The following is a 72,089-nucleotide window of genomic DNA, read 5'->3' as shown; positions in this document are numbered from 1 at the left end:
GGGAGGAGGGGCCAGTGATGTATTACTTCATATGTTTTGGCGCATCAAAGTGTGCCGGACTGAAATGTAAAAACCTCGCATCATAATTTTCCCATCAAAGAAATGGGGAGTCTTATCGGGGCGTGTAGAAATAAACGGATTTCATTTGCTTATTTTCATTTGCCTGCTGCTAATCCATCAAGGTGGGGACGCAGACGTTCAACAACAGATGTTCTTCATTACGCCGTTGTTTATACAACACATCTCGCTGTAGGCAACGGCACATTGAGCAGAGGGCTGATTCAACTTATTGGATACACAAGAACAACAAACCTATTAAAGATTGTGGTATGAACAACAGTATTACAGGCCCAGAGGAGGCGATTTCATTAACATTATTATTACGCGTATGGAAGACAGCCAATGAAACGGCAAAAAAATAAATGTTTTCTTCTGTTCGAGGGGCGTGATCATCACTCTACTGTTTGCTTGGTATGCTGAATTTGGGAAGTTTACTGCAGGCAATATCTTGTGTTCTTACATTGTGATCTACTCACAGGGGAGGGGCTATAAAATCCAACTGTCTGCAGCTGAAGACAAATCTGAGGTCCCTCCATTTAAAAACAAACCGTTTCCCACGAGAAGCTCAAACGAAAGATAAATAAAGAATAAATAATAGAAAAATGGATTATGGCGCTACGCTGTTAATTTCCTGGGTGGAAAAAAATATGAAAGGACTTCCTTGCTGTGTATTTTCACAGCTTGATGAACAGTTCTTCAAAAACTCAGCAGCAGAGTTTTTCATAGTGCCCGATTAATCACTTATAATAAATCAAAAGTGTGCGTTTTAAAATCATTCAGCAGACAAAGGCAGCCGAAGAAGTTCCTAAAACGTGCATTCTATCTAATGGCCAGCAGGGGGCAACTCCTCAACTCAAACTAAAAGTCTGATTTAATTGTCAATGAGAAAAATGACTACTTCTCACTTATTCCCTTAATAAACATTTAAACCATGTGTTTATGGGCTCTGGCTAATTTTAAGTCTTCAATACAGCTCGATGTTTATTTAGTAAATCATGTTCCCATTTAGAGTAAACTAGACGATAAAGCAGGGCGTGTTTTAGGACGTGGCTATGTTTTAATTGGCAGATGTTTAAAACAACCAAATAGTGTTTTTTAATTATTTTTTTACCCTGATTTCCCAGTGTCTTCTAGGAAATCAGGGGGCAGAGTTGTAAAAAATGCATCTGTTTGTGACTGATTGTCTCCACGGAATAAAGACTCACATTACATCAGGATGAGCTGCTGATTAATTACTGACGCGACGAGCCAATCAATGGCCCGCCGTGCTGAATCAGACACTTCCTGATGCTTCCCGTCGTCAATACGAGGTTTACTGTACACACAACTTCTGCTGTTGAATTTAGCAACACTTAGCATTTTCCATGAAGATAGTTTATAAATGTGTGATCACTCCTTTTGATGTCAGCAGAGGAACTATTGCATTTTTTCTAGATTGCCTGGAGACCTAAAACTGGGCCGTTTCCCCCCCAAAAAAGATCATAAAAATGGAAAATATCACTGTGGCGTGGATTTTCAATTTCTGATTTTCCTTTTTTAAATCTTGTGATCCCCAGATATATCTTATCTTGATGCAGCAACACTCTAGACACGTCGGTTATCTTAATTTGATAGAACATTAAAAAGGAAAATCCGCTTAAGAAAATGTGACGTGCACAGGGAAAGAAATGTCTTTTTAAATGCTTCATAAGAGAAAGTCGTAGCTTTCAGGGAGCAGCCTCGAGTGTTTCTCTTGTTCCGAGCCGTCCCTCTGATACTACTGAATGTTTACGGCACTCCTTTGATTCCTATCCATCAAAAAACAGGGTAACAGCCATTTCCAGAACAATATTAAAGAGCGTTAGACACAGCCGTCTTTGTACGCATATCTTATTCCGACTAAAATACATTTTCCAATACGCTCCGTCGTGTTTGAATACACACATATACCGTTTATATTGTGACATTCACTGCTCCCGAGATGGGGATTTAGCACTCGTATTTCAGTGGGCATAATAGCTTCTACAAATACACAATTAAGGATACACGGAAACATCGTATTCCCTTCCGCCTCGTGTTTCTCTTCCATTATGCATCAGAAATATCTTGAAACTGACCTCAGCAAACCAAGAAATGACTGGCAGGAACACTTGAGTGAGGCAGCAATGTCATCACACAATGTGTGTGTGTGTGTGTGTGTGTCAGATAAAAAAAAAAATTTCTCCAACGAAGTAAATTCAAATGTTTTGCCTTTCCCTATTTCATTTGCAACAAGCTGGACACACACACATGATATATTACAAATTGATTAAAAACTGAAGGTTCTGAGATGCCAAATAACCCAAAAGATGTGTGGGTGAGTCGTGAGTGTTGCTCACGTTGCGTTGCCCAGATTTTGCGGTGTTGTTTCTCATGTTCAGCGCCCCCCCCCACCCCCCTCTTGGATTTAAGACAAACTCGGTGTCGATTCTCTCCATGAATGAATATAAAATCGATTCTCCCGGCAAAGCCTCGACCGGAGTGAGAAGGGAGTCAAACCGCAACGAGCCACGGTGAAGAGCAAACATCCCGCTGCCTGCCAATCAACAATGTCAAACGGCAAATATCCTGTGCTTTTATTTTGAAGGTTTCAAAAGAAATGGATTCATGTTATAATATTAGAGAAATGTTCTTACGTACAATATTTCCACACTGAAATAATCAATAATCAAATGCAAAGAGAGTTATTTAACACTATGTTTGAGTAGTTTAGACAGCGTTACAGTTACAACCGGCACTTTGAGGGGCAGCCATGATGATGACGCTGGTGTGGCCCGCGGTGAAAAATGAGTGCGACGCCCCTCCTCGAGAGGAAGTACACATTTTATTAAGTCTACCTTCACTTCACAAGAAAGTCGAAAAGTTTCAAACCCATGCGAGCCTCATTTCCCACATTCCCGTGTCTCGTTGAATATGCTGAGGCAATCTTCTGCCCGGAATTTCAGATGACACCGGGGGAGCCGGCTGGCAGGTGGAATCTATTCAAACTTCCATCACACTGCAGAAAGAAAGTGGAAGCGTACAGATTTTAAGAGGTGCTAAATTGTATTCATTGCTTTTAGAACACCACTAATGGCGAATGGCAAACAACAGGCATCTTGTTAACATGCTGCGGAAGTTCTCGCCCGTAAAAAGTTCGAAATCTTTGGCCGGAGAACCGTCGAGGCTCACGTTTGTTCCCACGGGAGGCAATTCAGTCTGCTGGGTTTAATACAGGAGTGGTTTGGTGGGGGGTGCAAAAGGTGCTTAGTGAGGGATGGAGGCTGTGGAGTTGTCTGGCTTCATGGGGGACCATGCATGCTGCTGCACCCAGTGTGAAGCTAATGGCTGAGGCCCACTAGCGATGCAACGTAGACCTCCAACACCACTCATCCAACACCGCTCTCTCTCTCTCTGGCAGAGGGGGATTTTCTCCAGTAATTGGAGCTGAGAGTGTGGGTGCACATAGCATTCTGGGAGGGGAAATGGCGGATGTGTGATGTCATGATGCGGTGAATGAATAGCTTTCGAGTGTACCTGCGATGAGGTCGCTTATCAACCATCATTCTGAACAACTGATGAATACATCTCCCAAGGAGACTGCCTCTTCTTCTTTTTTTAAAGGTGCTAAATATGAGATTGGGAGCCTTTCTGTTGCCTCTTAATGGCTCTCAACATGGCGACGGCAAAAATCCAAACGGAGCTAACAGCCACCATGCTTTTAGTCCATGGTGGCACATGTGAGCCCGCCCCAGTGGTTACAGGCAATGGGGTGGGCTCACATGTGCCACCATGTGCTAAAAGCATGCACAGCCAACACGGCAAACATGGCATAGCTAAGATTACACCACAAACACACACACACACACGGAGGGTGACTACATTCTCAGCTCAGGTACATTGCTTTACTTTATCATTGTATGGCAAATAATAACTTTATTTATAGCACCTTTTAAAAACACAGTTGCTTTGAAAGAAAGCAGCAGAAGCAACACATAAATCATTTAGCAAGATAAAGCAGTAAAGCGATGACATCACAGGTCGTTCCAAAGCCGAGGGGCACAAATGGCATAAGCTCCTTTTTTAGTTTTCAAAACGTGGCACCTGCTTTCATGTTATGTTAAAAATAATAATTTAAGAGACTTCTTCCTCCAAATTCTCATTTGTTGTTTTTGGCTTCATAGTGAATGGCTCTAAAAGGATCACGTCTCCCCGGTGTTGGATGGAAAAAGACTCGTATCTCTTTGGGGTTGTGAATTAATGGGGTGGTTAAATTCGCTTTAGGCATCGTTGACTGCCCTATTGTTGGCCGTCCCAAGAGAAAGATCGCCCATGTGTGCAGAGCCAAGAACAAAAATAAGTCTGCGGTTTCCAGCCGCATGCAGACGAGGAGGCAATGTGCAAGTACACGCACACACACAAACAAGCAAGGTAGCCAAACACAGACACACAAAGGGGACACGCCTCAAAAGTTGGTATTTCGCAGGGAGCCTCGACTCTAAAACAAAAGTACAACTTTTACTTGTAATCATCTGAAAGAAGGTGATGGGAAATTGGCTGAAGGAATTATGAAAACTAACTAAGGGACTTGGTCGGCGTCTTTCAGTAAAGAAGGATGACATGGGAGGATTTACATAATGTGAGTTAGAAGGTAGCTTTGGGAAATATTCACATTGCTGGAGATGCTGGCTGTCATTGTACTTTTCCTTTTCTCATTGCTGGGAATTCCAGCTGTTTGGCACCATTACTGCCCTATTTTTAGATAGTGATGTTGTTTTTCTCCCAACGTAAGATCCATAATGGCATCAATAACGAAAGGAATGAATACATGAAATTAGAGCAGGCTACAAATAAAAAGTGTGATTGAAATGTGTTTTAAAGGTTCTGAGCATGGGTATGATTACTATATCTAATAAATGAGCATCCACTTCAAAGACAGACACAAACTTCTCTGAGTGGTTGCTTTGCAGGACATTTCTGTATTCTGCTACCAGCCTGACGTAGCGGAAGCTTCCGGGTCATTGTTGTACCAGACATTGATGTGAATTACATTACATGTCATTTGGCTGACGCTTTTATCCAAAGCGACTTACAATACTGTTACATTCATTCACTGTAGACGCAACTCAGGATTAAGTGTCTTGCTCAAGGACACATCGACTAGGGCGGGGATTGAACCTCCAACCCCCTGATTGAAAGACGGAACTGCTACCCACTCACCCATAGTCGCCCGAATGATGCTCAGGAGTAGAAAACTAGTAACAACCTCTGAAGTCCCACATCGTGTGAATGCAGCATATGAGCCACAGCAACGTACGCTAGAAATAAATGGTAGAAATGCAGCTTTTCTCACGGCAGACCTTTTTTTCGACTCATCACGGCAAGAAAAAAACTAACAATGTCGATAAAGTTTCTTATGAAAGTGTTCCAGAAAGACAGTCGGCATGCACACATGCTCCTTTTCACGGCAGCCATTTTGACATACGATAGCAGGGGAGAAACGCAAATGTAATTGCTAAAAAAACAAAACGTATCATGGTGCCGTTCCATCCAGCCAGCGGTGTCCAGGCCCACAATTAGCGTTATTAATTCCACCTGTTTACCCTGCAGTGACGCGTCCAAATTACTGCGGTGAAAAGGAGTCCATACCGCAAAGCTGGCGCTGAACCACCCAATTTGAATACAGTAATTAATATGATTAGTAACACCTGCGTTCGACGAGTCAAACACATCCGCAAGGTGCGCTGCGAGCTCGTTAGAGAGGCGCTCTTCCTCAGTGCTGCAGCGCACCGTGGACAGCTGACGAGTGAATTACACAAGTGTGTCGCCGCCGTATACCGTCGTACGTCGAGGAAACGCAGCCTGCCGTATTTGTCAATTAGCGCATTTTGGCTGTCACAGAAGCTCCACCATTCATCAAGGAGTTCCACGGAAAAAAATGCCTAAATCTAATGCGGGCGTGATCGCGCGGTGCATGGATCGCGGACTGTGCCCACAGAATTTATCAGTTTTTCCAGAACTCTGCCACTTCTGAAAGTATTAACATAAATCAGCGGTGGCCACGGATCTTTAAGTGCCCCGAGCACAATTTCAATGAATTCGGAGAATATGAACCACCACCGAGTACTCCAGAGAACTATAAGTGAGTCATGTTGATGGATGTGGAATTAAGTTGAATTACAAGCGCAGTGTAGCAGTAAAACACAGTCTGTACGACTGTATGCCCGAGTAAGTTCTTGATCCCTCACAGTATATGTGTGTGCATACATGTTGCTGTTTTTCTCAGTGAACTAAAAATACTTCAATACTTAGCCACCCATCAGGATAAATGTGCCTTTTGTTATTACATAGATAGATAAGACAACACAACACAAAAACAAAAATAAAAAAATAAAAGCAACACAATATAAAATATAGAAGTATACAATAAAAATAAAAGTAAAAAAATATAAACAATATACAAATATATATGTACACATGCATACACAACAACAATGACAAATCAAATACAAAAAATAAAAACAAGACATAAAAATAAAAGCAGAGTGTGAGCATGATGTATGAAAATGAAAATGAATGTGTGTGTGTGTGTGTGTAGTGTGCAACCATGTGAAGTGAGATCAAGCAGAAAGATCTGTGATCTGTGGAAGAGTTGATCTGTCATAGGAATGTTCTCCTGGAATGTTCTCCTGTATCTGTCCTGGAGACCCCTGAGAGCGGAGAGAGCGTCTGGAAAGTACTCTCCTCTGTCTGTAGGAGGGGGTGTGGAGAGGTCGGGTGTTCCAAATATAGACAGTAGCGTTTTCCTCGTCCTCCTCTCTCTCACTCCAGGTCGATGCCGGAGCCAGCCTTCCCAACCAGTTTGTTTCCACCGCTGGTGTCAGTTTGCTGCGGCCTGCTGCCCCGGCAGCAAGCACAAATGCAGCACAACACACAACAACGACTGGTAGAATAACTCCAGCATCTTGCTGCCACACACGTGCTGGCGAAGTTGAAGGATCAAAAGCTTCCTCAATCCCCCTCCTTGTACACAGCTGATGTGTTGGGTTCAGCCTTTCGTCGGTCGTCGGCTGGACGCCCAGGCCCAGGTACTCCATACCATCCCCCACCCCACCTCACCTCAGGAGGAGGTGGAGCTGTCCCCCCCCTGTTCCACCCACACCCATCTCTGGTCTTGGCCACAGCTCAGCCGCAGGTGGTTTTCATCCCACCCCACTTTAAAGTCACTCACCACTGCCCTGTACTCCTCCCTCCATCCCATCCCCAATACACCACCACTGCAGAGAGTCATCAGTACTTTTGCAGCAGATGGCATTGTACTCTGTGGAAGTCACTGGTACAGGGGTGAAGAGGAAGGGAGACAGAACAGTTCCTGTGGGGGGCTCACTATCACTGACCACCGTCCCAGACAGCACCCACACTTCTGACAAACTGTGGTCTGCCTGTGTAGTCAGTGATCCAGGATCCAGAGGATGTGGCCGCGCCCACACTGCCGCCAGCTTCTCTCAGCAGCACAGCAGTGATGATGGTGTCAATGCACTGAGAAGTCAAAAAAGTGACCTCACAGAGACACCGGTTCCATCCAGGTGCGAAAGCACACACGTGATCGAGTAAGGTGCGAACACACGTTTGTGTTTCATTAAAAAAAAAATGCCGAAATTCATTTCCAATGCTCTAATCAACAAGTTCTCACAATCAACCGTCAATTAGCCATTTTTAAACTGTAATGCGCTAGCTACCGCTCTTGCATCAGCTCTGGACGTGCCAGGGCTCGTCTTTCCAAAATCACAGGAAGTTCATGTGTTTTGCTCCGGGCTCATAAAGCAGATAATACTCTACCAACTCGCAGCGTCGCCACTGAAGTTTGTAACGCCCACCTTCTTGTTCCTCTTCAGATAAACACCGTTAGCTCTGTCAGGACTGTTGTGCTACTGGCACCGTTAGCTGCTAACCGCTATAAAGAGAACGCCGGCTCAGCGGACGCCATGTTGAGAGCTGTGTGGACACAGTCCCTCGATCACGTGTGTGCTTCGAATTTCCATCCCCGGCACCCTGACAGGATAACAAATCGGAACCAATGTGGGGAAACGTTGCGGAGCTTCCTGCTTGAGGTTATAAAACTAAATCACTGATTTCAAAATAATCCAAAAATAAATTCTTCCCAGCTAGCTTTTTCCTGGTGGCCGACTGTAAGAAGCAGCACATACAACTATTATACCGCATAGACATACGTGTGGCCAGTGGGACTTCACCCAAGGCACTGTGTTCACTCACAGGAGCCCCGTGGAGATGCATCCATTTGTATCTGCTGACGAACAGGATGGTGGCGGGTGGTCCGCAGTATGGCGGCGAGGAACGGACTGGAAATATCATTTTGAGCAACGGCCCCCATTGGCATGTCAAACAGATGTGTCACATACTGTGGGATGCTTGAAGCAGGGAGTAAAGGGAATAGATGTAGAGCCTGCAGAATGTAATGTGTGTGTGTGTGTGTGTGTGTGTGAGGTGACGATCACGGTCGATGGGAGTTGCAACGATGATTAATTCAAGCTTCACACTTTCTCTTTAAGGCGGTACACATGTGCCATTATTGAAATCCTCACCACTGTTCCGCTGCATTTACAAGACAATAAATAAAGAGAATGAATATATAAATGGTCGTGACTATGTCATTGAAGGTCTACCTGCGCTGGTGACTGGGAGATATCAATATTCATTCCCATGTCCCTGCTTCTAGCTGCTGGCAGCGCCACGCTTGGAGCTCATTTGTGACTGAGGAGTGATGACACACACGCCGCTGTGATACTGAGCAGATGCCTGCTGGCGCTTGCTTTCCCCCACATCCAAATTTGTTCCCATTTTCTTTACATGATCGTCCCTTTACTTCTGACATGTTCCCGGCTGGCCGGGGAAAACATTGTACAAGTACGAAGAATCCACTGTTTTCATCTCAAAATACAGAGATGAAAGGTCTGTGCTGATGATGACGGTGGAGGGTTATCTTTTATGCTGTAATACGGTGGTCCAATTACTGTCATTTAAATGGGCAGATTTTAAATTTTTTTTTTTTAAAGAATATCCCAGAAAAATAGAATAAATATATAAAATTGTGACTTCAATAATGCTTTTTCACCAAAACCTCACAGCCGGCACCGTATTTCCACTTGATGTAATGTCTCTTCAGTGCCTGTTCATTGTGGAATTCAATTTTCTGATTATGTTGATGGCTTCGCGTGCCCCTCCCCCCCTCCTTTTTTATTTTCATTCTGAACTTTTGATTCCTTTTCGAGCTTGCATGCGGTAAAGGCCCCCAGGCATAAAAGTAATAACTCTTCTCATGTCTGGGTTAAAGACAAAGGGTCATCACGGTCTAAGTACCTGCCTATGACTTTCTTATCTGTGTAGCCTAAACTTGAACTCAGTTTTTTAAACAACTCGCACAACTTATTGTCTTCCTTTAGCACTGTCAACTTTCAGTTGGAAAAGAAAGTGCTTTTTCTTCTATTTTTTTTTTAGACTATGCCCGCCCTGACTGAATTTGGTTGAAATTGGATTGGCTTTTGGCGATCCAGCCGTGAACACATCCCAGTCATATCCTCTTGTCCCGTGACCTTGGAAAGGGGACGCGTTAGGTGAGCTCTTGGAAATAGCTTTCGGAGAGTGATATTAAACTCGCCTCCCCTCGGCGCCCTGCAAAAGTGGTGGTCTGATCCCCTCTTGTTATCCGGCGGAAGGCAGATAGTGACTCCCTGACAACATTGGGACTCACTTGCCTGTGCTTATTATCCTTTGGCATAGAAACATCTCACGTCCTGCTCGCTGCACAGACTGACCTCTATTCCATCACTTAACCGCTGATGATAAGATGGGGGGGGGGGGACTCCAGCTGACTTATTCATGTTGAACAAACGGAAGGTGAATACACAGCGTGTCAGAGTTCCCAGGTCAATCACGTTGACACGCGTCAGCGGCTCAATGGATGCAAACTAACGGTGAAGGTTAACTCTACATATTCAAGCGGCGATATCTGCCTCCCTTCTCATAGTATTTGGTCTGCACAGATTGCATTATTGAACAACGTGCACGGTAGAGATCTCTATATGGCTTTGAATTATGACCACACGTACCATTAAACATTCAAGATCACTTGCAGCCGGAGTAAAGGTCAATGGCGTATGGCTTGGCGGGGCTATTGGATATCTGCAAGCTAGACCAATCAATGCTGGACCTTCGTAGAGAGAGAGAGCCTATTAGCTGTCCCGTGGAGGCCAATCGTGCATATTCATGTCGAGATTGTCGGTGATAAAAAGATGAAAGATTTCAAGCACTCTTGGATTCTTAAAAAACAACGCTCGCAGACGCTTTACGAAGAATTTAGAGCATCTCCTATTACTGCTATATTCCTAATTTCTTTCACAGTCTGTATGACGTCTCAAGGCCTGAATCCATTATTTTTTTTGCGGCATGAATTCATGGTCAGCTTCACAAATGTAACTAATGAGACTAAATCGTTCTGTGTTTTTACTTTTTTCATGTAAAGAATGAGCAGTGATGATCTTTTGTTTACCCGGTTAATTTAGCATTTAATAGAATGCTTCTGTGGGTGGAGAAAAGAGGAAAAATGCTAATAGTCTAAATACTAATAGTCTCATAAGAACTGATTTATTTCATGAGGCGGGTTTTTTCCCCCATGTGCTCGGCAGTACATTTATTTTGAGCTTTAATGTCGTCCTCATTGCTAATTTATTTTGTTATCTTTTTAATTTACCATGTGGTGCATGAGAAATCAATTAACATAGTTGGGTTTGTGCTTAATGATCCGTATGAAATAAAAGTGACAAATTTCGTCTTTATTTAAATGAGAAGTTTCAGTACATTAATCATGCTTTGACGTGATGTGGCGTTTTTGCGTGGGCCTGGATGTCGACACTGGGAAACAACCGGGTTTGAAATGGAAACAAATATTAATTTACAATCCGGTCTTTAAAAATTGAATGAAAAGCTAACCTTGTTTTTCCCACAATTCAAATGGTTTTCGATGATTTCCTTTCAATCAACTCGCACCGTGTTCGTGTCGAGACACAAAATGACTCAACATTTCATTACGCTGCATGCGTGTGGACACTGTGGATCTGTGAAGTGCTGTCAGCGAGTGTCGAAACATCTTCACATGCCATCTGTACACATATTCAAAGGTGCAATGACAAGGAACTTTTCAACCTTGTAACACACACACACACACACACAGAAACACACCCACACACACAAACAGAAGTCCGCTATCAGGCCTTTCAAGGGGCTTTGTAGACAATTAACATATAACACGCACATAATTGTTTCCTGCACCAGCGTTAATGAGAGGAGGAATATATACTGCGACCTTTAGAGCCTCGTGGCGTACAGTCGAGCTGTGGTTCGAGGAGGGATGAATGGAGGTTAATGGTTGCTGTGTGAATTACTGACTAAATTACAACAAATTGATGCAAGCCTAAAGTGGGCTTACGGTTCTCCTGTAATAATGGCTCACATTTGTGTCGTAGTTTACAGTGAGTAAGAGGGGTCAAACTGGAGTTTTTACTGCTGTATAGTGTACCGTGTGATTTATTTGTTGTTAAACTTCTATACTTTACTCACGCCAGTTCAATAACAAAAGGTAGTTATTGTATTTCTATTTTTTTAAGTAGTAGCGAGGAACACTGACCAAGAGTCTATTTGATGAGTTGCGAGTATGAACGTGCTAATTAATCTAAATACAGATATATATCGGTGGAATGAACACTTACAGATTTTAGTTGTTGGTTTATTGTCTGTTGTGCTCTGTGGATTGTGTCTATTGTTGTCTGTATGAAGTTTTGGTGGCAAATGAGTTTCCCCACTGGGGATTAATAAAGTTTTCTAATCATAATCTTTGTGTTATACCTTTACTTCTGACTGTTTATATGCACAAACATACATTTATTTTCCATGTTTCCTATACATTCTTTTTGGCAATATTTGTGCATAAGTCTGCTTCAATAAAGAACTCGAGGTAAACCAGTAAAGTTTCATGACTGAACTTCCTGAATGTAAACAGAGTGAGGGTTCGATCACACCAGACGTGACTCTCAAAAACAAACGCCGCTAAACCATTATTTTTTTCCTTTACTTTTTTTTTTTGCTTTTTTTGTTTTTTTTGCCACGCATAAAAGTTAAAATATTCTGAACTTTAAGCGCGAGGCGTGGAGTTACACGGCTCATCGATGTCACACTCGTCCAAGGTAGCCAATAGGATCAAGCAAGAGGCGGGCTTTATTACGTTACCACTTCCTTTCCGTTTTCGTCTGGTATTCGCTGTTAAGTTGTAATAGTTTATTTTGATAACATCTGCAGAGGTCTTATGTTTTAAATTAATACATATAGAAAGATATTATAATAGACAATATTAAGGAGAATATTGATATTGTTATTAATGTATTATGAAGCATAGGGGTAATGTTTACTCTATGCAAATGTAAATGTCAAGAATTAATGTATATTGCATGAGTGACTGTGTTAGTATTATAGATTGACGAAGCCGGTTGAATCCCGTGAAGTGACTTACAATAACAAGAGACTTTTATTGTGAAGGTGACTAATGCGGACAAATAACTAGACGGGAATCTTATTGTGAAAGCGACTGGAACCGGAAGTGACTGTTTGACCGGAAACAGGAAGAGTATGAGACTACGTGTGTTTGGAGAGATCTTTCTCTTTCTCAGGTATGCTGCAACGCAGGAGGCTGTGCTCTCAGGTGGAGCCGGCAGCCGGCGCCGGGACACGAGGAAGAGCGCTTTGAATGTTTGATTTACACTTCCTGCCAGCGGCTGAGCTTTTAACAAGTCGCGTCTAGTGTGAAATGAGGATGGCCAAAAACAAGTGGAAATACGTCCGTCTGAGCCGTCACACGCGCATATCCACAGACGGACACCACTCAGAGGCTGGATGTGTTATTACATCAAACTTCTGTGCCCTCAGGGAACAAGGCTATTGGCTGTTTGTGGCCCAAAAGCTGGACAGTCCAGCTTTCAAATACGGCCAAATAAAACGAAACAAGTTCCATCTGAACAGGGATTGCTTGTGGGTTGTGGAACTACCCCATAATCACATGGCTCTATTCCCACACCTCGTCGCAGCTGATGGGGAAACAAATTTGAGAGTTCCCATTTTGAAAGTGCAGTGAGTGGAAGCCAATCTAACCGGTTGTTGCGAGTCTGATTTAGAGAATTTGTCCTGACAACCGTTTACTGTATACCGAGAGGCCGGAGCCTCACCGAGGACACCAGGAGTACTCTCATCTCATGGGGCTTGTTTGAGAGATTCTCTTTACCCCTAAAGCAGTGGTTCTCTAACTTTTTCTGTCACGACCCACTTTCTTGAGCTTTTATTTTAAGGGCAACAGCAGAAAAGGGCAAAACGTTGCCGTTTGGGCAAAACGGCAAGAATCAGCGAGTCGACAATCACGGCCGTCGCGCGTAACGTAAACATGTATACGAAGGTACGGCATTTTTAACATGTATTTAATGACTTGGTTTTATGTCTGTGTACTTTGCACTTGTGTAATATGTGAAGTTATTCTACATTATTGCAACACGGATGCTTGTGAGATCTGTCCGTATGCCTAGTTGGTCAATCACATCATCTCCTTTAAAAAACATTATTCTATTCTTATTGGAGGATCATAGTCAGTGAAGTATTTAAATGTATGTATTATTATTATTTATTTGTATTATTAATTACATTTTTAAGACTAGAGGTGAATTATCTCCCCAAATTCTTTTATGATATCTGCTTAAAAAATAAACAATTTTCTTTATTTTTTGCTAATTTAAAATAAAAGGTATTTTTATATAATTTTCTCTTTTTAAATATAGATTTTTTTTATAGCTATGTTTAAGTGTGAGGATTAGATTCCGGGGCTGAACTTAGTATACATGGTATAGACGGTAGAGCAGAATGGACGGCAGCTGCATGTTAATGCCTGCCGTGTCTCGAAGGTCACCATTCAACCCGGAGCTCCCATCGACATGGATTGAATAATAATAGGATCCAATGTGATCATTATTGTAAATACCCTTTCACGATGTCATGGCACTATGCACGGATACCTAGCACCAGCGTGTTCAAAACGTGACCCTCTTTTTCTAAAAACACTTCCAGTTATTGTGTGTCGTAGTCGCAGAGGAGTTACGATGACACGGTACTTTGTCGTGCCCCGAAATGATAGAAAGCAGTTGACTGGTGAGCCGACGCGACGGCACCTGGCATCACCAACATCAGCCTAATTATGCAAACCATGGGTAATTAATTCTAATGAAGATTTCTTCTCACAATACTACACCCCAAATGGCTCGAGATCATAACCAGCCTCCTGCATGTTACATAATGTGTGTGTGTAGCAAAACAATCCATTTCCCAGATGGTGAAATTGATCACCCTCCATGATGTCACAATCATGAAATAATAATTAAAAGCAGTGATACTAAAACCTTTGATAGGCTGCAGCTCTGCTAGCAAACAGAGAAACCCTTCACGTTGTTATACGGCCAGCTCGATGGTCACCAGAACCTCACGGGTTGTTACTCTGGCTGCAGGAGATAGTTCAGCATTCGCACCGTAAAGCTTCGTTGCAAAGATGTCAGTACAGTCCAAATCCTGAGGGGGGCATGTATGAAGGTAGATGTGTGTCTTTATTACGCAAAACAAACATGTTTTGAGAGCAATTTTCTCAAGTAAATTAATTGTAAGCTTTGCTCATTAAACTATAATTAGTGGTTTCTTTGCTAAAATCTTTTTTTTTTAAACAAGCAAAGAAAGAAAAAAGAAATTGAAACAAAAACCTAAAAATTAAGTTTGGATGTAGTTTTTTTTAAGGCTGTGGTTTCATGAAATAAATGTATTGTAAGTGTTGCTTATTAAACTATAGTCAGTGGTTTCTTTGCAAAGTGTCAGTGTTTGTTTTTTAAACACGCAAAACAAAATACAAAAATTGAAACGAAAAACGACAAATTGAGTTTGGATGTAATTTTTTTCATGCTGTAGTTGTATGTTGCTGTGGGCACGAGCTCAGTGACTTGACCGTCTGACCCAACTCCACCCAGTGTTCAATAACACAGTAATAACCACGCTCTGACCTTTTTGCCTGTAGAAGCATAATGTGGTGTTAAATGAAGATAAATTAACAATGGGGTAAGATAAATGGATCTGAATGGCGTTGATATATGAAGGAATTACAATGTATGCACGAAGCAAAAACAGTAGGCGTGGTGAATTCCACAGTTTCTTATTCACGGCTTTTAGCCTCAACACATTTGTCAGAAGAAGACGACGACTTGCCCCTCCCCCCCTTTTTTCCCCCTATACCTTGTTCCCTCCCCCGCCCCGTGCGCTGTTTATTAAATCACAGCGCCCCCGTGAATGCTTTATTAAATGAGAAAATATTGAAATTCAGACATTCCTCTCCAAGTCGAGTTTGTTCTCACCCTCCTCCGCTCTTAAATAGATTTCACGCTCCGCGGCTATCTGCAATGGGGAAAAAAATAATGTGCGGAGTTATTAGCCGGGAGAAAGGGAGGAGGATATCACAGGGGAGGACAGGAGGCTCCCACTAAGAATTCGGGCCCCAGATAATCACCCCGGCAGTCTGTCACCTGAAGCTGCCTCCAAATCTGAAGTTGGTGTTCAGAACCTCTCCCAAAAGCCATTTGAGCTTTTTGGGAAGTTTGTGTTGACTAGCATCTCTTCCTCTTCCTCTTTTCTTTTTTGTGTCTGCAAGGCCAAAGTGGCCAACCTCTTTTGGCCTCATCAGGGTTACATTGGTTTCAATCTTCTCTCTGAAGACCCAGCTGATGGGGAACTCAGCACAAGGATGCTACACGTTAGCTTTTTCTTAAGTCTTTAGTTCCGTCTCTAATCATTGTTTCCGTTAACTTTTTTAAAGTTGAGTCAAAATTTAAACGGATGAGAAAAGAATGACATGTTGATAACGTCACTCAAATATAATTTCTTTCCATACAAAAAACTACTTGCATGTCGTCATCGATGATTGTTTAACTTAAAATAAGTATGTTGGTTATGTTATTCAAGTTGTGAACGTAAATGTTGGGTTTCATTTGGTATTAAAACCATCAGCAGTCTCCTGGTGGTCGTCCTTTTGTTGGGTCCATCCATCTGCCTGGACTTTTATAAAATGTTAGTAAAAAGCTATTAGTGATGCCTCAAAAACAAGCATACCACAAGTTGTTCTGCACTTTCTGATGTGAAACACACGGCGATGTGTCATATGCAAGTGCCTTTTTAAAAAGGTGAATTTAAGAAATTGTATAAAATCGAAAAAAATGACCCCAGATTCCACGGGGTGAAACAACGATGCTTTTTCTGTGGTATGGAAACGTAATCTTTAGGAGACCCGACTGGTAAAAGATGCAGCCACCTCCTGTTGAAATACCATTTTCCATATCCAATTACTATGTAAAGAAATTTAAAAAATAATGTTAACTACATATGAGAGAATCCTCTTTTTCCTGTAAATCATGAAAAAAAGAAATGGTGTGTGGGGGGGGCAAACCACTCTTTGCAACTGCATGGGGGGGGGGGGGGGGGTTGTGAGGGAGACGCACACAGAGTAGCAGGAGGCGCCGATGTCGGCCGCGCCCGGCCACCTGTCGGCAAATGAATTGTTCTGCCAGTGGAGATCGGCCTCACAGCTGCCCCGACGGCTTCCGCCGTCGGATTCACAAGGAACGGAGATCCCGGCCCGCGTGTCGCACTCTGTGCTTGCAATTAAAACCAAATCCGCGGTAGTGATTGTAAACGCTGATATCCCCCCCCCCACCGCATGTTCCACTTCACAATGTCTTCCATTACAATCCGAAGCTGTTTAGCGCCTCTTATACTGCGTTCACACCAAAAGCTTCACTCACGTGAGTTCACTCGCTAGACTATTTGTGGCTTTTTGCGTCATTCGCGCCTTGGAGGGGCGTGGCTTAACTTATCTCTGTGGCTTTACTCCATTTTCTCATTTCCACCATCCACCATGAGAGAATTAACCACTAGTTCTGCTTTATACTTGTCGTGGACATCCCACAAACGTCGGAACATCTAACGCCAACGTGTTTAGGTTCATAACATTGATATATATATTTATATATATATATGTCTGAATGGCTGTCTTTTCCTGCTCCATTACAGCAGCAGCAGTTAGATTCACCAACGGCGGAGCATCTCAACGCTGATTGGCTTTCGCAACTCGGCGTCGGGAAGATTTTTCGCCAAAGTTGCGATATTTCAACTAGCAAAATGTGCGTCATTCGCAATGATTCCCGTCCGTACGTTGTCTTTGCAGCATTAGTGTAATGAATATCTGAAATTGGTCAAATAAATTCCACATTATATTTGTACTCCATTTCTCCAGTGGAAGAAGAGCCTCCTTCAAGATGTTTACCACTGTATCTACCATTGTTTGCTTCGTGGCATTCGGTGAATGAATTCAACAACAACAAGACCCAGAACAACGACATTCATCAACTCACTGTTGTTTCCGTGGCTCGGTGCTTCCTGCATCGAGGGAAAAACTAAATATGACAAAAAATGCCCCAAACATGGCATGTTGTAAACGCATGGCGTCCGATAGCTGGCAGCAGCGCTCCTGGGAGATAAAACCAAACTCCCCATCAGCTGTACCGCTCGCTCCACGGCGGCACGGCGAGCAAATGACACAGTTTGAGTCCGACCGCACCGGGTTTAGAGCTCAAATCCAGTCGAGCAACCAAACTGTGCCGCTAACAGATCTGCTTGGCAAACAAAGCCGGGGCGTGTATACCAACAACAAAGTGATTAAAGCCTCAAATTGCGTTTCCCTCGCATAATAACTGGTTGTTTACTACCGCGTGTGCTCCCGTGTTTATCTTCTTTTTTTCTCATCCAAATGCAATAATGTTGTTTACAGATGTGATGACAATCTAAAAAAGTCGTGCTCTCTATTTAATTCAAAGCTAAACGGGTTAAAGGAGACGGCGCCGTAATGAAAGCGAGTACTTAAATGTAGTACATCTGCGAGTTGATGATAACGAGTACGAACTCCGACAGCCGTCTCTTACGTAATAAAGTGCAAATGTCGTGTCCCCCAACATCCTGTCAGCGCTGAGCTACAGCAGCTACGACTCTTCTGGAACGTCAGTAACTTGATACTCGGGGGCCGGATTTAGAAAATGTGCACGGAAGACTGGAGCAAATTAAGTGTCTACGCACATATCGTGTTTTTGGGCCCTTTTAGAAAATGATAATCCGAGCTGACCTTTTGTCTTCATTCAAATGCAACTCATTGTGTGTCAGGAGATTACAAATTGTGTCCGAGTACATGATGATCTCCATGAATCAGAGTTGGTCGAAATGTAATTAATTAGTAATAACACATAATGCTTCGACCCACCGTTAACTTAAAGCTGAAAGCCTTTTTGCGTTGGAATGATGTGACATCACGTAGTTAGCCTAGACCTCCCTCTCTCCAGAGGTCAACAACATACCAACAGCTCTGGAGGAGACTCATTAAACACTAGCTATTGTTGTTTTTAACCCACAAAGAATAGTAATGGAAATATGCAAGAAAAGCTAACCTCATGTAATTTTATGTTTTTCAGCTATTTCTTGACAAACATGGCCGCCACGTGCTCCGTACTTAAGGCACACATTGATATCAAACCCTTGATTTCACTGTCAAATAATTAACCTTTCAAAATGTTCGACTACTTCTTTTAGCACACACAAACTTGAGTCTTGACAGAATCGATGTATTTACCATCAACAACCCGTCAGTCCGGGCTCGCCTGCTTTTGATTCGGTCCACGCTCTTCGGTCTCTCCCGTCTTTCGATGCACCGTCTCCTCAAACACACATGAACAAGAGCACTTGACAAAAAAACTACGCGAGGCAGGAACTTGAAACCCGAAGACGAATCTGGAAAGCAAGAAAGAGAACCAAAGAAACCTTCAATCTGTTTCATGGTGACACGGAAGTGTTTTTAAAAATCTAATAGAGCTTTTGAGCTTTGTATTAGTGTGTGGGGAGTGGAGGTAGTATAGAGGTGATACAGGAAATCATCTAAGAGCATTCTCTTCCAGTCTACGGTAGTTTATTTGGTTTAGTAGCGATATAAGATCATATTTATAAATAGCTCCGAGAGGTCAAATACCGAGTCACGTTCGATGTTTGGATGCTAACTGTGCTACATCAGCCTAAAATAGTACTTCACGCTCCATTTGCGCATAAATAGCCTCCGCTTAGTGCAGTGACCTTGGAGCGGCTTGGCATCTGGTGCCTTGCTCAGAGGCATTTTGACAATGATGGAGAGTTTTCGTAACGCTAGCTGCTCTCCAGTAACTGGCTCGCCGGGCGTCGGCGTCGCGGTCGCACATTTTCTCCCATCCGCCCTCCCTCCGAACGGAGGGAGTGATATTCCGTGTTTTGGTTTCTGTCGTTTTTTTTAGGTCACCGAGAGACTCGGGGAGAGATTCACTGGATATCAGTCTGAGGAATTGAAGCGTCGTGTCGGAGGACAGTGAGCGAGTCCCCGGGGTCGCGGTTGCTCTGATATACCCGACATGTGTGTTGTTTCTCCCGCCGTCCTCTCACTTTGACAAACGGCCGCGTCCCGGGAGACACCGGGAGGTAGAAGTGATATATGGGGGAACTCTACATGTGCAGGTTCCACCTTACTCAGAAAAAATATTCCATAACTTACTGTCGCGTAGGATTCCTTTAACCCGTTATTTTTGTGTTAAACTACTTCAGCAATAAGGTGGTTCACCTGACTAACTAGCTTCTCCGCGACAAAGGGTACATACGCACAAAAGAGGGCGCATAACACAACCTGGAATGCAATTTTATTCGGTTTTAGTCTTCCTCGGGTTCAACATACACCAGGACCGGTCAACGCAACCTCTGGAATTTACTCCATACACTGTCCGCCGACAATAAGAGAAACTCAAATAGTCTGATAACACGAAATGTCTCGGCACGAGTTAATTAAATACAAAAATAAACGTCAAAGACCAGCTATAAGGGTGTGTGTGAAAGGGCAGGAGGGTGTGAATGTCTTAGTTCCTTTTGAGTGCAGTTCAGTACATGGTGTTTGTGTGTGTGGTTGTTTGGGGGACAGAGAGGCCGGGCCTGGAGAGGAGGGTTTATAGGGACTTATCTCCAGGATCAATGGCGGGGAAGGGGATCCTCTGTGGCATCCATGCAGGGTCCATTCTTTATGTCGCTCGTTGCTCCTGACAACCTGCTACCGGGACCCGTCCTCCTCCCTCAGGGGACCCAGGACGTGCTCGTGTTTCAGCCGGTTCCGTTTCGTAGTTGCTCCCCGTTGTTTTTGTATATTTCAACTGTTGAAAGCTTTTTCTAAAGGTAGATACGGAAGCTGAACGCTCACAGGTGTGCTCATGTATTACCTTTTTGGCTCCACCCACTTTTCCTGTGAGGGGAGGGAAGGGCTTTCCTCTGCTACATTACACTGAACCTCAGCTTTTCTCTTTAAAAGTCGCTGTTCACACATGCCTTCGTATATTAATTCTTCGTGACTATATTTTTACATTGGTAAATTGTCGCATCTAACAATAGTTTGCATATAAGACCTTTTAATGTCTTCATGTAGTCTATCAATGTTTTGTTTTTTATTCCTTAAATATTTATAACATTGCAAGCTTTTACAAAAAATGTCAACTTATATTTCTAAATATTGTAATATCTATATTTGTAGATATAGTGTACTCCTCTGTGGATCCCTGAGTGGAATGCCTGCAAGTAAAATCCAGCTGCAAAGCTTTTTTAAATTGATGTGCAGCGTTCAATAATCAGACATGTCGATATGCCCGCAACTGTACGTAATGTCCCTGAACTCGTCACGAGGCACGCTCTCAAATGTCATGTTCAGGTGCCACGACAGGTGCGAGTCAGATTGACGTCTCCGCAACTTGGAAAACAGCTCGTCTTTCAACGAACGCTTTAAACTTTGAACTTTAGTGCGGCGTAGAAAGGAATAACAACGATTTACCAGATGTTTCTTTCTAAAAAAGGCAGATAAAGGGCACAGCGGCTGAACACAGTTATTCAGCCATCAGACGTGTGGAAAGAGCAGGTGCACCCATAGCATCCTTTCAAAGAGGCCGTCGCGACACGTTCTGTCAAAGCGTGCGAGAGGTGTTTACCTCTCTGAAGATCTTCTCCCCTTGCAAGGAGCTCATGCATCTGCCTGTCAAGAAAGATACACACGTTTGTTTAATGCGGAACACAAAGCACATGGGATAGACATCTTTGCACAAGTGAGAAGCATTGGTGTCAACTCAGATTAACACGTTGGTGGACCGGGAATTGGAAGAAAATCCTTCCGTGTTCCTTCAATATTTCTATTCAAAGCCCACAAACAGAATATCTGTAGCCACCCTGACATGCATGCATTCTCTGTTTAAAGCAATGCTTTTTATAATTGATTACTCGGATGACAACAGATTTTGTATAATGCATGATGCTGTGGTGTTGGACGTGTTCACATGTTGACTTGTTTTTGATGTCAGTCAGTTTACATGTTAGGATGCACTAACACGTAACTTCTTTGGCTGATTTTACTGGCGAATTAATGCAGATGTTCAAGTTACACATGCACCATGATTGTGTCCTGAAGCAAGCAAACACCTTTTTGTTCACCGGGGGTGACTGTGTTCTCGTGAGAAGCACGGAAGAAAAAGAAGAAATAATGATGTGTGATACTGAAACAATGAGCCAGATGATGAAATACAGTTGATATGAAAATCACAATTTCTCTTTGATAACTTGATTTTCAAAAAAACAACTGACACCATTATGTACGGGTTCACAATTGACTTAAAGAAGGCCAGTATGCAGGAAATCGAAAAATGATGGTGGAAAAGGCGGATCTAACATAAAGAATCATTTTCAACTCTTTAAAATAAAGAACGTGAAAGCAACGGCTGTTACGAAACCGGTGGTTCTCAAGGCTGAAAACAAACAAAGAAACAAGAGTAAACAAGCTTACTGGTGTATCTTTGTGGAAATGTGAATTTAGAAGCATCCATTACAGATGTCAAACGGTTGCTGGTTCCAGCTTCTTCACTCTATTGCTTCTAAATGGCTCTCAACATGGCGACGACGAAGACGGCTGATCGCAGCTAACAGTGCTAACGACGAGAACCGCGCCGACGAAGCTAAACGTGTTAACCAGAGCGGGGCAGCTACTCTTTTTGCGATAATGTTGATGTTTTGAACGGAGTTGAGAGCAATGCAGAGCGATGGCCATGAGATAGCTTGTTGAACACCTTCAAATACACTAAAAATAGATGCGTGGCTAATCCGGCTAGCTAAACAAAGCTCAGAGAAGCTCTGATTACGGCCCACACAGAGAGAAAGCGGCTTTACACCAATAAAATTGTTGTTTTTTGCTATTCTTTCTCTGAATATCAAAAACAATCGGACACAAATGTACCTCAACATGCTATGGATTGGAATCGGAACGGGTTTTCTTTTTGCTCGCTGGCACTCCTCTGATGCACAACCGTCTGAACCACTGGAGACTTTTCATTACGTCTGATAATTGTTGTCTGAAGAGGAAAAATACCAGATGTTGCAGATGGGAAATAATCTTTTACACCAGGGGGCTTTTGAACAGATGAATACATGTCAGGAGCTCTTCAGGAGGCTGCGGGGGTAACACTTCCACTGGAAGTAGATGCAAATAGACTTCTATAGGAGCCGTTTTACAAATAATATAAGAAGGGCCCTGAGCAAGAGGCAGAAGAACCGAGCTCCCATCGGGCCTTTCAGTTAGGTGAGCACAGCTGGTTGGGTTCGTTCTTTCCACTTCAGGCTTTCGAGACAATATGTCTCTACGCTAGCAACCGTGAACTTATCATAAACATGCAAATTGCAGGTTGCCTGAAACTTTTCTTTCTTTTATGTTAATTGGTGTGTACTAAATGAAATGAGGAGCTGGTCTTGTATCACTTCCATAGAACAATGGCTATTGGAAGAACGGAAGAAGAAGATGATGTCCTGAAACAATGAAATATGTCTTTCTTCAAAATGTAACCCATTCTAAACATTTGAAACCAGAGAAGCGCTTGATAATAGAGTGTATAATAAAATGTATTCTGATACAATTAAATAAGCTGTTCAAAAAATGAGGCGAGTAACCGAATCCATGTATCCTCTTTGCGTCGGGGCCCTGCTGACCTGTTATTTCACAATAATCACCTGTTTGCTGGTCATTATCACGTACATTACTTACGTACTAATATTGAACACGTAGCATTTAACATTCTTAGAATTTAAAAAGGAAATCAAAGGGGAACATGAACTGTCATCCTACTTAACATCAAAATATATAACATAACATCCTTTTCCCCCAATCCCCAATACAAAAGGACACGTTGAGTTTATACTGTAGCTGCGATTTGGAAAGGAATCAAAAAAGCAGGTAAGAAATGGAATACTGGAGAAAAAGAATAATTGACTGCTTGATGTTCTCTCACTCTGGATTTCTGCTAAGTCCTTCGTCCATGTCTATTTTGTATTGATTTTAATTTGGTATATTTTGAATCCTGGGGGATTTATATGTGGATAATTCCTCAAACACACATATCTGGATGTGATGGAGGTCTATATCTCTGGCTGAAAGAGTCAATACAATTCATCCTTTTTGTCCATTTCCTGTTCCGTGCATTGAAATCCCTTAACCCCCAATACATGCATGGAGGCTCATCTTTACTCTCTTCTTATCAAAACAAAACCTCTGGACTTCTCTGCCACTTCCTCTATAATTTCTCCCCACAGACACTGTGAATCTTCCTTCTGTCGGTGTTAAATTTGAGCCGTTACAAAACACAAATCAAACAGATACTTTGGCTCTTAGGAATGTGTGAGATACGGTGATGCATTGTTCTAGGACAGATCAAGGTTAGTCTTGTGTGGTCTCTCAACATGAATTATAAATAGGTGCTGCAATTGTGTGTGTGTGTGTGTGTGCGTGAGAGCAGTTCTTCATACACAAAACTGCAAGAGACAGAGTATAAAGGCCTAATTTCCCAGCAGGGATGAAGGACCTGTTGTTGGTTCCTTTGCTCTAAAAGACGACAACACTGTATTTGAAGTGACACAAATTGGACTGGTTGTACACTACGGACCATGATGAAATATGTGTTATCTTTTTCACGTTTAACTTTTCATTTCAAAAGCTTTGAAGGTCCAAACCAACATGTTCATTCTCAATCTGGATGCATGTTCATGATATATCCTAAAACTCAACGTAAACATGAAAAACACGAGCCGTAGATGGCAATAGATCCAAATTATGGGAATTCTTTCATTTTCTAGAACAAGATGAAAAGATTCATTCAACTCTCTCCTCTGTGCATAAAAAAACCCCAACACTGTCTAATATTTTAGAGATTATTGGCAGAAATTTGATCTGATATTATTCATGATTTCTTTTCTGTATCGTCACCTGGAAAGATCAATAAGCCGTTTATATCTACGTGCGTGTATTCACAGATACGGCCACCTTGTTTTTACAATAGCCCAGAATGGACGAACCAACCGGTTACCGAAGGGGCCATTGGCATTTTTTGCGTGAAACGTAGTTCTCCGACACTCGGCACGTGGGAGGAGTTTCGCAATTTCTACACACTGCACCTTTAAGATGAACCAGTGAGGCTTTGTAGGAGTGTCTTAGCATAAAAACTGGAAACAGGAATAGCAAACCTGACTCTTCTTGTTCAAGATCTCTGTATGGGACACATGTGTGCATCCTATCGCAAGTCTGTCATACACAAATAGGAATGTAAAACAATACGATTGTAAAATTACTTGAAGAATAATTAGCATAGCATTAGATGAGCTAAACTAATTGTCTTAGAGCTGCAGTTATGTGAACAGAGAATATGAATCATATCATCACTCTGAGTAAGAAAACCTTTTTTCCTGAAATTGTTGAACTGTTCCTTTTTAAATCACTTCTTGGAGATTCGCTGCATTCCCTCTCCTGAATTGATCCCCCCAGTATGATAAGTATTGTGTTGCAAGAGTGCGTCCAGGATTAAACTATATCTCGCTCTTTGGCAAAAGGATTATGTGAAATTGGATAGATACCAATGCAATCTTTGGAATGTGTTGTTTTATGTACCAACGTTTCCCGCTGGTGATTCAAACGCTACATTGCATTCTACCCCCCCTTTTCCATTAAATGTACATTTACCACAGTCTTATTGTCGGTGGACAAGCATAACTGATGGTAGAATGTAACTTTGTTTTATTTGGCTTCAAGTTCAGAGCAAATGCATTTACCTTGCACAGATTTGTTTCGAATTAGACTTATATAACATGTGGTCTGAGCCATCAGACCTTTCCCCGGTAGCTCCACAAGACTCATTTCTTTGAGCAAGTTTAATTATCTTTAACGGGAAAGTCAGGCTCTGCATATCTGGTGAGAAAACGAGGTCCATTCCTCATGAATTCATTATACTGTTGGGCCTGGATAGAAGGCGGCGCTCAAATAAATGTCTTGTCATTTATGGAAATGTGGAGGAGGAAGTTAGCGGTGGTATTTTGTCTGGATTAGACTGCAAAGTAAATTACCCATTGAGGAAGAAATAATACATTTTAATCAACCTGTATAACAACCATGCACAAACCCTCAGGGATGGACACACTTTCAAGTACGTTGAGATAAATCTATATCAGACGTGTACAAGCGGTGGTTATATTTCATTTTTAATATGATGATCTAGTCTAAAATATACTTTTCACAGCTTGTATTAAACCATTGTGTGAGAAAGGGCAACATGTCCTCAATAGCACTCTTCACACAGGCTTGAAAAACAGAATGAATACTTTTTCTTTTTTTAATTATATATAAAGCATTAAAAACACGACATTTCGTCCGGAAAAAGCATCAAACACATAACAACATTCAGGCAGGCAAATTATTTTTTTACGTGTTTACTTCTTTCAGAAATCACCATTGCTCTTACTGTGTAACCATGGTTTCGTATGCCTTCTGTTAAATCATTGAATTTTAATTTTTCTAGCCAACATGAACAAAAATGAGTCTGTTAAAAGATGTTTTTGGAGATCAGCGGATGCCCCCTGTGGTCAGCTATCATTGGCCCGTGTCACATTACAGACTGTAATCTGCTATATGTGCTGTGTGTGTGAGAGAGAGTTCACTTATGGGAGGAAAGGATGACGCCGGCAGGATTAACTTATTACATTTCGTGCAGATCAGAGGTTTAAATTATGCAAACAGAGAGCCGTGATATCATTGGGTGAGTCAAAGCAAAATGGGTGGAGTCAGACATCCATCACCCGCCCACGAGCGTCTTCTGTAACGTTTCCCTCAAGGTCGGCTGGGGGGCAAGACACGAGGTAGGAGGAGAGGAGGAAGCCGATACCGTGTGATACTGTAGTGAAACTGCCCCGGGCTACTAACTGACAGAATGTAATCTAGCTAATTATTTGCCTCTCTGGCCGAGTTCACGGGTTGCTGTAAACTAATTGCGTTACCGTGCCAACCCGTCGAGAGCATCAGCAAGATAATAGAGATTCAAGATTCAAGATTCAAGATGTTTTATTTGTCACATACACACACAGGGTGTGCAGTGAAATGAAAGTGGCAATGCTCAGCAGGAATGTGCAAGGGCAACAAGTACACACTATTTACAAATAAAAAACAACACAATATTTACAGTAAGTGTGTGTGTGTGTGTGTGTGTGTGTGCCTAAGAGGGGCAGTTGTGTGGGTCTATGTGGGGGTCCTGGTGAGGTCGGAGTTCACAATCCTGATGGCCTGAGGAAAGAAACTCCGTCTCAGTCTCTCTGTTCTTGCAGCGTGACTACGGAGGCGCCTGCCTGACCGCAGCAGCTGAAACAGTCTGTTGTTGGGGTGGTGAGGATCCTTCATGATCCTGCCGGCTCTGGTTCTGCACCTCCTGGTGTACAAGTCCTGCAGGGTGGGGAGTGTAGTTCCAATAGTGCGCTCAGCCGAACGCACTACTCTCTGCAGAGCCTTCCTGTCCTGAGCGGAGCAGTTGCCAAACCAGGCTGTGATGCTTCCTGTCAGGACGCCTCTACAGCTCCAGAGTAGAAGGACTGAAGGATCCTCTGGGAAACTTTAAATTTCCTCAGCTGCCTGAGGTGGTAGAGGCGCTGCCTTGCCTTTCTCACCAGAGTGTCTGTGTTTGTTGACCATGTCAGATCCTCGGTGATGTGGACTCCCAGGTATTTATACCCGCCACCCTCTCCACAGTAGTCCCGTTAATCCCCAGTGGTGAGTACGCCTCTGTTGTTGTACCTTCCTAAAGTCCACAATCAGCTCCTTAGTTTTGGTGACATTCATGATGAGGCTGTTGTCCCGGCACCAGAGTGACAGATCAGCAACTTCCTCCAGGTAGGCCTTCTCGGCGTTGACGGAGATCAGGCCCACCACCACTGTGCCATCCCCAGACTTGATGATGGTGTTGAGCTGAACCTGGCCACACAGTCATGTGTGTACAGGGAGTACAGTAGGGGCTGAGGACGCAACCCTGGGGGATCCTGTGTTCAGGGTGAGGGATTTGAGGTGTGTCTGCCCACCCTGACCACCTGTGGCCTGGCGGTCAGGAAGTCCAGGATCCAAGCACACAGGGGGTGTTCAGTCCCAGCTCAATCAGCTTGCCGCCAGTCTGAGGGGACTATGGTGTTGAAAGCTGAACTATAATCAATGAACAGTAGTCTCACATAGCCCCCTCTGGCTGTCCAGATGAGAGAGTGTGGTGTGCAGTACCTGGGAGACAGCATCATCCGTGGATCTGTTTGGGCGATAAGCAAACTGCAGCGGGTCCATGGAGGAAGGGAGGAAGGCGCAGATGTAGTCCTTTATCAGCCTCTCAAAGCATTTCATGACCACCGAGGTGAGGGCCACCGGTCGGTAGTCATTCATACATGCTGGAGAAGCATTCTTGGGCACAGGGACAATAGTGGATCTCTTGAAGCAGGCGGGACCACGGACTCAGCCAGGAGAGGTTGAATATTGTGGTGAACACTGGAGCTAGCTGGTTAGCACAGGTTCAGTACTCGCCCAGATATGCCATCTGGACCTGCAGCTTTCCTGGTGTTCACCCTCAACAGAGCCCTCCTCACACTGTGCTCGGTCACAGAGAGTGTGTGTTCATCCCCAGCGGTAGAACTCACCCGGCTACGCTTAACGGTGTTGTTGTTAGCCGGCGAGCTAGCGCTGTTGTTGCTAGCCTCAAACCGCATAAAATGAGTTCAGGTCGTCCGCTAGGGATGCGTCGGCACTCACCATTGCGCGGGTCTGCTCCGGTAGTTTGTGATAGTCCGTAGCCCCTGCCATAGGCGCCTGGTGTCGCGCTGCTCCATCTGTGATTCCACTCTGTCTCGGTACCTCCTTTTGGCGTTCTTCACCGCCTCCTCAGTCCATAGACCGCTGCCTTGTACTGCCCATGTTGCCGGATACAAGACCGGAGTTATAGGCAGCAGTACGGGCGCTCACAGCTTCACGGATGGATCTATCAACCCACGGCTTTTGATTAGGAAAGACCCTAACTTTACCGTGGGGACGATGGTGTCGTAAGCGTTGCTATGAGGCTCATTGCTACTCAAGAACTCGCTGACGTCACTGGAACTGGATTGGATCATGTCCCAGTCGACAATACTCAGAGCGCCCTGTAGCTCAGCCTCTGATTGGTCAGACCACCGCATGCTCGTCACTACCGCTTCCCGCGATCCTTTGTTTATACTCCGGAAGCAGAAAATGGCGGCATGGTCTGATTTCCTAACGGAGGGAGAGAGACAGCCTTATAGCCTCTCTTGAATGGCGATAGCAGTGGTCCAACGTTCTTTCCTCTGGTAGCACACGAATGTGCTGGTGAAAGTTCGCATGACTTTTTAGGTTTGCCTTGTTAAAGTCCCCAGCCACCACCACAGCCGCCGGATACTTGTTCTGATGCCGACATAACACATCATGTAGGTCCGATAGTGCTACGTCGGTGTCCGCTTGTGGTGGTATGTAGACGGCTGTGGTGATGACCGAGCTGAACTCCCGGGGAAGGTAGAATGGACGGCATGAGATCGTCAGATGTTCCAGGTTCGGCGAGCAGGAACGAGAAAGAGTCTTAATGTTCTTGGGATCGCACCACATGTTGTTCGTCATGAAGCAGATAAGTGTTCGTCATGAAGCAATAAGTGTGCAACCGACGGTTGTCATTCGAGTGCGCCATTTGTACCAATTACATTTGTGTTAGTCCCGTCAAGTGTCAAATTACTAGGTTTATTTTCTGAGCTTCACAATAAAGGTGCAACAGATGGGAGAACACAACCTGCTGCGGCCATTTGCACCACCCGAGTGTCGGAGAAAGGTTGCCACCTTAACCCTTCATGGGGCACTCATTGAAATATTTAGAAATTCAAAATGTCAACACAGTGCTATTGGAGGACATACAAATACTGCTTTACAGTTGTGAGATAAATATATATCTTTAGGTAGAAAATCAACATCAACGAAGTTATCATATTTGGTTCCTTGCCCGTTTGTGGTAACAAAATGAAAGAAGTTACCATATTTGGTTCCTTGCCCGTTTGTGGTATAAAAAAATGAAACAATTACCATATTTGGTTCCTTGCCCGTTTGTGGTAACAAATTAAAGAATTTACGATATTTGGTTCCTCGCCCGTTTGTGTTAAAAAATGAAAAGTTACCATATTTGGTTCCTCGCCCGATAAAGGGTCAAAAGACAGATCTTTTGAAAGAGAGTTGTTCAAATGTCTCAACACAGTTTTCTCCATCATAGCCTGTGAAGACGTACGGATGCAAAGAGACCGAGATTGGCGAGAGTGGCAGACTTTCAAATAAAAAAATGCACAAAGAAATGGATAATATGAAAAGATATCATACAAGATTCAAGATTCAAGATTCAAGATGTTTTATTTGTCACATACACACACAGGGTGTGCAGTGAAATGAAAGTGGCACCGCTGTATGGAGGATACACTGCTGAGCTGTAGAGGACTGTGGCTCCACACACACCTGCTGCCTCGTCAGATTGATTGCTATCATGATATTATTGGTTGACATTGAGTGGAGATTCCAAAAGCACACTTCATATTTTTATTTTTATGGGAAGAAAAGCCGATTTTGATATGAAAATACAAAGATAAGAATGCCCTGTAATGGTTTTTTTGACAAATAGTGGCACAATATGATGGGGTGTGTGATCTAAAATGGCATTTTAAATGTAGGACTCAAAGTAACAGGTATCTAAAGCCGACAGCTGCCGTGTAACAGTCGCAACAATCCTTGTGGGTGTCTGAATTGGAGAAGTTTTCCTTGCACTTCAATGAAATATAACTCACAGCATAATTATCTCTACTTATTTTGAGTAATTTAACCAGTTTTTGTTTGTTTTCCCTTTCTTTTTCCTTTTCTTTACTGACTTATTTAGATTTCTACTTTACTGGACATGGCACTTCATTTGTTTTAATTTGACATCATCTCTCAGGAGACGCCGGTCCTGGGGATCCGGCAGTCTGTGAGACCGTAAACTGTTTATCTGCATCTGGCGTTGACTGCAGTAACAAGAGGTCCTCTCCCTTACAGAGCTCATTAACTCACAAACAAATGAGAAAAAAAACCTGTCTGGCTGTCTCTGGTGCAGCCCGACCCATTCCTGGCCATGGCTGTACACAGTATCCATGGAAACAAGGAAAATAACCTGAAGAAGGGACCCTGGCACGAGAGAAGGGTTGTCAAGTTTATTGGCTGGAAACAAAAACAGAGTTGACACTTCCTACTCCCAAAAACCTGCAACATGACATCATTCATGTTAATTAAGAGAAGCCTTAGGACCTCACACGTGACACCCAGAATGCATCACTCTACAGCAGGCTGATATTGGTGATATTATTCGGCCCTTAAGTTATGCGAATGTGTAAAGAAAAAAAACACACACCCAAAAAAGAAAGAATTATTTGGGAAAGCTCCAACACATTGAAACTCAAACTGTCAATCAGATGAAATACAGTATTTTTTATTATTTTTATTTTGCATTTTCAACAAAACAGAGCAATCCTTGACATCCAAATAAATAAACACAATAAGAAAAACAGCACACATCCAAAAGTAGGTAGTATCAGTAGCCGTAGTCCAGCCTACAGCGAGTACAAATACCACAAGCATCCATATCCACACACACACACACAACCATCCATATATACATACACACACACACAACCATCCATATCCACACACACACACAACCATCCATACCCACATACACACACACACAACCATCCATATATACATATACAGACACAACCATCCATATACACACACATAACCATCCACACACACACAACCATCCATATATATATACATACACACACACAACCATCCATATCCACATACACACACACACACAACCATCCATATCCACATACACACCCCTACAGCCCCCCCCCCCCCTCATGTATATACTTCCACACCTACACTACAAAATATGGCTTCTTAAAATAAAAAAAATCAATTCCCACTCGAGTCACAGCGCCTGTAGCCTCGATGACATCCTGGATGACGAGCGTTGCAGTGAGGTCACATGACTGCGGTGTATCGCCCCGTGGCTCCCTGGGGTGACGGTCATACCTGAAGCCGCCACCTCGTGATGAAATGAAAAATGGGGGGAAAGTCTTTTATTGGAAACGTGGCACAAACCCACCGCAGTGAACGCAACAGTGTGGAAGCTGTAAAGCTGCCCACCTGCACGAAATATATCCTCTTTTTCTTCTTCAATAGAGCATTCGGCTGCACGTGTTTTATTTCTCGTCTTTTTGTAATCCGTGTCTTCGCTGTGCCGTGCGAGGGAGGATTATTTGTGTCTTCAGCTGAACCATTTAAACACAGATACCGTGCACATGTTTGACTTGCTTTACGGGCATTTATTTAGTATTTTTGTCTCAATCTGCTTCTTAAGCCAAAGTGTAACAACACACCCGTTTGGTTTTTTTACTGTAGTTTGAAGAGCAGTAAGCTCTCAGCCTGTATGTCGCTTTGTTGGATTCAGAGCTCAGAGGGATTGGAGTTTCTCTTTATTGTTTAAAAAATAGTAAAAAAAACCACCCCAGGAGCACTTGGTCTCTGCAGAAAGGATGTGCCACAGATCGTGCCAGAACAAAGGATCCGGGATAACAGTCTTCCCTCACTGAATTGTACCAATGTTACAGATGCTGAGCCTGAGATTAAGCAGCCACGGGGTATAGATTCACACTCAGACTCCCGGGTAAAGCGTCTCTCTTCCTTAACGGGGTCAAAAGTTACATCTCTGCCGCTCGTCATCAAAAGGCTATACACTTCTTCCCCAAACTTTTTTTTACGAACCCCACACGCGATCTTTTGCCGTAGTTGCACTCGTACGTGAATACTTAAATTAACCGCCGAGAAAAAAGATCCAAAGGCCGTCAACAGCAGTGTGTAGTTTGGCTACAGACGATGGATGTGAGACAGAAAACAACCACTCTATGATATATAAATATATATATATATATAAACATGTATATATATATTTATATAAATATATATTTATATTTATATATATATATGTATATTTTTATATACAGCAGTAGTTTGGCTACAGACGATGGATGTGAGACAGAAAACAACCACTCTATGATATCTAAATATATATCTAAATATATATTTACACATATAAATATATATATATAAATATATATTTACTCATATAAATATATATAAATATATATTTAGATATATATTTTTATATACAGATATATATATATGTATAAATATTTATATATATATATATAACTATTTATATATATATAATTGTGTTCCCATATTGCACAGCTCCAACTTGAATTTAAAGCGTTATTAATCTGGAGTTTCAAAACCACGAAGGGCCGTCTTCTCTCGAAGTCCCGAGTGTCGATGGGGTGGCGTACGCCGGCAGCTGTTACAAATCAGATGATTTGGGCTTTTTGTTTTTGGCGAACAGTCTGTAACGTTCGCTGACGGCCCCAGGTGGTTCCTCCGAACTCATGTCGGAGGTAAAGTGGCGGGTGCAACGGTGACCTCAGCATCAGAGAGTTGATTTGAGTTTTTTTGTTTGTTTAAGAGGCCGACAGCAGAGGAGTGACGGCAACTCAAGTCAGAGGCTGCGGCTGCACAAAGGGAACAAAGAACAACTCCCACATGGAGACTTTATATGAAAATACGTGAATCTGTTCATATATCCTCCTCTGATGCTCTCTTGAAGGTTTCTTCCCTTTTTTTCCCGTGAAGAAATGTTCTTTTCTATTTCTTTGACTTTTCCCTGCTCCGATGTGAGGTCAAAGGTCAGGGTTATCGTATGTGTCCATTGTAAATCCCGCTGAGGCAAATTCATAAATCATGATATTGAACTATATAAAATGAACTGAATTGAATGTTCAGTGAGTACACACACAAACACACACACAGGTGATGAAAATGCACAAAGGAAACTGTTAGCTTGTTCTACACCTTTTTTTATTGAGTCTTTTTTTTTTTAAGATGCGAGCGCTGCAAAAAAAAGAAAATCCATTACATTGCAAGATGAAAAAAAAAGGGGGACGTTTTCATTCTGTAAAATCCAATTGAGCGAAAGAGCAGAAGTGGACGCGGCGGTCCGAGGCTCGTAATGTGTTTGTGCAACATGCAGAACCGACCTGCCAACAGACGCCTTTGTGCTTCCTTCCCGGGGTCGGGCGGTCCGGTACGTCACTGTGCTGCTCGGCATCGGTCGCCCGTGCACTCGGACCGCGACGTTAAGAGAAACGTGTTTTCTCGCTCTTTCGCGACCCGAAAGTTCTTTTTGAATAGATCTTCACTTGACTTAGTCGATGCCGTTTGGATTATCTGCACATTACATGTTTGTAGGATTTTAATAGAATACAGTTTGCAAAAGAAAAAAACACACCAACCGTATTCAGGCTTATTCTTGTAATTCAGTAGAATTATGCATTTGTGCTGATATTCCAAAAAAGAAATCACAAAGAGGGAATGTATTCCAGATGGATATTTATTCAGCTTGTTTTGTATCCAAATTCTGCTAAAAAATGACAAAGCACTCTCACCCCATGGCAGCGAGTTATTTAACCGCCTGGAGATTTTAAGTTGACTTATTTTGATCCTCATTAGTCGGGCCAACTTTTCTCCTGGCTGGTAGAGTAATAAATAAAATGACTTTGCATGCCGCACTCATTTACATCCGCGGGTAAGAAATGGATGTGTTGGCTGCATGCCGGCCATCCCATAGGCATGACTACTGGAGAGCAGCTCTTCCTCTTTCTTGAAGCTCATGTGTGGTATTCACTGAAAACCATCAGCTGGATCATTTGTAAAAAAATAAATGAATGAATGCTAACACTCAGTAGACCGTCTGGCTTTGGATGACAAAAAAATACACAAGCACTATATATATATTATATATATAGATATATAAATATATATACATATATAAATATATATGTATTATATATGAATATAAATATATATAATATATATAAATATATATATATAAATATATATGTGGTTTTTCATACAATGACAAAGTAATTCCACAGTCAAGGGAGGACATAAAAGTATTCCAGATCCCTCTGTATCATCTTAAAAAGACAACTGATCTCCAGGGCTCTCCTCTGCGGAGACACCGGCTTTTCTCACCCTCAAATTTCTCCTTTTCACTCCCCGTTTTGAATAATTGAAAGCCGAGTAAAGCCGGACAATTCCGTCCCATTGAACGATGTGAAATTATTCCGTGGGCTCCTCGCGGTGAAGACTTTTTGAAAAACGGCAAAAAAACAGCTTAGATCTTCTTACGTCTCTTTGTGGGGCTTCGCTCATTGTTGTATCGCTCATCCTTCGGGGCTTTGCGGAGAGAAAGTCGTTCAACCGGTCTCTGACATCTTCGCCATTTTACTGCGAGGGATTTGGTTCTCAACCCGGAGAGATCAGAGTCCCTTTGGTGTTGCGCAACGCGTCTCCATTGGTACTTTAGGGTATCAATGGAAGCCCGCCGTGCGGTCTGCATTACCTCTACAGATAATTAGAAACTCGAGGAAAATTGCTGCATGCCATGAAGCGCTCTTCATATAAAGGCATGTAATTATTATGGTGTGGGCAAAAAAGTAAGTGATTTTAAATCCGTCTGTACTTTGAGAACAGCCTGTAATTAGCGTCAGTCGATATGCAGTAATTTCACTTCTATGTGCATATTCTACAGCGGTCGTATGCACATCTCATGGAAGGATCCTAATAGGGACATCGTTACTTTTTAAGGAGTGAATACGACTGCTCAATTTGGAAGAAAAAAACATTTGCTTTGATTAGGCACAGCTGTGTTTGGGCTCGAACTCCATCAATAAATCATTTCCCAGTCGGAGATTCAAGAGCCTCCATTATCCGCCTCTGGGTTGTTAAGGCGAATTCAAAAGATGGTTTTTTTTGCATGTAAAATGTTGTCGGTTACAGCACAAATAGTTATTTTACTGTACACGTATCTTCATTTAATGCAATTAGTCAAAAACTATAGCATTGTTTTCCTTCTGTCTCGATCCCATCCCCCTCAGGACGAGTGGATCTTCACCGAGGTGGTCAAACATAAGGTGGTCTTGATTATCGCTCGTCTCAAAAAGAGACTAAAGAGACTAAACCATTAGTGTTGAATCCTGGGAATTAAATTAATTGAGGTATTGCCTTTAAAAAAAAAAAAGAGAAGAAAATCTCAAATTTGCCTGAAGGGACTTTAAAATCCGAGCTGCATCCGGCACCCTGCATCCTTACATCTGTGCACATGTGTGCTCGTCTTGAATGTATAACACATATCAGGTTTATTATGAATATTCACTTCTGGCTAAACTAGCCCAATACCTACTGTACCTTTTTTATCTGCATTGATTCTCTTTCCCATTGCGTGTAAATGCAATTAAATAGAAGTTTAAAGGGGCACTCCACTTAAATAGTTCAATCTGATTGAGTTTGACTGACAAGTGACATCGCTCTTTTAGCAGGAAGGGAGGGGGTTAGAAAAATGACATTACACTGTTTTATGGTTGTCAAGATCAACCCTGTTTCGTATTTATGTTTCCGCTAGACTGCATTCTCAAGTTTCTCATGTTATTCAGGACTATGATGAGTAATGTATTTGTGGTCAAAGAACGGAACATCTGAAATGTTGCTGACCGTGCAGTTCTGTTGTACGGGATGCACATTTAGGTTTCAGGACACAGTTGTTTTACGCGAAAAGGCAGAATATCTTTTCCTCTGCTTTATCGTTTCTGACCGTTCTCTTTCAGGTCCACCGACTTTATAGAGTAACAAAAACACAAAATTGCTGGACTGGCCCATTAACCTTTTGGAAAACGCAGAGCCTAATTAGACTCTGGGGACTTTCTTGCTTAAAAATTCAAATCTAAATTTGCCAAAATGGCCGACAAAATGGCCGCTTTGACGCAATTTATTTTTTTATTTTTTTATTAAACTTTTCTAACTTTGTTCTGCTTCTCTTTTTTCAAAGTCAAACTTTGCAGGGAGAATTTTAAAATATTTGAATATGATTTGTGAGAGTGTTAAACCTTTCAACTGCCTTAGAACAAATATAAAAATGTTCGGTCCGAATTTGTAATGTGTGCCATCTTCATTTACTCTTACCCAGTAACATAAATACTGATATCTACAAATCTGAACAAAAGAAAAAAAATGTAAAAGGTAAAAATGTACAAATGATTAGAGTAGCTCTAGTGGTTGCAGAGATACGGCCTTTTTAGTTTGGGTATGCGATTTTCAGAGCAGAAGCCTAAAAAAGCTTGGTACTTAAAAGGTTAATATACAGAAAAAAAGCTTATTTCCATAAATACATGTACCATAATTCAAGAATACAAAGCACATCAACACCAACTAATCACTGATCACACATGTCATGGTGAACTTTACAGTAAAACTATGAGAAATACTCCCAGGTGTCTCAACCTGTTTGATTTTGCCCCTACAAATCGTGTCATTTTTGTTATTGTTGTTTTGTTGCATATGATGAACCTTCCGCATCGCCGAGACAACATGAAGAACCACCCCGACAGACCAGAAGAACGACGTCAGGAGGCAGACGGGGCGAAATAATGAAAAATGAGACTCTCCCAGACTCACACGTCTTGAAAACGATGGTGACAAATGGGCGCCGCGGCCGAGCATCGTCTCTCTCTCTCTTTCTCGCCACGACACCTGCCCCACGCGACCCACATGCCCCATCGATATTCAGCGGCCCCTCGTCCTTGAGGGGAGTCGGCAGAAGCCACAGCGGTGAGCCGCTTCAAGGTGAAGCAACACCTGAGCTCCCAACGACGTCACGCTGGCATATCCAGGCCGTACGCGGGGGGATTGGAAGGAACGTGGGGCGGGTTGCCCCCCTTTGCCTTGATGATAATTGCCCAGATCACCTCTGCGATACATTTGCCCGCAAACAATCTGCTGCCCCCAATTCATATCGCTTCAGTATTGCGATGTGCCGGCAGCGCGTGGGTTTCAGCAGGCGGCCCGAAAGATGTTTTTAATAGCAGACAGATGCGCTTTTCTGGCTGTCGCATTCTCTCTTTCTTTTTTTTTTCTTCTTTCAAATTGGGAACTCATGACTCTTTCATGGGGTTGTTAAATAAGTAAAGAGGGTAGATTGAGTTGCCCGCAGAGATGTCGACCGTGGCATACGGCCCGGGAAAAAAGATGGGCCTCGGTAGATCTGCTTTTTTTTTTTTTTTTTTTTTTTTTTTTTGGAACGCCATCCTGGCCGCGGGGTCGATGGCCGCGAGCCGGCCGGGGCGGTAGAACGATAGCGGAGAGGGGGGAGTCAGGTGATTTCTTTTTTTAGCTGGAGCTGAAGTGTTTATTACCTTCGCATTGAAAATGCGGAAGGTCATGTTTTGATCGCCGTGCATTTATTTATTTATTTGTATGCGTGTTACTCGCATTACACAAAAAGTTTTAAACCAAATCGCATGAAATTTGGTGGGATGATTGGTTATTATCCGGGGACCATTTGATTAGATTTTGGGATCGATCGGGTCAAAGGTCAAGGTCATGAAAAGGTCCAAATCTTCTTGAATCGCATGACATTTGGTGGGATGATTGGTTATTATCCGGGGACCATTTGATTATATTTTGGGATCAATCGGGTCAAAGGTCAAGGTCATGAAAAGGTCAAAATCTTCTTTTTACCATAGCACGGTCCATTTCTATACAATTGGTATGCAACTAATGCCAAAATGTTCATAATTCAATGACCAATCTTGTGATATGCGAAGGTATGCGCTCTACCGAGTACCCATTCTAGTTGTTTTATGTTTATTATGGTCTGTTAATGCAAATTAGCTGTATAGCTACAATCTGCTACAGAGCATCACATGGTGACATTTATGTTTTAACTGTACATGGTCCCTTTTTAAATAAAGATTCAATATTTTCTTCTTCGTTAAGTTCATGTTTTTATATATTTCCGTGATGACGGTGCCAGTGGGGGGTCCCGTCGGTTCCTCCGGGTTATGATCAAGTACGAAGCGGGCTGGCTGCCGTCGGGCTCGTGCGGTCGCCTCTTCTCTTCATCGTCCAGTCGCTCCGGAGCCCGGTGACAGAATAAAGTGTCACGCCCCCCTTGCCAACGATCCCGAAGAGAAACGTTCAGTCGACGGCTCTCGGAGACGGAGACGCGTGGCGTCGCCGCACTCCACTTCTCAAAGGATGTAGCCGCTCCGATGTTTGACTCTCACTGAGACGAGACCAGCCACTCGTACTCCGCCGTGTCCGGTCTCCTCAGACGAGCAGCGAACCGCTCGTCCTCGGGGATTTGTCGAAGGCGAGGAGTAGCCGCGCTCTGGTTATGAGGACATGGAAGCTGGAATACGGAACATGACGTTTGTTTTATATCACATGCCTATGAACGGACGAGCGAGAGAAACACGAGAAGGTCGCGCCAGGTGTGTCTACTGTCGGATTGACGATGAGAAATACTCATTAAACTTCAGATTTTACTCTCCATCCATTTTACTTCTTAAAATGATTTGAGCAAATGTTTTTTTACAAAGTAAAACACATTTTGCAATTAAGTGTTATCAGTTCTCATTTAATTCGGGGCAACATTTTAGAAAATGTTTGCACTGAAACCTCTTAGTGTGAAATCATCTGGCATTTTAAAATCTATTTACTTTATCCTCCTTGTTCCCTTTCCCCGTGTGCAGTACAGACAGTATTGAGCTTCAGAATACTCTAAAGGCAAATTATTTGTAAAGTTCAAGTCAATGGCAACTTTCAAAATCAGAAGATTTTGAAGGTTAGGAGGTTAGGGTTAGAAGGTTAGGAGGTTAGGAAGTTAGAGTTAGAGGGTTAGGAGCTTAGGGTTAGGAGGTTAGAGTTAGAGGGTTAGGAGGTTAGGGTTAGAAGGTTAGGAGGTTATAGTTAGAGGGTTAGGAGGTTAGTGTTAGGAGGTTAGTTATAGTGTTAAGAGGTTAGAGTTAGGAGGTTAGAGGGTTAGGAGGTGAGAGGGTTAGGAGATTAGAGTTAGAAGGTTAGGAGGTTAGAGTTTGAGGGTTGGGAGGTTAGTGTTAGGAGGTTAGAGTTAGAGGGTTAGGAGGTTAGGGTTAGAAGGTTAGGAGGTTATAGTTAGAGGGTTAGGAGGTTAGTGTTAGGAGGTTAGTTATAGTGTTAAGAGGTTAGAGTTAGGAGGTTAAGGTTAGGAGGTTAGAGGGTTAGGAGGTGAGAGGGTTAGGAGGTTAGGGTTAAGAAGCTAGGGTTAGAGGGTTAGAGTTATTCATTTTGAATATCATGCTGCAGTCCAGTAACATATTGTGCCATTAATGAAGTGATTGCACTGGCCCTCCATGTAGAAACAAATAAGTGTGATATGTAGTTTAACTTATACATTATTTATAATGAATTACTTCTAAATTTGGTGCAAATCCATCTTCCTCGCTATATAAATGTATCTCGATGTCACGCAAAAGAGGAAGTGCACATTGTAAAGTATATTTGCTTGTATTTCATCAAAACAATAAATACTATTACCAAGTCAAACAATGCAAATACCTGGCAAAATATATTGCCGTGTTTTAAACAATCCCCAAAAGTTATCTTCTCTGAACAAACAATATTTGGGAAAACATTTAAAGACATGTCACAGTCAGCCATGTTTGTTTGTTTCCACCCTTTGTTTATGTTGTTGACAGTTTCAACTGGGACAACTGGAACATATACATTAGATATAGTAGATATGATGTGGGATTGTTCACCGAAACGAGGCTTTGATACAAAAACAGCCTCCCTGACAACAGTCTATATATTCCACATCAAAACCCAAATCTCAAACGACTTTTATTTTAGGCCTCCGACGCTTCTATTGTGTGACAGGCACCGGCGAGAGAAAATTCATATTTGTATTTGCCGACAACGCAGCGTTTCCCAAATGCCGTTAAGCAGGTAGATTTGCGTGTGAGCGCACGGAACACCCAGAGGTGTGTCTGTGTGCGAGCGGTGACATCACCGCGGTGTCGGAATCTGTCAGCCGCCTGTTCCTGACCTAGAAATATAAGCACGTATCTTAATATCTGAGGAGTGAATACAATGGATGTCTCCCATTACTCCCCGTGGGCTCTGAGAGATCAAGAATAGTTTCCCCTCCTCTTCTATCCTGCCTGTCTGTTTTCAAGTCAGGAGATAAATGAGCATGCTTTGATACAGCTTGTGTGTGTGTGTGGGGGGGGGGCATCAAAAAGTCCCCATGGAGCCCTCAGCGAGGAAGTGGAATGAAGAGGAATGGGACAGAGACCCAAACCCGATGCAGAGCGCCGCCGTGTTTTATTAAACCGGGCTGTCCTCCTCGTGTCCCCGGTCATTTACCTTAACCTTCAGACGGTAACCTCGTTTTGAATCAGTGACTTCTTTTTAAATCACGTCTCAAAACACATTTTTTTTATAGAACATCTCTTAACCCTCCTATTACCTTTGGGGTCAATTTGACCCCATTCAATGTTTAATGTCTCTAAAAAAATGATTGACATCATGTTTTTTTGCTTCATATTTCATGACTTTTCCTAATCTATTGGGGACAACTGGAAAAACCTAAAATTCATATGAGATGTTTTAAATGTCCTGTTCACAACTTGCACGCGTCGGTGTTCTTTGGGGTCAATTTGACCCCAGGCTGTTTTTCACTGTGTAAAACATATAAGAAATATCAACTTTTTTATTTATTTAAATGGCTATTTAGGTAGTCAACAAACACACATAAAGTACCTCATGCTTAAACTTGGGAAACAATATTAATTCTAATAATTCTCTGGAGGTTTTAATTGCTGGGGTCAAATTGACCCCAAGGGTAAAAGATGTAAGTACATTCGAAGGTAACAGGAGGGTTAAGTGATGTCGTCCTTTAATGCAGTTCTTTGGTTCCCCTAATTTAGCTCGTCTGTTGTTCTTTATTTTGTATTTTGTGTTTTAACATTCCATTTGTTTTGCCTTGATTCTCTGTAAACTCTTTTTTACAGGTGCTATATAAATAAAAAGTTATTATTAATATTATTATTATTATTTTCCAATGTTGCACTTTTTTAAAATTAATTTGGAAGTTTACTAATTATTTTACGAATAATCTCTCTTTTTAAAATTACATGTGCGCAGGGTAAACTTATTATATTTGTTCGACGTATCTAAATGTTTTGTGATTCTTTAGGAATGTTGGTGAATTAAAATGTTGACGCCGGACAAGGGAATGAGACGCTAGCGCTGAAACGTATGATGTTTAATTCCCTTGTGGTCCGCGTCATCATTCAATGAGCTATTCAATTTAAGAAATTACGTTATGAATAGATTATTTGGTCATTGAAAAAATAAAATGGGAAAGGAATGCGATAAATGGGTATTTTATATATTTCACTTTAATAAACCGGTATTAATGAAGAGAAATATTCTATCTAGATAAATGAGACTTCACCATCTTACAAAGGCCTGATAGTGAAATAATAAATGTTCTCATAAATCTACAATATTGAGTTTGCACTGCCGAGAATAGTAGTAGTCGTGTGATTGGTAGAAACCAATGTTACCCAAACCCATATCCAACATATGCAGCTGTTATTTTTGGTTATAAGATGGTGGTGTACTATTTTAAAATCAAGTTAAGACAATCATATGTTTAAAAAAGTCCATAGATTGTTTAATACAACATACCATATTCTCAACAATTCAACATCAACGAAATTTTGTTAATTCAAAAAAAAAAATCTGCATATTACCTTTATTGCACAGAACAATTTGAATGTATTTTCCATAGATTTCTTTTTTAAGCATCTTTTCTTTTTTTTCTTGTAAAAAGTTGGCTTTGACTACATGTTCAATATAGTCCAGGGTCAAAATTATATAATGAAAAAAAATGAATAACAGGAACAAAAACAATAAAATAAACAGATACCCGCTGTCACTCGGGATTTGAAAAAAGGCTCGATACAGTAGCCACACTTTGAACAAAGAGAGCATTCATAATCAGCAAGAGGGAGAACCATGAGCCATATCCAGGGATTTTTTTTCTTCTTCTTCCTATATGCAAAACGGATTACACCAAAGCTGCGTCAGATTGCTCCATGGGTGAAACCATCTGTGTCACTCCAACCATCTGCATATTCTGTCCATACTTCCAGCCCATTACTGCGTCGTTGTCTGTAAAGTCACCCATCATAAATAACTCAGCCTTTATCCTCACACACGTTTGCAAAGCCCAGCTGTCCACGGTGTGTACTTGGAAAAAGGAAAGGCTGTCACCTCAGATCCAGTATGCAGGACCAACTGGGAGCGTCCGACGCACAGTTCTTTTCCACCTGACAAAACATTTCCGAAGTGGGGGGGTAGCAAATCTGGAAATTATCCTGGAAAGTAGAACTTCCTCGGCTTTGACATGGGGAGCATCGGCATAAATGAATCTTTGATTTCATAAAACAATCCAGAAAATATAACCAACGATGAAAGAAATTATTCTACAGCTTGAGGAGCACATTATATATATTTATATATTTGTATATATATATATATATATATTGTATATATATATATATATACATATATATTTTAAAAAATGTGAGCACCACAACTTGTATTCCACACAATCATGTTGAGCACAAAATAATTGCATTACATCATAGTTTTCATCAGGGATAACCGCTTCGACTGCACGGTAAAGCCGTAGGATAGATGTTGATTCTATTCTTGGTGCGGCGCCCCATCATATCAGCAACATCTCACATTTAAGTCTGCATCATGCCCTCAATCCATGTGTGTGCACCGTCTGGGTTACATCTGAAAATTAGGGATGAGTGACACTGATACTATTATCATATATACTGGGTGTAAAATGCTATATTTGAGCATTTCCCCCGTGTTTTAATCCAATATTAAGAGCCGCATTAAGCAACTTTGATTTGCTGCTAGTTTTCGAGACTAAATGTTGTTATATTTGTCTATTTAAACATTATTACTTCTAAATACACTTGTGAGAATTGGCATCAATAGTAAAGGTTGCACAGATGTATTTGTATATCACTCAATCAACGTATTTACCGAGCACTTGTATATTCCGCTGTTGTACATCACACAACAGTTTTGTATTCGCCATATTATAATTGTGCCGAACTATGTTGTGTATTTCTGCTAATTGCTGGAAGATGCCCCTTTTTTATTTTTAATCAAATATTGTGACACTGTACATTTGATGGATTACAGAACAATCATCACTTTAGGAAAGAAAACAGACCATATGTAGCACACAGTATAATGATGTTGTTTGAAGGACTCAACTTTGTATAAATGTGCTCGTCAACCCATATAAATCTCATCCGTAACTTGACATCTAACCTTGGCAAGAAAAAAGAAAAAGAAGAACAAACTCTAAATGAAAGATACAGACACAAAACAGCAATGGCCAAACTATAATCTGCCCCTCGCATTCTGGCTGTTTGAAGTATTTTTTTTCTTGTTACGATACATTTTTTCCAGTATAAATCCACAAGAGTATGAACTGCTTATGACAAATTTGACTTTCAATGAATGCCCCCACGGGCCTTGGAGAAACCACCAATGCCCTGTAGCAGTGGAGTTGCTTTCATTCCCTCTCACCTGTAAAAGTCAAGAACTGCCTTCCTCTATAGCGCTTCATTCAGGAAAAAAAGAACATATCAGTCTTTGTTCACAGACCAGGATCCACAGTTCGTAAGGGGGGGGGGGGAAGGGGAAAGAAAATGTCTTCTTTTCCCTTTGTCTTGTTTTTTTATGTTCGTTCCAAAAAATTGTTTTTATTCCACAGCTCCGTTTAAATCATTTTCATGTTAAACTTGCGAGGAGCATCCACCGTGCTGCTGCTCATGCCAGCGTCCGATTTCCGTGGCACGTACTCGATCTCGATGTTGTGCTTGGTGGTGCCTTTGCCTCTGCTCCAGAGGAAGAGCAGCACCAGGCAGAACAGGACGACGCCGAGAAAAGAGATGAAGCCCATGGTGGTCGCGATGATCAACGTCTTTATATCGAAGGGGAAAGGGGCGTTGGCTCGTGTGCCGTTAGCGCCGGTCTCCGCGGGCTGGTTTGAAATGAAGGCAAAGGTCTTGTTGGGCTGGTGTGGCCAGTCAGGCGAGTAGCTATGAATGTGCAGGTGAGCGAGGGAGGTGTCGTTTCCTCCCGCGTTGCTAGCCACACACACATATGTGCCATTGTCTTGAATCTGGGCATAGCGAACCTCAAGGGTGCCATCTGGCAACACGGAGAGCCTTCCAATTGTCTTGCTGGTGATGAACTTCTTCTGGGGGGAGAGCCACATTATCAACGGGGCGGGATCTCCATCTGCTTTGCAAGCGAAATGGACAATGGCTCCCTCGTCAACAAATTTCTGCTGGGGTTTGCGATCTCTGATCCGAGACTTGCGGCAAGTGAAGTAGTTTGGCTGCAGGACATCCGGGAAGTCTTTGAACTCTTTGCCTTGGACGAACTCCGGGGAGGCACAGGTCGGCTGCTGCCTGTTGAAGTTCAGCCTCCAGCGTCGCCGGAAAACCCATAACAGTCGGCAGTCACAGGCCAGGGGATTATCGTACAGGGCAAGGGTTTCCAGGTTGCCAACTGAATGGAAAGCAGACTCCTCTAAAGTGCTCAGGGAGTTTCCAGACACATTGAGAATCTTCAGGTAGTTTAAACCACGGAAAGAGTAGGGCTCAATCATTGCCAGTCTTCCTCCGACCAGATGAAATTCCCGCAGGCGCAAAAGATCGTGGAGCTTATTCCCTTCAATGGTATGGATAGGGTTGTATGAAACATTAAGAAAGCGCAAATAAACCAAGTGCCGCAAGGCTACATAAGGAATTGTGGTCAGGTTGGCATTTGCGATGGTCAGGGAGGTGAGATTTAATCCATATAAGCAATTTGGGGTCATCGTATCCAGGTATGGCCAATTGGCTATTTCCAACACTTTCAGCCGATAGAGCCTTTTGAAGGAATAATCCCGTATGACGTTAATATTGAGGAGGCGGAGCCTGAGCGTGATCAAACTGTGGAGGTGGGTAAAGGCCTCTGTTGGCACAGAGGACAAGTTGCACTTCTCGAGACTCAGGTGCTCAAGGCTGCTCAGGCCATGAAAAGCCCGGTGGGAGATGAAAACCAGGTCGTTATCGCCCACCTCTAAAGATCGCAGGTTGTACAAATCCTGGAACATGTAGTCCAACAGGATGACAATCTTGTTCTCACTTATGTCCAGCTGCGTGAGGTTGCTCAGGCCAGTGAAGACGCCGAGCTGGATCAGCTTGAGCTTGTTGCTACGCAGACCCATTGTCCGCAAGCCGTAAAGGTTGTTGAACGCTCCGGGTTCAATGGTGGAGATGATGTTTTCACTGAGCTCCAGGTGCTCCAAGTTGGGAAAGTTGGCAAACTCGTCTGGGTTGATGGTTCTGATGCGGTTCTTGCTGAGGTCCAGCAGTTTGGTTTCTGCAGGAATGCCCTCGGGAACCGTCATGAGCTTCTTGCGGTGGCACAGGACGGACAGCTCTTGGACATTGCACTCGCAGCGGGACGGGCAGCCTGTAGAGGAGCCAGAGAGCACCACGCCCAGCAACAGGATCAGAATGGGCTGCCAGCAAGCCACCAGGTAGCTGTGCCCAGTCGCTTCCCCGGCCGCCATCTTATCGGTTACCTATGGAGACACATAGAAGAGATACGAGATTTAGTAAGAGAATTAAAGCGCGCACCGTCTTTCAATCAGAGGATCGGCGGTTCGATTCCCGGCTCCGCTAGCCCAAGTCCATGTCTCCTTGGGAAAGACAGTATTATTTGCAGTACGAAGTCATTTCTCAGTCCCATTTTTAACATTTTGGTGAATGGTGTGACAGACCACATTTCTACTCCAAAAAATGATAATAAAAAATTTGTTTTTAGAAAAAAAATTCTATGTATCTACCATTTTATTCATATTTCACTGCTTTTGGGAACCTAATAGCTTTTTGGTAAACCAATTTCAAACAGTTTGTCCATCTGAGTTAAGGTATGTTTTCACAAGAGATATGAAGAATAAAAAAAAAATTTTAAACCTTAAATGTTCAGCTTTATGGCCATATCATCTCTTTATACTTGTAAAGTGCCTTAGGACACTTGTGCCTCATTATTGCCCTTTTTTCCTGTGAAAGATTTTTTTCGGTTTCTTGCGAGTTTTTCATGTATAATGCCCTCTGAGGCAAGTTGGTGCTATTGGGCTTTAAAAAATCAACCGAATTGAATTGAATTAGATAGAGAGCTGAGATTTTTCTGTGCTTTGAAAAGTGGAATTTAAGAAATTGTGAAAAATTGAGAAAATGAGCCCAGACCCCACAGGGGTTGTTGTTGTTTTTTTGGACAAGAGGAAACTTAAAAGCCGATTGTGGAACCTTATAATACATGCACTCAAACATGGACGATAGGCGAAAATTCAAATGAAGATGTATGACATGGTTTTCACTGAGCTATGGGCTGGTATGCAAACACGCTCTGCTAAATTCTGCAATTTCCCATCATATGTGGCGAGGGTGGAGCCCAGCAGTTTAAACCTGTCTTACAACACTTTCCTTTAGGTCCATTAGGTCCACTTTCTGCTCAAAGGTTAGTTCAACAATCATAACGGCTAACGGGATGCCATGCCGGTGCGACACAATTACGAACAGAATCAGTGAGTATGAATCCTTCTGCAATATTCATGCTGCAGACTCAAGAGGAATAGAGGTGGGTGGTTACGAGGAATAAGGTATGTGCTTGCATAATTGAGAGCGCTGACAGTTTTCAGGTCTCCACCGTGCACTTTTCTGCACTTGAGACTCCAAAGAGTATTTTACATGCAGGTAGCTGCTGTGAATGCACACCGCCTTCTGCCCAACCTCTATACATACGTGACATTGAGATCAGTACTTCCTCTTCCATCTGCAGATCAAAGGCCAAATAATTACACTGATACACAGACATCTCGCTCCATAGCCTCATTGTGTCTGCTGTCGGGCGCTCAACGCCATTTCCACCGCACACCTTGCACACAACCAATCAGTCGATGCTATTCGGCTTTGCCCCTGATGGAGAGCTTCAAGTGGAATAAGCATCAATTTTTAGACGCTAATCCAATTCACGCTGTGTTAAAGACACATATTTGTTCGATCATAATACACTGTTTTTTTTCCTCTCCCTTATTTTCTGTATCCAGCCTGAATCTTCTGGGGGGGAAAAACGTGGGCGGTTGGAGCAGCAGTAACCAGCAGTAACGGCAGGATGCAATCAAAGATAGATGGTGGCAAGTGTGATGTATGCTATGTGGCTGACACTCGACTCATGCAATCCTTTACGATAAAATATAGACCATACGCCACCAGGGAATTGGATACAGAAAGATAAATACAGGGGTTTAGAGGGGGGAAAAACCCATTTAATTCCAATGCCATCTGTTCGCGTGCCCCCGACCCCTCCACTAACAATCTAATTAATAATTGATTCTATCATTTTAGAATTTCTCTAAAATCCATTATGCCACAATTTACATTCCAGAGTGAGTGTGGGAGCATTTTTTATGCTGTGATTTGCAGATGATGCTTCTGAAAAATGTTGTGTATGAGGGGTCCAGTAGTATAAGGAAGATTGATTTTTAGGAGTAATGATTTTAGGTTTTATTGATTTATTTTTAAGAACAAATTAAATGATGGATTAAGCAACTTTTGTAGCTACTGTTGTTAACTGTTGTTAGCTACTTTAATTAAAAATAAATATATATATATATATATATTTCTAAGACAGTCTTGGTGAGTGTGAAATAGATGTGAAGGAGTGTGTTTTTTCTTTCATTGCACAATCAGTGAAATAACTTATATAATATATATATATAATATAATATACATTATATTTAATATAATAAATATATATTATATGTATTTTATAATATACATATATATATATTAGATTATATATATATATAATTAATAGTTTTTTAATTAATATATACAAATCAACTGAAATATTGCAAGCCTTTTATTCTTTAAGAAAACTCTAAAATCCTATCTCATAAAATTTTAATATTTCCTCAGACCAAGTAAAAAGATTTATAACAGCTGAGTGTTTGTCAAGGCTCAGGAAACCCTTGCAGGTGTTTCGAGTTAATTAGACAATTCAAGTGATTTGTTTAATACCCTACTAGTATACTTTTTCATGATATTCTAATATTTAGAGATAGGATATTTGAGTTTTCTTAAGCTGTAGCATAAATCAGCAATAAATCAGAATAAAAGGCTTGCAATATTTCAGTTGATTTGTAATGAATCCAGAATGCATGACATTTTTGTTTTATTAATTGCATTACAGAAAATAAAGAACTTCATCACAATATTCTAATTTTCTGAGACAGTCCTGTATATGCATAGTGAATTAAAAAAGCACTTAATGATATATATACATTCTAATATATATATATATATGTATATATATATTATAAAATACATATATGATATATATATAATATAACATATAATGTATATATATATATATATATATAAAAGCTCTTTTGTAATTCACTGACTGCAATGAAAGAAAAAACAGAAAAAAATCCATCACATCTATTTCACACTGACCAAGACATGTCTCTGTGTGATGGCTGTTGTCACAATACGTCAAATGTTGCCAGTGGTACGGAGATTCATCTCTTCAGCTCTAAATTTGCACCACATTGCCAAACAAGGGCTGTGTAGAAGGAAACAAATCTGGGATATTCTGGTTATATTATTGTTGACGGTTACATTATGTGGGGGTGACATGTTGGGGCCATCGTGGTTACCAGTAATAACATCTTCCCCTCTAAACGCATGGATAAACGGACATCACTCATCATGGCTGTATGGATTGGATACACTCCTCTCAATTTCATTTTATTCCCTCTGAGGTCAAAGTTCAGATTGGAGATTTGATGATCCCATCTGGAATCAAATGAAACCAAGAGATTTCGGGCGGAGCTGATGGTGCGCCCCGAGACCGCCGACCTGCTGAGCTGCTTGCTGCCTCCAGCCATCCTTAATCATTCTTATTCCTTCACTCACATTGATCAAGTCAGTGCTGAGTGCTGTGAGATGGAGTGGTGCGTGTGTGTGTGTGTGTGTGTAGCATGATAATACACAGAAGAAGGCCTTAATGCAAGCTCAATCCCATCTGTCACCATCTATCATGTGGCTGTTACATATTGGACATAAGTCAATGAGATGCGATTATGTCCAACTCCATTCCCACCGACACTGAAACCCAATCAAGAGGACGATCACATCATAATCCCTTGTTGCTAAAAGCTCCACGACTGAAACTTCAGCGGGTTGTGAACCCGTCACAGTCTCCACGCTCTTTTTTACAGGGGGGTCGCAATAACACGACACTTGGTTATCACTCCGTCGTAATTAATCGGAATGTCTTCTTCAAGATCCATCCAAAGGAAATGCTGCCGGTTAAAATGTGTGTTTCTTTATTTTTTTAAACGGGCGTCTTTATTACACACGGCTTCAGCTGCAAATACGGAAAACAAGTGAAGACGGGGGGGGGGGGGGGGGGGGGACGCATTCAGAAGAAGAATGCCATCGCACGGGTAAACATTTTGCGGGGCTCCGTTCCGTTAACGATCCGGCGTTATCGTTCCTTCGCAGGCACGCCGTCTCCACCGCGGTTCTCCATACCGATCAGAGCTCGAGTGAGCATTACAAAATAATTGAGGGGGGGAAGTGAGAAGAGAAAGGGGGGGGGGTGGTTGGGGGCGTGCTTCTCAAAAGAAAAGAATGCATTTGAGGAGAAAGAAAAATGAGGACCCACTAGTCCAGGTTCCTGTAATAACCGGATCAATAAACAGTGAGATGGATTCCCCCCTTTTCTTCAGAATTGCATCCACTTTCCTCCTGAAGATGTTGCTCTTCACACCTGGAGGTGAACGGCGCCCCACGCACCAATCATTACCATGATCATAACAGCGTGGCGCCAGAGTAGCCATCAGCGGATGTGCAATCATAATTAAACCGTCAATAAGTTATAGCTTTTTACTATCTCGTCCGAGCGGCTGTCGGGTAAGTCAAGTTTATTGGACGTTCTTAATCAATACCGAGCTATCTGCTCTCTAAATGTTTCTCATTTTGAGAATAGGACCGCTGTAATTGCTTATTTCTTTGTATAACCTCGCAGCAGTTTTACAATTCGCTCAAGCCCAGTAAAAAGATCACACCAACAATTTCTTGCGTAACATGGCCGAGGGTCTGATATAGTGTTTTTCGAAGATCTTCCTCACTCACTGTCTCTAAACCTTGTGTAACTTATAGTTGTTGAACCTTTAACATACGTGTTATCGCGCCACTACATCTTGTTCCTGAATGAGGCAATCCATTATTTATTCCTTCACAATAAGAACAATCAAACGTACGGTGGTTGGCGTATTGGCACATTGCCCAAAGCTTTAGTTTACCTGTCACACGACATCACTCCTGAGCCTGGTTGAATACCTTTTAGTTAAATACCTGTAAGCTTCTTGGAAATCCCGGAGATAACTCTGAAGTTATCTGTCGCACAGAGTGTTAAAAGCCTTTAAAGCCTATTTCTACTTTAATAGTCTACCTAGGACAATAGCAGATTCCACTATTACCAATATCCTCCACAAGTGGATGTAACACATGTATAGAGAATTAGTATTACATTCAAACTAACACGATATATATGATGCTTATTGGTTATATTCTGTCCAATAAGAAGCAGGGCAGAGATATACAACACGGAACATGCATATTGACAGACACACGTTGGCTAAACCCAACTTAACCAGGAGAGTCTGACCTTGTTATCTCCCCGAGTAGGATCACTTTCACAGCGCTATAATGTCGCCCAGCTGAATTTCCAGAGAAAGGTTACCCCCTTGTGTCATTGAGAAGCTGAGCTGCCCGGTCAGATTGCCGGCCGCGGGGATGCGCCGGTGAAATGGCGGGGCTTAAATGTAAGCCGACGCCCGGCAGATGGACAGCAAAGCCCTAATCCGGGTGGCGAAGAAGCTGGCCGGTGCAACAAAGGTGCAGAGTTCCAACAGAGCGGCCAGCTGTTGTCCTGAACTCTGACATGAAACCTGTTGACACGTTCCCCCTGAATGTCAACTGCAAGAAAGAGGGCAGATAGAGTGTGTCCGCGCGGCCGCTCGGCTTACCGATGTCCGACTCCACCACACAGCTATGAATAGGGATGGGTGTCGTTTGGGTTTTTTCCGATAACTTTTAAAACGATACTGGTGCCTAAATTGTGTCTGAACCGATGACATATTTTTTTTCAAGCACAAAACGATGATTGGCAATGATGAAATTAAAAACCTCTTCGGCCGTATTCCCTGTAAAAGCCGTTCTGATGGATATCAGACTGTCCCGCGCGTAGCTAACGCAAGCTCCTAGCTAACGCAAGGTACTAGCTAGCTCCGAGCTAGCTCAAACATGATTATAATGGCTAATTTGTTATTTGTTGGCATATTGGCACCAGTTTTCGGTACCCAACCCTAGCTATGAATACATGTTTATTAGAAAAGTTCATATCGAACAAAAGTGCGTCGTCGCCCATGTGCAGCATGCATCCAGAGATAGATAAAAGATCATTCTATTGTTACATTTACGATCCTTGTTAGCTCAGAAGGTCTTTGGTTCCAGCAGCAGTTGACTTTTTTTTAGGTTTTTAAGATTTAGATTTAGCAATTTTCTAATTATCATGTTTTATGGAGCATCTTCTGGTTTAGTCTGTCGTGCTCTGTGGACTCGGTCTATTGTTGTCTTTATGAATTTCTTGGTGGCAAATGAGTTTTCCCCACTGGGGATTAAGAAAGTTTTCTCATCTAATCATATGAATGATGGACAAAATCGAAAGCATCACGTCTCTTTTTCTTTCTCTCTGCTGCACACGTCTCTCTTACGAAGGCGATATCGACTGAAGAAGGGTGAGAATGAATAAAGGTGGAGATAATAAAACTGAATAATTCAACAACACCTCAAACGATGGCTTTCAAATATAACCAGTTGAAATAGCGGTCTAAACTATTACAAATGATGAACTTCATGAAGGTTGTACAATGTTGTGCACGACTGCATTAGCTTCATCGTGTTTAAAATCTAGGATACATACTGGACATGGAAGACATTTAAAAGTTGATAGAAGTTTTCTGAAGCAGGTGATGCAGACACAACATGCTGTTATACATCCATTTATATTTAGCCTTTAGAAATGGAATCTCTAAAACCATGTGGACTGTTGACCCTTTGCTTTTCACCTTATTGAACTGTTGGGTTTTAGGAAAAGTAATCAATTCAATGTATTACCATTGACTCGTGTTGTTTTCTATGCATTTCGTTCTTGCTTAAAATGGACATCAATCTTAAAATAAGTGGGATTTCTCCTCAACAGGATGTGTTTACAGGCAGAGATATCATCCCAATAAAAATAAACACCCGGCTACTGATGCAGGCGGTCGTCTCTAAATGGGCGGCACGGCGTGCCGAGATCTGCCGGCTAATGATCGCGGTTGTTAAACTTTGAAATCCGTGTTTCTCGTAGCGAGTTCGCCCGGGCCGCTAATTTGGGGCTCGCCTCCGTCCCGATGTGGCCGGGTGTCATACGCGTGTCCCGATACGGCGTTCCATCCTTGTTGAGCTCGTTAGCCTCCGTTCAGAGGATCGCCGTTCCTGTTTGCTTCTGGAGGAGTCGTGTTTTTTCAAAGAGTAACAGCCTGGAGAATGTCAGGCTGCCATGAAGTGGATGCAGGACTTTTTGGAAGGACTCGCTAATAAGCGCTGACTAATGAGAACTCGCCCTCCTTCCACCAACAAGTGTTCGCCAGTAGTTGTGTTTGGGGGGGAATAACACAACAACTTTGAACAGTATTAATGATGTGTGTGTGTGTGATTATATTGTATTGCTGTCGGGGCCCAGAAGATATAAATAAAGGTACACAGTGTCATCATTATTCAGGCTGCAACAATAATGACATATTAAATCATCGCAGCATCATTGGCTCCATACTGTTCATCACTGTCTTATGAATGATGTGGAGGTGTTGACACGCGTGTGTTTTGTTGGCGACATGCGAGTCTTGTATCTTAAATGAAGGTCAACAAATGTCTCTTTTGTCCAAACACACATAATTTAACGACGTTTTTGAAAGTTTTGCTTTTTGCTCTCGTCCAATGAGATGCAGCAGCTATAGAGAGGTTATATTTTAAATTAGCATCTGACTGTTACCTTTTTTACAAAGAATGCTTGAGACACTTGGCTTGACTTTTTAGAACCGGAGGGCGACGCCTGATATTTGGTCATAAACTTTATAAACTACAGTCGTGGATGATGATGACGCCAGATGAAAAGTCAGAGGATCACCAAAGTTATTATAATATATATGTATATACAGGACTGTCTCAGAAAATTAGAATATTGTGATGAAGTTCTTTATTTTCTGTAATGCAAATAAATAAACAAAAATGTCATGCATTCTGGATTCATTACAAATCAACTGAAATATTGCAAGCCTTTTATTCTTTTAATATTGCTGATTATGGCTTACAGCTTAAGAAAACTCAAATATCCTATCTCTAAATATTAGAATATCATGAAAAAGTATACTAGTAGGGTATTAAACAAATCACTTGAATTGTCTAATTAACTCGAAACACCTGCAAGGGTTTCCTGAGCCTTGACAAACACTCAGCTGTTATAAATCTTTTTTTTTACTTGGTCTGAGGAAATATTAAAATTTTATGAGATAGGATATTTGAGTTTTCTTAAGCTGTAAGCCATAATCAGCAATATTAAAAGAATAAAAGGCTTGCAATATTTCAGTTGATTTGTAATGAATCCAGAATGCATGACATTTGTTTTTTTAATTGCATTACAGAAAATAAATAACTTTATCACAATATTCTAATTTTCTGAGACAGTCCTGTATATATATATAAATATATTTAAAAATATATATATATATATATATAAAGATGTATATATATATGTATATATATATGTATAAATATATATACATATATATATATAAATATGTATATATACACATATGTATATATATATGTGTGTATATATATATATTTATATAAATCATTAATGAATGAATGTCTGTACCAAATTTTTAAATCAGACATATATAAATGTCGACGCTAAAGAACATTTTGAGTGTTCGGGAACGGAAAAGTAACGAAGCACAACCGCTGGATAGTGAACAATGAGCTCCCCCAGAGAGAGCTACCCACCAACCCCCGCCATGTCCCCCGTAAGGTGAGAGAAAAAACTTCACAGGCTGCTGCACACACACACACACAACACACACTCACTCTAAAGGCCTGATCTTTTGCTGACGGCGGCTCCAGGTGACGATGTCACGCCGGCACACGGCTGCACGTGGACTTCCTCTCCAAACACAGCAGGAGAGACAACCTTCAGAGCTCCGGGGCATCACCGGCTGCCACACTGGAAACATGATGAAAACCACACTGCAGCCGTGGCGATAGAGGAAGAGGAAACAATAACCTCTGAAGGTCATAGGGATGTATACAGGACTGTCTCAGAAAATTAGAATATTGTGATGAAGTTCTTCATTTTCTGTAATGCAATTAAAAAAACAAAAATGTCATGCATTCTGGATTCATTACAAATCAACTGAAATATTGCAAGCCTTTTATTCTTTTAATATTGCTGATTATGGCTTACAGCTTAAGAAAACTCAAATATCCTATCTCTAAATATTAGAATATCATGAAAAAGTATACTAGTAGGGTATTAAACAAATCACTTGAATTGTCTAATTAACTCGAAACACCTGCAAGGGTTTCCTGAGCCTTGACAAACACTCAGCTGTTATAAATCTTTTTTTAAACTTGGTCTGAGGAAATATTAAAATTTTATGAGATAGGATTTTAGAGTTTTCTTAAGCTGTAAGCCATAATCAGCAATATTAAAAGAATAAAAGGCTTGCAATATTTCAGTTGATTTGTAATGAATCCAGAATGCATGACATTTTTGTTTTTTTAATTGCATTACAGAAAATAAAGAACTTTATCACAATATTCTAATTTTCTGAGACAGTCCTGTATATACGTATATTTACGACTGGATGCATGTTAAATTAGTTTAGTTTGTAAGAGTGACAGGCCTGCACTAACAATGGCCGGTCAGGTGCTTAAGAAAGTCTGTTTGAACTAATATAGATGTGTTTTTTTGTCCTAATCATACTATTTTCTAAATATGACAGATATACATGGATATGAAAAGATAAAAAGACTCACATATACTGCCGCAACTCATTTGTGATAAGTCGACTCCCATAACACAGACATGTTTTGATAAATGATTATTCATCGACGTGAATCATCAAGCAAACATTTTAAATATTAGCTTATCTTAAATACATCTATTGGTTTTGGACTGTTAGAGAACATAAGCGATTTCTGTCTGCAGAGATTAATAATGTGCAGCAGATGGCAGCTCTACGGCTATTAAAAAATAAGAAATAAAGGTATCTGTGAGTGTTATTGGACTTTATGATACACATTGGTTTCTCCAATGTTACTCACCCCAACTTGAGTATTACAACTTCAATAAAAATTGCCCCAAATACGTCTAAATCTTCAAAGTGTTGCTTATACCGGGAGATAAACAGACTTTTCGTTCTACGTCGCGTTGAAGGCTCAACATAATAATTCATATTTGTCTTTTGTGAATGAAAAGAAACTGGTGTTATTTAATTCCTTTGGATCTAAAAAATGAAGAAACCCTTTTCCTCCTCTTGCATAAGGGACCCACGAGCTTCTGATGAGGAGGAAACACTGAAGGCTCACCGTTATTATTGTAATGAACTCACAGGCCACTGTGCACAAAGAGCAAAGGAGTTTATGAAAATAAACACGTTCCCTTTGATGCGCCGCCATGGAAACATTTCCTTATGCAACCATCCATCTTTTCTTCACCTATATGGGAGATAATCCATCTTTTCTTCACCTATATGGGAGATAATCCATTTTTTCTTCACCTATATGTGACATCATCCATCTTTTCTTCACCTATATGGGAGATAATCCATTTTTTCTTCACCTATATGGGAGATAATCCATTTTTTCTTCACCTATAAGAGATAATCCATTTTTTCTTCACCTATATGAGAGATAATCCATCTTTTCTTCACCTATATGAGAGATAACCCATTTTTTCTTCACCTATATGAGAGATAATCCATCTTTTCTTCACCTATATGAGAGCTAATCCATCTTTTATTCACCTATATGAGACATTTAATCGTTTTTATGCAACATTTGAAATCTAAATGTTCATAATAGGACAACTACGAGAGAATCATAAGAAAATAGTTGTTTTTCTTATAATAATATACTACAATATATTATTTTTGTTACCTTCTATATACGTGTCTATGTTTGGCTATAACCCAAAATAAGCAAATGGAGTTCACAACCCCGAAATATAGGATGTAAAGATCTCAGACAAAGCGTCACACGTCCCGCCAGAGCATCCAAAGTTATTTAAATAATCCACATTTTTTTCTCAGAATTAAATCATTCATGAGTGATGAGTTAATATTATGCAGCTAAATCAAGCCCACCTCCTCCATGGCCAACACGCATTCGCTGAGACATTGTGTCGGATTTAATTCAAGAATGACGGAACTTATTAAAATCAGAGCCGTCCTCAAGCGAAGGAACTGAGAAATAATCTGGTTTTTTTTTTAAAGGCGAAGATGTTGTAAAATTGCATATATAAGATCCCTGAAACTAAATTAAATCAAAAGATGGAGGGAGGGTAAATTAACATTTTGAGAGGTTACACTGAACACGTTACTCAATATGTGAGAGAAGAATTTCCTCCTTTTTAAAATGACGTGAGTTAGTTGGACAGTCGCCCTGAGTGTGTGTGTGTGTGTGTGTGGTGAGAGGCAATGGAAAAAGCTCTTATGCCAGTTTATAGAACGACCACTATGTCAACTGCATACGTGTCTCTGGGATGTAGCTTCGGCTGCTCAGGAGGTCCGATGTTCACAGCGCGGAGCGTCCAGGGGACGTATTAACTTTAATCGGGACTGGCGTCCTCCCAGCGTGGTCAAAAAAATAAAAAATAAAAAAACCGGCCCTGGCGCTCACAGCCAGGCCTTTAAAAGGGAAACGAGCTGTAATTAGTTGATGGAGAGGTGACCCCGATGGAGAAAATGCCACAGTAATGCATCGGGATAAAGACACCGGAGGATACTGCTGTTGCAGAGGAAGAGCATAGATAACACACACACACACACACACACACACACACACACACACACTGGCAAAAGGGCGCTCCAACAATACCTGGATTGTTTCCAACGTTCATTATTTTGTGTCGGTCTCTATGTTCAATGTGATGTCATCCCTACTTTGAAGCTACAGCTACAGCAACCCCGTCTCCTTCAACGTGGCCCTCCCCCCGACTCACCAGCCCTCTGACGGTCACACATGTGGTTCACAATGTGAATAAAAACAACAAAAACACAAAAACTGGAAAAATGCTTGAAAACGGTTTCTATTGGAGGAGGAAATAAATAAAACCCCGCCCCCTGACGTTCAGCTCTCCCATCTGAGCTCATTGTACATCAGCTGGAAACAGGGGAGGACATTTCCATATGTTTTAGGGGGCAATGTTTTCCCCCCTGAATGAAATCCTGGAGCATTTAAAAAAGAAATTGGGGCACTTTTTGAAACTTGTGAAATAACATTTAACCTTTGTTCAAAAATAAGAAATATACTTATTTAGGCTAACAGGATATATGAGCAAGTGTCATAAAAATGGCAATAATAAGTCGTCTAAAGATTAAAAAAACAAATATAAATCAGACAATTATATTCAATTTTATTCTTATTTCTTTGTGGGTATTTATTGTTATTTTATTTTATTAGTATTAAATATTAAGAATTAAAACTTATTTCTTTGTTTCTTTATCATTTCAATTATATATATTTATAATTTTTGTGTGTGTACCTACCTAGCACAGGCAGTACAGAGAGAACAAAACGCTATTATACTATCAGCGTTATTAGAGGACATTATGGGGGCATGTGTTGCCTCTCCTCGTGATATCAGGGGCAACGTCATATTTCTCAGGGGCAGTTTTTCCCTCGCTGGCTGGAAACTCCTCGGACAAAACCCAAAACTAAAGAATTACAAATGTTAACGTAAACATGACGAATATCAACTGACGCATATCGGTATAGTAAAGTTATCAAGCTCTCGGAATCATCTGAACAGATCCAGTACGAGTGCTGAATCTAATTTAAATTCAGCTGTTGATTTTCATAAGAACATATTTTTTTACGATTTAATAAATTAGTAAATGTTCACTAAAAATCGCGAGCGCCACAACGAGCATTACTACTCAAGCGAATAAAAAGCACCCATCATGCACCTCTTTCCACCACCACTTCACTCAGTTCACAATGAAGCAAAGAAAAGAAAACTGTGGGCTATTTTGTTCTAATTTTTTTTCTTAATTAATAAAAATAGATGCCGCTGAAAGAAGAGTTCAGAGATGTGAGAATCGAGAATTTAAACACAACACAATAAAGACGTGTGCCTCTTGTGTGAAACCGCCTGAGCAAAGTCCTTCCAGCTTATTCACATCACACGTATCTGCGTCAGCGATGTGAGCCCCGGCGAAAAAAACACCGTCTCATAAGCGCTTTATCAAAAATCTGTTGCGTAATAAAAAAAGTGCACAGCGGGGAGCCGGAGAGCTCGGAGGCAGAGTGTGTTGCAGCAAAACAAATGAGTTCCTCCTTCCTCCTGCCATGAGAGAACAGTCGCCGGGTAGATTTAACCTCACAGAACATTAACGGCAGGTCGGCGTTTTGAATGGCAAAGGAATACCCGGCTGTTTAGTTTTAATGTTTTGACCCAGACGTTTCATCTGTTGGCTTTCGACACTAATGAGAATGGAGCCGGAACAACATTTAAAATTCATACAGTGCTTGTTCTCGCTCCGCCAAACAGTGACTCGGGATCCCGACTTCCACCGCAATAAATCACCCGATTGTGTATGCAAACGAAACGGCGCTTGTTGAGGCGAATGCTCACTGACTGTAAATGAATAGTCCGCCGGCTGCAGTCTGCCGGCGTATCGATTCAATGGGCTCTCTGCTGGGGCATTCACACATGCATTGGAAATAATAAGCAGTATTTAGGGGTTATGGTTGGATTTATTACACAATGTATCTGAAGTTGGTCCAAATTGAATATAATATTATTAATAATATTATATTAATAATTTTATTTATATAGCACCTTTAAAAACAACGTTTACGAAGTGCTCTACATAGTCACAGCAAAACAAATAGAATGGTAAGATACAAATATAAAATTAAAATAAAAAAATAAACAGTAATATACTCTCCTGGGGATTTTTTTCCCAAAGCGTACTTTATCAATTAATCCTGTAATCCCCATTTTCAACATCCGATATTTATAATTATAATAATGGGTTCCATTTATAAGGCACTCTTCATCCAAGGATCTCAGAGTGTCACATAGCCAGTACATAGTTAAAACTATAATAAAAAAGGAATATTATGAACAAGTCATATAAATCAACTAAAAGTGATAAATGCCTTTTTGAATATTTTTTTTTTAGGCCAGTCTTAAAAGAGTCAGATATTTATAATGTTTTCCTCTTTCCGACTAATTTCGCTGAAACTTTTTTCTCTCTTCCCCTCCTCCTTAAAGGAGGTTATGGTTGGCTTCATTACACATTTTATCTGAAGTCAGTCCAAACAGAATATACTCTACAGGGGACCTGCACCGTAGTTCATCAATGAATCCGGTAATTACCACTTTACACATCCGATATTTATAATTTTCTTCTCTTTCCGACTCTAATTTGGCTGAAACTTTTTTTTTTCTTCCTCTCTTCCTCAAAGCGACAGAGAGCGGAGCAGCCCTGGACGACCGCAGCGAGATAGGGGAGTTTAATCTGTGTCCTCTGAGAGATTGCCCAGAAAGATGAAGCCTTAATTAGCCGGATGAAACCCGCTTAATGGCGCTATTGATATAGGCTGGGAAATGAGAAAAAAAAATAAAGACGACTGTGCATAAGATGGCCGAGGCGGGCTTTTGGAAAGTAACTGCAGTGGATGGAGAAAAAAAATAAAAGGGGGCAATTCAATCTAGTTCTTAACTCCAGCGAGAGGGGGGGGGGGGGCAATCCACCTGCATTCTCTCATAAGAAGCTTAGAGGAAAACGCTGACCTTCATACGATCAAAGAATTTATGGAGGAAAACAACAACAACTGTTTTTTCCCCGGAGTACTTAAGCAATAGCACTCATGGGACGTTGGAGCAATTAAAGGCAAAATGACTTGACTAAGCTGTCCTTGCACCCGACCCCGTTCCCTATCTCGGGTTCCCTGCAGTACGAGAGGAGGTCATGAAGATAGTGAAAGGAAAAGAATCGCATCTCACCGGCTCGGCTAATCCGAAGGGTACGAGAGGGGTGTGGAATCTCCGTTTTTAGAAAGACAATCTAGGTATGCCGCGTGCTCCACGTGGATCAATGACAAGGTGACCCCTGGGTAGTAATGGCAGATGGGTTGGCACGGCAACTCCCTCGTCAACACTCCACGCACCCCTCGAAAAGAAGTTTGCGGAAAAATGGATTTCGATCCTTTCGGCGTTGGATCCTGAAACGGTACATTTAGGTTCGCTCGTATTGACGATACGTGTGGATAACCGTCTCTTCGAACGTCCGTCCTCCGATCTACGGGGCTGTGAAGTGCCTTAATTAGTGAGAATTTTAGCTTTGCGTCACCGGGGAGCGGGCGGCTTCGTCGAAGCGCGCCGACGGGCGGACGATACACAGAATCCCGTGTTTGTAGTCTCGTCATGTTAGCCTCGTCGCGAGAGAACTTGCATGAATTTTGCAGGAGGAGGCGTACGCCGACGGTGCCGAAATCAAACTTTCATATACGCGATCAGAATTATAGAGTTGGCATGTAATGTAACACGCTTTGGTTTCGTAGCTCTCAAAACAAAGCGTGTGATTCAGTGCAATAAACAGAGGGTCACATTCCAATGTCATTTAAATGTTGCCTTTACACCTGCAGGTGTCATGCTCTGGGTTTTAATGTCTTGTTTCCTGTTTTATTTTGAAGTCCTTGTCTCTTGTGTCCTCTGTTTCCCTGCACTTCCTGTCCCTGTGACGGTCTGCCCTGTCCTTGATTGTTCATTCCCTTCACCTGCCTCCTGATCGATTGCAAGCCCCGCCCTCATTGTTTGCACCTGTGTCTCGTTAACCTGCGTATGTAGTCTGTCTCCTCCTTGTTTTCGGCCCGATTGTTTTTATTCTACAATTTTATGACATTTTCACCATGAATCCCAAATTACCCGATAAATTGTTGTTGTTTTTTGTACATTAAACAAATTACGACATTAATGCCGGAATGCACACGCCGAAAAACGCTCGTCTAATATCCGTCCTTAAATCGCGGTCATATTTTCCTCGTTCCTGTGGAACTCGTTATTGCCACGATGGTAGGAGCGCGCACGAGAAAATGCAAAAAAAGAGCTGAATTATTTATTTGTCATTTGCATATCTACCTCGGGATCACGGTGAGGGTAGATCGTATTATTGAGGTGGAGATCACTCTGGAGGGTTATTTTTAGCGCATAGTGTAAGGCTAGTTTACTGAAACCATTACTTACCCATCAGAAGCAACATTACAAAGCATCGTGAGTCTCACCATGGTTCACTGCAAGTAACACAGCATGTTTTTACCACCTTCAATGGACTCACCCCGTCATTACCGAGGCCTATATTGATCGTAACCTGTATGTTTATTGCTTTTCATAATGTTTTTGTGATAACCATTTTCTCCCTTGTAATATCTGGCCACAGGGACTACGGTTGAAATGTAGCCTTATAGCTAAGACTGACACATTTACCCCTGGGTTGATTGATGTGTACGCTACCTGTTCAAATAAATGGAAATGGAAATTGCAATAACGTTTTTCAGCAGCTTGTCAAATCATGAAATGGAAAGATTAAATCGTCTGGTCCTCAGCCCTCCAGTCAGGATCTCTCCTCCCGAGATTCCCACAGGTTCCCAAACTACTTTGCACTTCTGTGGCTGCACGGCACTCGCCATCGTCCAACAAGGTCAAATGCCATTTATTTTTTCTCGCCTTTGATCGCCGCCCCGGCCCTTTCATCGGTCCCCGCCCGCCCCCCCCCCCGACATTGGGAACGTGGCTGTCGGCGGCCAAAGTTAGAATCCGTCTCTCCAGAGGTGACACATCAGCAGTCAATCAACTTGAACTTGTCAAAGCCGTAACGTTAGAGGTTTTGCTTTTAGAGGATTTAAAAAGGAGCATTTACGTGTGGCAAAGCCTTCGACCAGTAACCCGGCGTTCCCTGTTCTTGAATAAAGCTCTCTGCAGACTGTTTCGTGTCATGTCCTGCATAGTTCCTCTACTATGTTATAAACTGCAACATAGGATTTAATCTGGCTTCAGCGTGGCCGTGGGGATTAAGATGATGATTTGAATAGTCACCTCTCAAGTTTCAAGGTTTTTTATTTGCCATTTGTGCCGAGACCAACAGTCCAGACACATTGTAATTGTTTTGCAGGGTTTTCTGAGTCAACAGAGGTACAGGCACACTATTATAAGAAGAAGAAGAAGAAGAAGAAGAAATATTAAAATCACACTGTACATAAGGTGGTAGAATATACAGTATTAAGTACAGTTTTTAAAAAACAGGTTATCAACATAAGAAATAAAAAACCTCTCTGTTTTGATCAAATAAAGGCCAAATGCCCCCAAAATACTTTAAGGCATTGACATTGTGCTGACCTCATCATTATTTGAGGGCCTTCCAGTTTAATATCCCCCAGGTAAAGACAGATTTAAAAAATGTAATAAAATGGATATGCCAAACGTTTCAAAATGTTGAAATATCCAGATGCTAAAAATACATTTAAATATGAATTGACTTGTACAGTCATGTATTCAAACAAACAACTTTAAATAAAACAATATGTCAAATGATTAATATGTACAGGCTATGGAGTCTGAAGAGTTGTTTGTTTTCTTTTTAAATTGAACTCTGTTTTGGGTCGCTGGTCAGACTAATAAATAAGCTACGTGGACACATTCGTGTGGCTGTGGAAACTTGTGATCGGGGTTTGTCATTATTCCTTTTTTTAAATGCTGTAGCGCAATCGAATATGGTTGGATGAAAAAAAAGTAATCAAAATAATTACTAGTCGCATCCTTGTTTATTGAGGACGTCTCGATGGTAACGGTGTTGAAACTTTACGGACTTTATTGAGGTGGCAAAATGGTCAAGAACTTCTCTATTGTTGGTCAGATTCATAAAATAGACACAACGTTGCACTTACATGTCTGAATACATCAAACAATAGGCAGATCCATCATTTTCCAAGATATAACCTATCCCGGAATGTAAACGACCCCATAATTCGATGAGCCACATCATGGATGTGGACATACACGTATTCAGTGACGCGGCACAAGTTCCGGTACTTCACCAAGAAGGGAGATGGCCTCGTCCACCTGGAGCTGAGATCATTGTTGCTTCTCCGTGTCTAGCGAACACGGTCTCCCCACGCCGCCCAGTCTGGTCGATAGCCTGAAATCCGACCCCTTGTTTCCTCCGTGCACTTTAGCTCTCCTCCATCGACGGTATTAGCAGTTCTTTGTTACAATGCTCTGTCATTCCTCCCCCTCTCTTTCTTTGCGTTGACAGTGAGGGATGGAGGAAGTGAGAGACAGACAGGGCTTTAAACGGAGAGAGAGAGCGAGGTAGAGCGCCAAAGAGATGGAGGACGTGAGCTTTTTTTTAGGGAACAAAAAGGCTCCGCCCCTTTTTATACCTCGAGGCATAAGGGCCTTGTCGCCTCGTCGTCGCGTGACGAATGGGGAGAGCGGGGCGTCGATGGATGAATAGCACCTCCACGTGTCTCACGGAAAAGGAGAGTAGAATGGCGCTCGAGGCACATTCAAAATATTCGAATGATCGGAGGACGGTTTAATCCACGTATCCCGGAGGGTAGCTTCTCGACACCGCGGCGGCATTTGGAGAGGGAAGGGGGGGAGGGTTATGTTCTTCAATGACCAGTGTCTGTTAATGGCACTTGTTGAGTGCCACAAAACAGCAGCTAAACAAGTCTCTCTGACATCATAGGAGGCTTCACCGCTAAGTAGATCCTCGGCCGGCCTCCTTCACGGAGGAAGAGTTAAGAGCGTTCTCGAGCCGTATCTAAACACCGGCCTCCTCGGTTGAACTGTGGATCTTGTCGGGGTTATTCAAATGGCGATTACATCGGGGCAACTCGTTCCCACTTACGGGGGAACATGTAATTCGCTCCATTCGAGTGTGGCCGTGTGAGCTTTCTGGGTTAGACGCTTTTCAGCGGAGCAGATGCTACACGTTGTAATTGTGCAGCACCAAACGGATCATTACCACGAGCAAGACCATTCAGATCACACCGGAGTTACAAACGCATGTGCGGTAATCAAAACGGGGACTACCCGTCACATTTGATGCTTCGGCTTTTCGTAAAAATTGAGTTAAAGTGTGATTTTTTTTTTTTGCCACGGACTTCAGCGACTTGTATTTGTGTGGCTCTGGTTTCCTGTCTCGCCGATGTCATTTTGCAGCCCTGCAGTCACTTGCCAGCCCAATCGCACAATCGTCTATAAAGATGGGTGTCGAAGTGGAAGTCTGCCTGGCAACAGGGGCGCTGATTAAGTCCCTATGCTGAGAATACAAATGTCCTCTCCGGAGAGTCGGCGAGGAGCTTCGGCACAACAACACCTCCCCGACCCTTGACCCAAACCTCGTCCACCGTCTTTTAAAAACAATTTTTTTAATGATGCATCCTCCAAAGAACACCACGGCAGGATGCGAGTCCAACCGTGGCAATGTGTAGTGGGTTGCATCTCTTTTTTCGGTACATAGTTTAGAAAATGGTTTTAAGGCAAATTCAAGGGGGCTGACATCAAAATGCTGGCAATGATCAATAAATAATAGATTAGAATATCCATATGGATGCTCTTGGATGCAGACTTAACAGGGTCAAGACTTATGGAGGCAAAGTACACCCGCTCTAGCCAAGAATCCATTTCTGCTGGCCGTTTGTAAATCTGGTAATCCAGTTTTTCTTTTACGGACACCTTGCTTTTATCACGCAAAGAATAAAAAGGTGAAATCGCTCTCTCAAGGCACCTTTTGGACCAAACTCTGTCAAGACATGTCCACAACACTGAAGCAGCATTAGCATTGGGTGCAGCAGTTCTTACAGGGATGCTGTGGTTACTGTGAATGCTTTAGCATTCATTTAAAAGGCCATTATCAAGACTCTTACAATCACAATTACTCACTTAGGTTTTTTCTTTTTGTTTCTTTCTATTGATGCTTTTGATTAGAATGAGGTCATAACAGCCGCATAGAATAAACCGTAAGTCACAGTAAGTGGTGGATGTTTTTATACTATTTATATTTTTTTATTTTTATATATCTATACATGTGATATTTGGTGCTTTGTGACCAGTATCGTTGACACGATTAAATACAATGTCACCTGTTTTGTGTTAATTCAGGATGAGGGTACACACAATAATTATGTTAATGTTTCCCCCCCCCGTCACGAGATTAAGGGCAACGCAATCACAGTTGGACAAATGAGATCCCAGAAACGACGCGGTGGAAGCCGCTCATCACTCTGATGAAGGTAAAATGGAGGGCAAAGCATTGGCTGCGTGCCCAAATGTGTGTTTACACCGTGCAGCATTCGCTGTAGGAACCCGGGCTCCACCAGTGGATATTCAACAGAGCTTTGTTCAAGCGGCATGATTTGGGATTGTTGGTCATCTGGAGGCCTGAGAACCATTAATCAATGTAAGAAGAGTAAAAAAAATAAAAATAAACACTTCACAGATACTTTTGATGAGTCATAGCTCAGTACAAGCGAGTACATCTGGCAGAAGCATGCTCCTTATTAAGCAACGCTCGGATAGTTTCTAAATAAATACTCGTTGATACTGTTTATGCAGAGTACCGATCAGATACCAGCGTTTCGTTAACAAGCTGCGTGCCTCACTGTGTGGAAGGGAGTCGTATCATTCGTGTATCAGGCGTAATTTAAACCGCTTTATTTACTTAAAAAAAAGACAAATACAAAAAGCTGAATTCACTGCGTTGTCGATACCCGATCCGCCCGTCGTCGCTGATACCCGATCCAGATTTTCTCGTGAGTATCATAGCGTATGTCTCACGCTCAAAAAGGTATTGCACTAACCTCCAAAACAAATGCGGATGACTTATAGGCAGCGCTCTCAGCTGCTCTGTTTTATGTCACCCCCCCCCCCCCATCAGGCAGCTATAGGGCCTCTAGTGAACATGCCATCCAGGTCTCGAGGCGGTGGCATCAAGTGGAATGGCGGCAGGGTGTCGTGAAGACAATGCGACGGCCTTCGCGGGTGAAAAACTCCCGGCACTCGGAAATTCTGTAGGCATCGCAACCTCACAACTGGGGAGCTAATAAACACCTTGTCAATGGAGTAGGTGTCGGCTTTACACCCTGGGGGGTGGTGGTGGTGGGGGCGTCTCCAAGAGACGCGCTCGGCACGTCACGGACCGCCGTTGTCTCGGCTAACGGGACGACATCGGTCGTTCGGCGTGTAGCGAGAAAGGCGCTTAGCTAACGCGACGGTCCACGCCATCGCCGCCTACTCCAGTCTCGACTCTCTCTGATTTCCTTTTCTTTCGCTCTCTCGTTCTGGTCTTATTGGTTTGCTATTCCGTTCTTTCTGCTTGTGATCAAATTACAAGCGTGCCTCGATGTAACTATACTTCACAGAAATGTAATGCCGTTATGAGGAGCATAATTTTTTCCTCCGTGACATCCAATACTCTGTGTTATATCTGGCCACAGAGATTTAGCTTATTGCAAACATTGATCAGCGTGTCATAAATTCAATGCGGGACGTCAACGGCGGCATAACGTCGTCGAGGCGGGGCGGGGTGGGGGGGTCTTTGCGTTCCGGGCAGAGGGTGAATCCTATTGGCCGAGGTCAGCGGGCCGCACATTTGTTTAAAAGGAGGCCGCCAGGGCGTCTCGATGAAGAGGATCCAACGACAGATGCTGGCTGTTTGCGAGGCAGCCATGATTGAGTCATCAAATACGTTAAAAAAACACAAATACCATGTTTTGCCCGTCTGTGAAGTCTGTGTCGTGAACATGATAGTCTTGGAATGAATCGGGTGTGATGAGTTAACAAAAGTCACAATGGAGGGCGGCAAAGAGACTCAGAGACCCGGCAGAGGGAAAACAACAAATAATAATAAACAATAAAGTGAGCGAGTGACTCCGGATGCGCCGTAATGCACGGGCGAAGCCTCCCGCGCCACACCCTTTGCCCCGCGCGCTGTGTGATATCTGTAAAGTGCATCGGCGATCCATCACCTCGGCTTGGCGAGAGAGAGAGAGAGAGAGAGACTGCTGATGCTGCTGCTCCAGCTCCGGGAGGCTGCTCCTGTTCTCCCCGGCTGTCCGCTCCCTCCGGCTATTTATAACCAATAGAGCGACAGCACTTCATGAATGTCCGCGGGGCGAACGCCATCACACGGCCTGCTGGTACTTTTCGCCACGACTGTTTCGGCGTGTCATTATAAGAGGGATGGCGCCGAGGGGAAAAAATATATAAAGGGGTGGGGTGGAACATTTCAGGGGGGGGGCCACTCTCATAATATCGTCTGCGAACGCTGCCTTGAATAGCAAACAGCAGACGGCGTGTGGCACCGCACACACACACGCAAGTTTTCATCCCCTGTGCAGTCGCAGCTATATATAGATCCCATCACTGTTGTCTTGTTTGAAAAAAAATGCCCCCCCCCCCCCCCCCCACGAAAAAAGAGTTCCAAAGTCGTTGCGTGAGGATCAATGAAACACTCGACTCCTTTGCAGCAGACGCTCTCAGATAGCCATCTTTGTGCAGATGAATAAAAATGGCACAGGAGGAGGATCACGACCGCCTCGCACGCTCCACACAGTGAGACGCGTGTTATCATCAGCAGAGAATAGAGGTGGCCAAATAAAGGCCAGATTAAAGACAACATTTTGCAATTCACATGCCCTCCTTCAATCCCCCTCGCACACACACATACACACACACACTCCCTATTCTCTCTTACACAAGCATACACTCACATTTGCGGGACAATTACATTTGATTAATGGCTTAAGCCCTCTTCCTCCCAGACGAGCTCACTCACACACACACACTCACACTCATAGAAAAGGAGCAGATTAGACTGACCCCAAAAAAATCGAAAACAGATAACACGCACACACACACACACACACACACACATATCTATGAATCCATCTAGACTGTGCGAGCATTGGATGCAGCTGTACCTGCAGAGGACGCGCCTAACCGCACACACACACACGCGCGCGTGCGCGCACACACACACTCAAGTCCCCGGTTCCCGGTTCTGCCCCAATCAAAGCGGACTTACAGGGACTGTTCAAGCCGCCTGGACATCAGGAATGAGTTGAAAAGCTTCCGGTCGGAGGAACATTGACACACTGCGTTCTTCAAAGTAGCTCAGAGACACCGATGTGCTCCGGATATCCTTTCTTATAGCTCCACACAATTAAACTGCATCGACATGAGAATAAACACTGAGAACATCCCCCGCCCCCCCTATCTGTGCGCTCTTTATCGGACACTCACCTGCTGTATCCTTCACTGCTCCCAAGCATCCTTTCGCATTGCTCCCCGACGGCAACTCCCAGCCACCAACCGACACTCAATTGTAAGACTCGCTATCTCAAGTCCATTGGCTTGAAGGAAAGCTTTCAAAAAAACAACAACAACCAAAAAGATGAAGAAGGAGGAAAGAAAAAGAAGAAGAAAAAAAGGAGACCGCTGAGGAGAGGACAGAGAGCCGTTTCTCGCCGATTTCCCGGTGAGTTCCTCCACCACAGCAGTGCCGCGGTTTTCTCAGATGACAGCTGGAGTTAAAAACACGCAGCCCACACGCACACGCACGCGCACGCACGCGCCGGACGAACGCTTACACGGCGCGATCCACCCCTCGGTAATGGGACTCCCCGTGCGCCCCAACTCCTCGCGTCCGACGGCGAGTGTGGCGAATAAAGAATGGATTCAACTGGGAGGGAGAGGGAGAGAAAGAGAGAGAGAGAGAGAGAGAACAACTCCCACGCACAGTTCCCGATGCAATAGGCGCGCACTGGTCGCTCCTTGATGCGTCTCTCCACCGCCTCGCGCGCTCAGCACTGTGCGACTGGCTGTCGTCAGCGGCGCAGCAATCTGCCTGCTGAGGGGAGGGACACACTGTGCCTGGTATCCTACTCAAGTGTGTGTGTGTGTGCGTGTGTGTCTGTGTGTGGCGCGCGCATGCAGTCCCTTATGTGTTTGGACTGCGCGTTTTGTTAACGGGTCTTATCTTGTCCACATGTGTTCCTGTCTCCTGAATCGCAGCCTCCACCTTGTTAGCAGGCGCGCCACGGACGTTTGCGCACGCACGCAGACGCACAGGCACACGCGCATTGGGGGTGTTGGGGTGGGGACACAGTGCCCCCCCCCCCCCACACTGCCCCTTTTTGGAGGGCGAACTGAAACCACGTCGCTTGCGACATGCACAATGTTTCACCTACAAGCTGCTGGCGTATGCAAAATTGAATCACATTTAAGTCCCTGAGACTGGAGTGGAGACATGGGGAGTGTATGCGTGTGTGTGTGCGTGTGCGTGTGGGAGGGGTGGTGGCAAGAAGGGAGGGAGAGGGGTCTTTAAGAAAGTAGCAGTTCCTGTTTTGAGAGCCTGATGGCACTGTGGGCTTCAGATACTGCAGACAAACACACATACACATACACACACACACACACGTTCACAGCACAGGCAGACACCATGCATGTTTCATATCGCATCCCCCTTGTTTATCTCCTGTGATTTTAAAAACAGGGTGTGACATGAAATCATGGAATATGCCCCTTCGGCAAAACATTTTTTTTTCCAATCCCTTCACCCCCACCAGAAATCAGCAAATTCCCACATCGGCATAATCAAGTGCGGAGGAAAATATATTCCCGTTCCGCTCCCATTTGAACTTTTTCATTCAAATCCCCCCCAATTTATGAACACTAAACCCCCCCCCCAGGTCTGTGATCCAGTCTTACTTTTGGACCGGGGAGGGAGGAGATGTCGGCATTTCTTCAAGACCGCAAGTCTAATGCATTCTCTCCGTGCCGCCCGGGGGCGTCTTCCTTCTGCCCCGGAGCGTCTCCACTGGGATTCCGTCCACATTAATAGTCGTGTTATTGAGCATTACTAGAGCCTGAGATGTCTCTTCTTCTGGCTTCCAGTTTCAAAGGCGGGGGGTCATTCGATGTTAATTTCACTCCGCTCCTGTAAACAGAAGGCGGTGTATTCGGCTCGGTCGGTGGACTCTTCGGCCTGAGGGTGGACCGGATCGACGGAAAAATGAAAGCTTCCCCATTCCGGTTGCAGATCTACGCCCCGGATATATACGGCGTTTTGGCTTTCAGTCGGTACAACAAAAAACGTGAAATTAGTTATCCTGCGGAAAACAGAAAATGGGAGTTATTGAGAGGCGTGTCCACGTCTATCGAGAAGAAATAACGAAATGAGAGAATCGTCCATCAGCGAGTCAGGGGGGCGGAAAATGAGTCTCAAACCGTGTCCAATCCTCCGTTGTTGTTCTCCGTGATGCCAAAGTGAGAGTACAGATCGCAACGACGTCCTCGAACGCGACGCGACGAGTCAAATTCATCGTCACTGGACGATCTCCTTGAATAGTCGGCCGTCAACTCGTGATCCATTTGGCCCGTTTTCAAAAAATCCATTTGCAGTCGCTGAGGGGCTGGGCCTCATTTGTAATCACTGGCCATGGTGAGCATTGATTAGCCGAGGTGTGTGTGTGTGTGTGTGAGAGGACAGCAAATGGGACGAGAGAGCCCCCCCCCACCGGTTGGTTATTAGTCCGCTGCACGTTTTATTTTGTTGCTTTGGGGGGTTGATTTCATATGCGGAACGAGGATTCACTCGCCCGTCCGTGCAATGTGAAGTGTCGGGGGTCTCGTGTCGGGGGTCTCGCGTTGTTTGAATCTCATTCATCATGGAAGGCGGAGAGGAGAGCAACGCCGGGCTGGTCCAATTACAATTCATCTGCCGGCTTCACGCCGGTGTCACCGCATCCTGTTCACATGCCTCCACTTTCACGTCAAATAAAATACTCCCGGGTATTTGGTGTCATGTCACAAAACAGCATTAAATCACTTCTGTAATGTAGTA

The 72,089-nt window shown here is 42.6% G+C and overlaps 1 protein-coding gene across 2 annotated transcripts; it reads right to left on the bottom strand.

The window, feature by feature from the left end:
* Positions 1–42,324: 42,324 nt before the first annotated feature.
* Positions 42,325–70,021, bottom strand: lingo1a (leucine rich repeat and Ig domain containing 1a). 2 transcript variants are annotated; one of them, XM_056416351.1, is made up of 3 exons: positions 69,488–70,021; positions 55,036–55,171; positions 42,325–46,352 (listed from the first exon to the last, which is right to left on the bottom strand). In XM_056416351.1, the coding sequence occupies exon 3, from the start codon at positions 46,338–46,340 to the stop codon at positions 44,493–44,495; it is 1,848 nt and encodes a 615-aa protein (XP_056272326.1). In that variant the 5' UTR covers positions 46,341–46,352; positions 55,036–55,171; positions 69,488–70,021; the 3' UTR covers positions 42,325–44,492. The 2 variants fall into 2 exon arrangements, with proteins under 2 accessions (XP_056272326.1, XP_056272325.1); XM_056416350.1 differs by lacking the exon at positions 55,036–55,171.
* Between the last annotated feature and the right edge of the window lie 2,068 nt (positions 70,022–72,089).

This window comes from Pseudoliparis swirei, chromosome 6 (assembly GCF_029220125.1).
Source record: "Pseudoliparis swirei isolate HS2019 ecotype Mariana Trench chromosome 6, NWPU_hadal_v1, whole genome shotgun sequence".
NCBI lineage: Eukaryota > Metazoa > Chordata > Actinopteri > Perciformes > Liparidae > Pseudoliparis > Pseudoliparis swirei.
The sequence above is the reverse complement of the archived record's forward strand: the minus strand, read 5'-3'. Positions and strand labels throughout refer to the sequence as shown.

Excerpts from the sequence above, each read along its gene's own strand:
- lingo1a (XM_056416351.1), bottom strand. The coding sequence starts at position 46,340 with ATGGCGGCCGGGGAAGCGACTGGGCACAGCTACCTGGTGGCTTGCTGG.